The 72,089-nt window shown below is 37.1% G+C and overlaps 2 protein-coding genes across 14 annotated transcripts; both read left to right on the top strand.

Annotated features, from left to right (window-relative positions):
- Positions 1 to 5,675: 5,675 nt before the first annotated feature.
- LOC18435045 (ankyrin) lies at positions 5,676 to 14,734 on the top strand. 2 transcript variants are annotated; one of them, XM_006845102.4, is made up of 4 exons: positions 5,676 to 7,109; positions 10,174 to 10,449; positions 11,613 to 11,750; positions 12,943 to 14,734. In XM_006845102.4, exons 1-4 carry the CDS (start codon positions 6,780 to 6,782, stop codon positions 14,494 to 14,496), a joined length of 2,298 nt encoding a protein of 765 aa, XP_006845165.1. In that variant the 5' UTR covers positions 5,676 to 6,779; the 3' UTR covers positions 14,497 to 14,734. The 2 variants fall into 2 exon arrangements, with proteins under 2 accessions (XP_006845165.1, XP_020523456.1); XM_020667797.2 differs by lacking the exon at positions 5,676 to 7,109 and adding an exon at positions 9,733 to 10,044.
- A 5,575-nt stretch (positions 14,735 to 20,309) lies between these two features.
- On the top strand, positions 20,310 to 69,452 carry LOC18435042 (uncharacterized). 12 transcript variants are annotated; one of them, XM_088869893.1, is made up of 14 exons: positions 20,310 to 20,857; positions 23,692 to 23,803; positions 25,408 to 25,523; positions 28,427 to 28,543; positions 38,162 to 38,224; positions 39,501 to 39,612; positions 41,168 to 41,283; positions 48,727 to 48,843; positions 50,439 to 50,550; positions 53,938 to 54,053; positions 62,862 to 62,978; positions 65,312 to 65,423; positions 66,293 to 66,407; positions 68,914 to 69,452. In XM_088869893.1, exons 1-14 carry the CDS (start codon positions 20,742 to 20,744, stop codon positions 68,937 to 68,939), a joined length of 1,467 nt encoding a protein of 488 aa, XP_088726019.1. In that variant the 5' UTR covers positions 20,310 to 20,741; the 3' UTR covers positions 68,940 to 69,452. The 12 variants fall into 12 exon arrangements, with proteins under 12 accessions (XP_088726019.1, XP_088726021.1, XP_088726020.1 ...); XM_088869895.1 differs by lacking the exon at positions 28,427 to 28,543; XM_088869894.1 differs by lacking the exon at positions 38,162 to 38,224.
- The last annotated feature ends 2,637 nt before the right edge of the window (positions 69,453 to 72,089 follow it).

The following is a 72,089-nucleotide window of genomic DNA, read 5'->3' as shown; positions in this document are numbered from 1 at the left end:
GAAAATATTTTTTTTATATTTTTCGTTAGCGCGAGTCTAATAGGGGAATGGGCATCCAAAAATTGGTGTCAATGGTGTCAAAAAAGTTTACAGAACAAAAAATTAAAAATAAAATAGTGTAAAGACCTGACATTGTGATTGGGGCAATCTTAGCCCCCAAAATGGACGGTTGGATAAAGGGGAGGATAAAACTTCTATGCTGTAGGGGAAGCATAGAAAGCTTGCCCTTTATCAATTATAAGACATGGAAGTGGCGGCAAATCCACTGCTGAAGATCCTTAGCAACTTTTCCCAATTCAAAAAATAATCCGCTCCTCCTTCTCCGTGTTATATCTAGGGGTGGCTACGGGTCGGATACGTGGTAGGTCCGGCTAGACCTAGATTCATAACCAATTAGTATTCGGGTCCAGGTTTTGGATCCAGACTTGACCTATCATGTCCAACAGTTAGACCCATACCCATAACAATCAGGTCTCGGGTCTATCTTGTCAGGTCCCAGATCTGGTTAGGTCCATTGCAATTGTCACTATGAGCTTCTGTTTTTTTTTTTTGCTTTTTTTTACCATCATATACCTATATTATTGGCAACAAGGTCACAATCACATGCCATTAGATTTCAAGCCGTCAGATTTGTCGTTTAATAGCTAAAGATGACTACGAGTTTTTATTGTACATGATCCTTAAGACACCAAAACAAACAGGGCTTGAAGTATTTTATCTCCAATAGTTTACGGGTACGGGTCGGGTCCAACCAAACCCTAACCGAGACCCAAATAGTGTTTGGGTCTGAGTTTTGGACCTGGACCCAACCCGCCGGGTCCAAATATTGGACCCACACCCGGACCCATGTTGGGTGTACCTGACGGGTCCTGAATCGGGTCCGGGTCCATTGCCACCCCTAGTTATATCTCACTTCTTTGAATAACATCTGTATCCTTGCTGCCCAACAATAGAAAGGGTCACTGCTCCGTCGCATTTGAGTCAATATATGTGCTCTCCTTTTCTTTTATGTGTTTGCTCTTATATTCATGTGGCATTGCTCATAAGAGCTTGAGTTTTGGTGCCGCCCCTGTGGCATGCGGCTGTTGGGTGCTCGGCAGTCTAGCAACTACGGGGGCGCGAACGATGCTATGTCAATGACCATGTTACGGCGTCCCAGATTCCCTCTTCATTAGATGATGCTGGGGTCATGCTGCTGCGGTTACACAAACCCATAGCTTAATGTTTTGGATGTCTTTTTATTTGGGGAAAGGTTTATATACTTCCCCTACAACATAGAAGATCTATGCTTCCCCTACCATCCAACGGTCCATTTTTTATTGAGAGAGACGCTCACTGTTTAATCTTAGATCCAACGTCTTAAAATATTTTATTTTTAGTTTTTTATATAAATTTTATGAATATGAAATTTTGTACGTGCCATCTTCTCATTGGGGCGCACTTATTAAAAATATTAAAAATAATTTTTCGATAAAATATAATGATCAAAATACCCCTTGAAACTTTAAGGGGTATGTTGGTCATTTTATTTTATTGAAAATAATTTTTTTTTATATTTTTCGCTGGTGATATTTTAAGCGAGGTTTGGAAGTACAAAATTTGGTGTCAAAATAATTTATAGAAAAAAATTAAGAATAAAATAGTATAGAGATGTGACATTGTGATTGAGGCAATCTTAGCCCTCCATTCAAAATGGACGGTTAGATAAAGGAAAGTATATAAGTTTTATGTTATAGGGGAAGCATAGAAAGCTTGCCCTTTTCTTTGGATGTGGTTTGTAGATGGTGTCAGCCTTAAACAGTCCAAGTAAGTTGTACCTTAAATCTTGTTAAAAGCGGTTTCGGTGCTTAAAACCTCAAGGATGACCAAAAACTCTTTTTTCATCCATAAATGTAATGTTTTGAAAATGGTGTAGATTGAGCAGATCTATAAACATTTAGAAATTTTGAAAAATAGAAAGTGCCGATAATGTATTACAATATATATATTATTTTTACTACTTAGAGATCTTTTTTTTTTTTACATATCCATACATTTCAAGATCAAGATGATCAAATATAAGTCGAGATGATGAAGGTCTAGAGCTAAAAATTGGGATTCATAATAAGTACTGTTTGTCTGTATGATCTTTATTCCAACACTTTTTATAGTATGTGATCTTTATTCCAAGAATTTATATGGAGTTCTTCAATTTTTCTGGGTAAGGCTTCTCTTTTTGGTTTTGATGACCAATAATTCATCTATTGTTGTAGACATGTTTCTTTGTTTTCTTTTTCTTTTTCATTTTTTTCTTGCCATGTTAGTGGTGGGAATCATACCACGCATGCACATTCACTCTTTTGTCTTGTTGTCCCATTTTTCTCATCGCTTTTTTATTTCTAATTTCTAATTTTGTAATTAAACTTTAATATTTTTCTTTTTCTACTCGTCCTTTTTTGAATTTATTTATTTATATCTGTGAGAGATGATATAGACTATATATATATATATATATATATATATATATATATATATATATATATATATATATATATATATTAATAAATGAATTATTCACAAATAATGACTGCTGAAATGAAATTGCCAAAATTGGAATAATGCATATAGTCATATCATCAAGCATGGTGATTCTTCACCAAGTCTAATAAGGAAAGAGACAAATGAATGACCAATTTGATATGAAGATAAGTTTTAGGTTGTCATGCCCACGTTACACATCAACCATCAATTTTTTGATGGTCAGATCTAGATGTTCATGTACTTAAAATCCTTCTTTTTTTTCCTTCTAAAAGAATATCTAAAATTTAAAATCCTAAGATCCTCTAAAGTAGGTCATTTGCATGAGGCATTTGGTGTAAATTTGCCCTAGATCCTTATAGATAGGTGATTTACCAAGGGAGTAGATGTGGATCATAACATATAGGCTTTTGAATAATCACCATTGCGGTAAATAGCAATATATGTTCAAATCCCCTTAACTTGCACGAGTACATCTTGGATCATGATCCTGACTTTCTTGAAGGAAAAAGTTTATATGGAGCCGAGGCTCTGAACAGTCAAATTAGAGTCCACCTAAAAAATTTCACCGGAAGAGGTTGTTTTGATTCCCAGATATCCTCAAATTGATCATCTCGACATCAAGATGAATAGACATGAGAAATTTTTTTTTTTTCAAGGTTTGAAAATGGTAACTCTTATAACACATTTTTAGACCATCAATTTTCAAGAATTTTAAGTTTTCGTAGATCTGCTCGATTTAAACTATTTTTCAAGCTCTAAATTTTATAATTAGAGATAAAAATATATTTTAAGGCTATCACAAAGATTTCCGGTATTAAAACCACATTTCTTGATACTATTTGAAACTGCACTCTACTTTGATTGTTTAGAGCCTCGGCTCTATACAAACCGCACTCTTTCTTGAATGCACGGTAGTAATATACACATATTTCATATTTTTGTATTGTAAATTTTGTGCTCACGACTTCAAGTTGGGAGCAAAATTTGGGCTTGTTTGGATGGACACATTATTATGTATAATTCAATGAATAAATAAAAAATAATTTTGAGAAAAAAATTTATATGTTGTTTGTAGTATGTCCTTCATAAAGTTAATGAGATAAATGTATAATCAGTTTTTCATATAAGTTTATCTTTTGAACATTTATTTTTATTTTATTCAAAATAATCCGTGGAAAATCGCTCAACCAAAAACTAACTAAAATAATTGAAAATACCTTAAAACGATAAATAATTAAATAATAATATATAAAATATAAGATATGTACCAATAAGATAACAAAATATAACTACCCAAGATATATTATTCTCGGAAAAAATAGTCCACTCCTAGTAAAATTAATTGAGCATTCAATCACACCCTATAAGTAATTCATTAGAGGATACAATTTCTAGGAGGAAATATATTTCATTTGAACTACCTTATTTCTATACAAATACAATATTTTATTACATATAATGAAAATAATACATTTTCCTATGTTATGAATACTTTGTGCAAGAGCATCTCTTGTCCATCTCATCCTTTCTAAGTACAATTTCATTTATCAAAGCAAGCCCCAATCAAAATATCCAAAACAATGAAACTTTCCCATCGACTTCCTAAATCGATTCCATGAAACACAAGGAATGTTCCTAAGCTTTACATGTAAAACGTGCAATATGAGGGAAAAATAAATAAAAATAGGAAGCAATTTTGTGGGCCTACTCATCCCCGTCTCATCCAAAATAGAGTGGTGTGGCACGCTAATGGGATTCAAACCGCAACAAAAGTCAGTTGAGCTGCCACCCTCATTTTCCAACAATAGGTAGGGATTAGATGAAATTATTTTGGGCCATACCTTTGACCATGGGTGTTAGACCCTATTTGATAATTTTTTTTGTAGTTTCATCCGGAATATACGAGGGGCAAGCTTTTTATGCTTCCCTTACAACATCAAAATTATATGCTTCCCCTTATCCAACCGTCAATTCTGAGTGGAGGGCTAAGATTCTCCTAATAACAATGTCACGTGTCTACACTATTTTAGTTTTAATATTTATATATAAAATATTTTGATACCAAATTTTGGGCGTCCATTCCTCTATTAAACTCGCATTTGTAAAAAATATAAAATGAATATTTCTAATAAAATTAAATGATCAAAATACTCTTGAAAGATTCAAAGGTATTTTGGTCATTATATTTTAGTGGAAAATTATTTTTAATATTTTTAATATGTGTACCCCAATGAGAATATGGCACGTACTAAATTTCATATTCATACATTTTGTATTAAAATAATTAAAAATAAAATTCTCTAAGGCGTCGGATCTAGGATCAAATGGTGAGTGACTCACTTGACCGAAATTGGGATCTATATTAGAATCACTAAATGAGTATTTTCAAAAACCCAAAAATAGATTTTGAGTTTCTAAGCACTCGTATCACAACTAGCAATTTGAAAATCATAGTGTGCCTTTCTTCTTCTTCTTCCTCTTCTAGACTGAGCTTTTCCCAAGGAGGTGAATAGATATGCCCCTTGGGAGTACACAACTTTGGACAGTGATTTCATGCAACGATTATATAGTAATATAATACAACAATTTTCAAAAATCATGTTAGGGTGATTTGTTTGATCTAAAATTTAAAATATACACTCTTTTCATTTTAATACACAATCACAAAAAAAATAAAAAATGAAAACGCAACCTATAAAGTAGTTTTTTAACCCAATTAACATAGGCCGTCAATTTTGATAAGATGCTTAGATTTAAGCATTAGAAGGATTTTTTACTTTTCCAATTTTTTTAGAAGGCTTTATTATTATTAGATGAATACTGTTTAGAAGGCTTTATTATTATTGAGATGAAGAGAGTGTGAATGTAAAATTGAGTCATACAAATACTACAAATATGATTTTTTAGAAGTGTCGCTGCATTATACTATGATACAACCGTTTGTATTAAATCACTGTCCCACAACTTTTACAAATAATTTTCAAGAATAGAAAAAAAGAAAGCTTACTAGACCCATATATGTATTTTAGCAACATCCCTCATCTCCCAACCATCCAATGTGAGTAAATGGTTGGGATAGTTTTAGCTATAATGTTACGAATGAGCTATTGACCATTCGATCTAAGATATGATATCTAAGAGTATTTTAATTTTATTTTTTCTATAAATCATATAAATACGAAATTTGGTGCTTAATAGGGTGCACCAAAAAATATTTCCAAAAAATAAAATGAACAAAAAATTTGGAGGTATTTCGATATTTTATTTTACCAAAAATATTTTTTATATTTTTTGTTGGTTCGAACTTAAGATAGGATTGGACACGCAATTTGGTGTCAATATCATTTATAAAAAAATTAAAAATAAAACCATATTTAGACGAGATGGGAGATTCGAGATGTAGATAAAAATATGTTAGTGGGGATGGACAGCGAGCTTTCCTTTTATAAAACAGGGAGTCCCCGGACTACATAGTTTAGGAGAGCGAGCATGTGTTAAGGTGATCCTCAGGGACCACTGTAGTTGCGCCCTCGTAAACAGGGAAATCGAACGGCTGAAATGAAAAGCTAGAGTGCGGAGTCAAGTTTAGCTCGAGCCAAGCGTTTGAGGCCTGCGGCGCCTCCCTCGAGGAGAGAGACCAGAAACTGTCATTTTGCTTTGATGGGTTGGGTTTGGTTAAATATTTAACGCCGGTTAAAGTTAAACCCAAAACCCCTCCCATCATACTGCTATGCCTCCACTCTTTTCCTTAACCCTGGTTAAAGTTAAACCCCTCCCCTTCAATTGCTATAAATAAAGTAATAAATAATTTCCGGCTCTCACTCCGCTCGCTGCTGGAAGGGCGCTCAGACATTTCAAGTTTTCTCGCCATTGTTTCTTTCACCCCTCATTTTCAACGACGAGTTAGAGAGAGAGGAGAGAGAGAGAGGATTCAGAGTCCCCTATGAGTTCGCCCATGGAGGTTTAGAAGCTCGATGTTCAGTTGGAGAAGATTGTGCTGAGAGATAGAGAGAGACTCGGAGTCCCCTGCGGAAGAGAATAAGCCTAGAGAGAGAAAGACCTGGAGTTTCTGTTACAGAAGAAGAAGCCTGGGGAGTGAGGTCTTAGGGTTCATTTTTATCGAAGAAAAGCTCTGAAAGAGACCGATAACGAGTTTTGTAGGGAGAAGAAGCTCCGAGAAAGTGGACATGGCTGTGTAAACAACCCAGGAAAAAAATCATCTAGGCTGTGTAGAGAGAGAAAGTGAAAGGCGCGGGAAAATGCCGGTGGTTTTCCGGCACTCAGTGGGTGGAAGTTTCAAGGCTGTTAAGCAGGTGGTTCCCGTGGATTACGAGGCCGAGGTTTCTCAGAGACTCATCGATGCAGTTCACTCCGGCGATCTGAAATCGGCTCTGGAAATAATCGGCGATCCGTTCCTTGATGTGAACCACGTCGGAACCGTGTATTTGAAGAGCCGGAGAGCGGAGGTGGTTCAGGGCGAGGAAATCGCCGATGAGGTTAGGGCCGAGTTTGAGGAGTTCAAAACCGATGTTACCGCCCTTTTCCTCGCCTCTCATCGTGGAAACGTCGCTCTTGTTCGAAAGCTACTGGTCAGTCCCAAAAATCAAATTCCCCCCTCTCTCTCTCTCTCTCTCTCTCTCTCTCTCTCTTCTTTGACTGAAAAAGATAGCGCACTCTCTCTCTTCCTCTCTCTGTATTTCTCTCTCTTCCTTTACTTTTTTTTTTTTTTTGGTTTTTTATGTTTTCAGTTGAGGTCCACCTTCTCTAATGCCCTGCACTTTTCTGAAATGGCTCAAACTATGGCTTATTGCTTTCCCTAGTACGTTGCCGTTATTTAGTACATGAGGGAACAGGGATATACTGTGGGTTTTGCAGGTTTCAGATGGGCATAGTCCCTTCTTTCCAGAAAATCTTGTACCTTGATCTTATTTTCAGAGAGAGAGAGAGAGAGAGAGAGAGAGAGAGAGGGGTGTTTTGGGAGTTCAGAGGAAGTTGTGTCGTTACAGTTCACTGTACGAGTAGAGTACCTGAGGAGGAGGGCAGGGTTTTGAATTTTGACTCCTTTTCGCACCAGCATTCGGACCTGCAATTAACTTCATTTACTTTTTTCTTTTTTTCTCTTTCTTTTTCTTTTTATTCACATATCTCTCTATTTTTCGGTGTTTCGATTAGATATGAAAATATCTTTAGGCAATCTCCTAAATTGAATTGGGGCGTACATATTTTCATTTAATGGCAGACCCAAGTGGCAATTATAATGTAGTTGGGCAATGTCTACTGTTGTTATAATAATAATAATAATAATAATAATAATAATAATAATAATAATAATAATAATAATAATAATAATAATAATAATAATAATAATAATAATAATAATAATAATAATAATAATAATAATAATAATAATAATAATAATAATAGTATTATTATTATTATTATTATTATTATTAGATGCATATTTTGGTTTTGGAATTTCTTTTTCAAGTTCGTGCGTGATTGACACTCAAAAACATTTTGGATTTCCAAGTAAGGTCGTCCCAAATTTCGTAATTTGAAAATCATGGTTGGCCTTTTTCCGTCCTCTATTGGGAAGTGATGGCAATGGACTGTGAGGCCCGGCCCATCCTGGCCCTAAAAAAACTAGGGTCTGAAATATAGCCGCACCAGTGCCGGGCAGTCATAGGTGATGGTAGGGCAGGGCCGGCCAGGCAGCCAAGACACGGTCCAGCCCTTGTTTTCTTTTATTCTCTTCAATTTTAGTTGGTTTGGCCGGGCTTGGCTAGTGCCTTTTTGGCCTGGTGCGAGCCGGGCGTATGACAATTTGGACCAGGATAGCCTGGGTAGCCATCGCAGTGGCTATAGGCGGCGCCGTCCAATTTTTTGGGACAGGGAAGGATCAAAGACAGCCATGGCCTAGCATGAAAAAATATATGGAAACCGTCATATGGACCACGCATGGTCAGTTGCGGATCCGTTGAACAGGGCAAAAACACTATTCAAAATCGCCTTTTAACTTTTCCTTATTTTATTTGGCTGAAAACTGGTAAATGGCTGAATCTGATGGCTTGCGGTAAAATGAATATAGTCATTGGACCCTGCAAGTACTTTTCCCAAGGTATTTAATTTGTAACAATAACTTACAAAATATTTAAAGGGCAGTACTGGACTTTTGTGGAAAGCCAAGGGTCGCTTCTTATAAACAGCGGTTTTGATAGGACTATCCAACAAATAAGAACTCGTGGCCCGAATTTTTCAATAATTTAAACAAAATCCCAGACTTTCCTAGAATTCATAAATGTTTCGTTTCGGTGGATATTCGTTCGTTTTTTCAATGGATAGAGACACATGCTTTATTTTAATGTAGGGAGAGAAAGGTGGATCTTTCCTTCCCATTATTTTACTTGATAAAATCATTAACCTACACCGGTAGTGTATGGTTTATAATACTCATGTCCTCATCTTCCGTCTGTTTATTGAGGTGTATGGTAGTCTATCATCACATACGAAGTGGTTGGGATTCACAATGCACGACTGTTGTGTATGGTGTTATTTAGCCTAGGATACCATCATCTCGTGTGTTTGTCGGGACCGGTGCACTGCATGGCAATGAGATTCAAAGTCTGATACACACGATCCGATCCGCGTGTATATATAATTTCGAAAATACAGCTGTTTGTTTGTTTGTTGTACTCACCCTGTACGCTACAATTAATGTCGGCACAGGTAGTAATTGTGGTACGTGACCGTGTGTGTACATAACATTTTCTTATCTTTTTTCACTCTGTCATCAAGGAGGTTGCAGAAACTGGATGGTGGACCTTCATTAGTTTTCATTTACATCAGAGGTGACGTTTTGTACGGATCTTCCCTCACAATCGTGGAGAAAACATGGAATTTTTTTAACTTCTAATAATTTTGTAAACTTACCTTATACCACTCATGATTTTGGATATTAAACACTATTATCATCGTATCCGATCTTTATCCCAACTATTTGGAATTTGTTATATAAATTATATCCGGTTATTTGATACTATTAAAGGTCATGTAAGAAGGGTGAGTTAGTTCAAGTAGAAAGATTGAAAAAAAGGCTATGTAGACAGATTGGAAAGGACAGCGGGTACACCAAAAAGAATGTGGTAGGATTGGAAAAGGCAATGGGTACACCCAAGAATGTGGTTGGAAGTAGTCTGAAAAGATACAGAGACTTATGGCCTAATTGAGGGTATGGTCTTAAATAGAGTAGAATGACATATCAGAATTCATATAGTCGACTCCTGTTAATTGAAACAAAGCTATGATGATGATGATGACCCTCATTAAGATCACAGGTGGCACATTTGTGCATTGAAATTACAAATCTTAACATGAAACCTCTTTCCTTGCAAACTGTAAAGTCGATCTGGACATTACCTACATGGGCTATTTACAGTGGGGTACTTTTATGTGTTTGTGTTTGTTACTTTAGTGTTAGTTGTGTTTGCCTTGTATGACCCATCTTTCATGTAAAACTGCAGAGAGGTATGATGGCCCTTTTTTGTCCCAAAATTTGATATGATAAGCATTATTAGTGGCGAACTTTGTTGTGTTTGTGTTTGTTACTTACATGTATAATGATAAGTTTTTGTATGTGTAAATTGCAATGAGCAGAGTGTGGGGGCAGACGTGAATCAGAAGGTGTTTAGGGGGTTTGCGACGACGGCAGCAGTGAGAGAGGATAATGGGGAGATATTGGGGATGTTGTTGAAGGCAGGGGCTTCCCAGCCTGCCTGCGAGGAAGCACTGCTAGAGGCTAGCTGCCATGGGCAGGCAGACCTTGCCTACATGCTCATGGCCTCTGAATTGATCAGGCAAAATGTAGCCCTCCATGCTCTTGTAACCGCCAGTTCTAGAGGCTTCACTGGTGTTGTGGCCACTCTCATCAAGGTATAGTAGTGCTCTCTCTCTCTCTATATATATACATACACGTACACATACACATACACATGCCCACACACACACATATATATATATATATATGTGTGGGTGTGCATGTATATATGTATGTAGCTATCTACCTGTCCATTCATCTATATAACTATCTATCCATCAATCTATCTATTGAACATACATGCATATGAGGCAAAAAAACCGAAAAGAATGACCTCTTTTACTTCAATTATATTCAGATGTGTAATGCTAATTCCTGGAAGATCGTGGGGCATTCCAATGCTTGGGATTATTTGGGGGATCTCTATTTTATTTCTTAGGATATGGGAACATGGGACTACTGTGTGCATAAAGCACCGATGATCTCTTTGTGGCTTGTCTTCCTCTGATTTTAAGATGTAAAACAATCCACTCTGTGTTGCAAATCATTTCCTTGGTATGGCCAATTTTTGTCATTTTCCAAGGAAGATGTTACACAAGGCAAAGGTTGACGACATTAGTGCTGGCACACATTCATTGCTCTATTATTTGAAGTGATGCCACTAGAATGTGAGCCCATACTTTTACACAGCACTTTTTTCATTGCTCCTGGCAAATGACAAAAGTCATGTTCAGTATTGTAGCTAATCCCGATCTACTTTAGGCTAAATTTAGAGAATGTTGCTCTCTAGATGCGATATCCTTTCAGGTAAATATTGTTCATGCTTTCCCTCATTTCTAATGGATGTCCATTCCAAAATATCTGGACACGATGTGCAAGTATGAGACCCCCTTTCTAGGCAAAACTGTTCTCCAAGGAGCAAGTGGGACTTTCAAGGCCAACTTTAGACAAATTCAGAGTCAGGCCAGTCAACTATTCTGTCAAGTCTACTACCCTTTTTTGATGGGTGAATCCATTTGTTTTGCCTACATTGGCATTTCATAATTGTCCTTGGGCACCAGTAAATAAACGATAAAAAAGCATTTCCTTCAAAAAAAAAAAAAGAAGAGGAAAACAATAAAAAAGCAGAAAGAGAAGAGAAGAAAAGCATGTAATTATGTTTCTTTCATTTTTATGATGAGCTGCAAAAGTAACTGTAGAAAGTTTTCTAGGAGTTAGTTGGATGGGAAAGAGAAATGAATGTAAATAATGTTGAGGTTGGTGGGCATGTGTTTTGCAGTGTGGCGTTGATGCAGATGGGGTGGACCGGGTGCTCCTTCGTTCATTGAAGCCTCCACTCCACACAAATGTTGACTGCACTGCCCTCGTGGCTGCTGTTGTTGGTCGTCAAGCCACTGTTGTGCACCAGTTGCTCCAGGTACTTCACTCTTCTTTTCCTCGTGACTCCAATTCATTCCATCTTCTATTTATTTACCATGAAACTTTTGATCAATAACTGATTGTTGTAGCTTGTAATATGATAAAAAAATCTATTTGGATTCATTATTATACAATTTAAAAGAAGCATTAACTTTACTCTGGACTAGGGAAGTCAACTCTGGCCCTTTCATAAATTCACAGCAAAAACGCAGCATAACCTCTAATAGTGTCCGGGGACATTAAAATGCCTTCTGTACCAATTTACTGTTTCATAACATAGAATCTCCTGTGGTCCTGTACTCTTGTTTTTTATATCAATTGGATTGTCATAGTTGTTGGGTAGGTGAGGTATTCATGTAAGCCATTATTGTTTTTTCTGGGGATTTTTTTTTTCTTTTAGGAAGCTACTAGTAATTCCAAAAGGGCAACTAAGATACTAAATCAGTAAGTCACTCGTCTGACTGAAGTGGTTGTTTCACTGGCTGACAGCGACTTGTTTGCTGCTGCCTGTTTTATCCTTGCAATTGAACTGTATGGGCAAAAAACAAACTAGGAAATTGTGACCATACCCACCCACTTAGTTGAGCCAAAATTCTCACTTTTATATTTGTGTAGTACATTTAGTAATAGAAACTAATCCATGAACAAGCCATTCTTCTCATGAACTGGGCTGGTGTATGGAACTGACTTACTAGTCTTGCATATTTCTTTCACAGTTTGCATCCACAAACACGCGCGCACACACACACACAAGCATGATAAAGATTAATATATATTAGATTTATTATATTATGTTCAGTCATATGTATTCACCACATGAATGGCTGATTTTAACTTCCCCCAACTAATGAAAAGATCTTGGTGGACTTGCCACATGAAATTGAGTGCAATTTTGCAAAGAAATACCCAACTTGTTTTTGTTTCCTAGAAGTGACGGGGAACATGCTCAATATCATTTGATTGAATAGTTGCCTCGGCTCCTTGTTGTTTGAAGAAACCCTCCACCTGTGCTCAAGAAAGCATTGACGAAATCGAGCATCAGGAACAATTCACTTTAGCCACTCATTGTTGGCAAAATTGGCTTATATTGCATGTACCACACTGAACATTACGCTACATGCAGAATGGTATATTTTGTCATTTGCTTTTATTTTACTAATTTGATATCTCAATTGACAACTCTTTTATAGGCTGGTGTAAGAACTGACTGCGAGGTCAAACTTGGTGCTTGGTCATGGGATCCAGTTTCTGGTGAGGAGCTACGAGTTGGTGCTGGGTTAGCTGAAGCTTATGGCATAACATGGTGTGCAGTCGAGTACTACGAGTGCTCCGGAGCCATCCTCCGTGCCCTCCTCCACCATCACCACCCCATAGATACTCCACACCAAGGCCGCACCCTCATCTTCCACTCCATCCTTTGCAACAATCCTCGTGCCCTCAACATTTTACTAGATGCTGGTTCAAACCCTGAATTCACTGTGAGGACGAAGCGTGGGCTTAAGTTTCGGCCCATCCACTTGGCTGCTAGGCTTGGCTCCCACACCACCCTGCAACAGTTGGTGTTGAGGCAATGTGACCTTAATTCACGCACTGAGTCAGGGGAGACAGCGCTCATGCTGTGCGTGAAGGGGAGGCACGAGGAATGCTTTCTCGTGGTGACAGATGTGGGGGCTGACTTTGGACTTGTTAATTATAAGGGGCAGAGTGCATTCTCGATTGCTGAATCGAATGGTTGGTGCCCTGACTTTGAGCGGGTCATCCTCAATGCCATCCGATTAGGGAAGAAGATCCATTCAAGTGATCATACTGTGTTCTCCCCTCTCTTGTTCGTGGCAAGGTCGGGTGACAGTGTGGCCATGCGAAGGCTTCTTGAGAAAGAGTCCGGCATGAGCCTAAATGAGCAGGACCAAGATGGCAACACTCCTGTCATGGCAGCTGTTTCCCTGGGCTTCATTGACATGTTTCGAGTACTTGTATTTGCAGGTGCCGATGTCAGGCTCCCTAACAAAAAGGGGGAGACAGTGTTTACTTTGTCGGAGTCATTTGAGAAGCGTGACGAGTTTGAGCAAGTGATGCTCGAGTTTGCATTGGAAAGGGGGGATCGAAGTGTTGGATTTTGTGCGCTCCATTGTGCTGCTCGTCGAGGTGACCTCCGTGCTGTGCAGCTGCTGGCAGGCATGGGTTGTGGGGTCGACACAGAGGATGAGGATGGGTACACTCCCCTCATGCTCGCTGCCAAGGGTGGACATGCTCATGTTTGTCGGTTCTTGATTGGACATGGAGCCAATGTCGAGTCAGAGAACTGGAGGGGTGAGACTCCTTTAACTTTGGCTCAAAAAAGCGGGGTCTCTGAGGCCGAGAGTGTTGTGTTGGATGAGTTAGCGAGGAGATTCGTGGTGGGGGGAGGCAGGGTGGGGAAGCACACGAGGGAGGGGAAGGGGCGGGTCCATGGAAAGGTCTTGTGCATGGTCGTGTATGGAGGGCGGAGCGTGGTGAGTTGGGGGACGTCGGGGAGGAGGAATGTGGTGTGCAAAGAGGCAAGGGTGGGGGCAAGCGCTGTTTTTCGGAAGAATCGGATGAGGAAGGGGAAGGGGGATGCCAATGCAGCAGGTTTGTTTAGGGTGGTGACAACGAAGGGAAGGGAGGTGCATTTTGTGGCTCAAGATGGGTGGAGCGCAGAGCTATGGGTGCGTGGGATCAACCTCCTTACCACTGAGGCCACGAGTTTTGTGTCACTGGCTTGAAAGTGTGACAGAAGAGGTTCTGTCCGCAAATGTTTGTGTCCCCATGTACATAGCATAGAAAGAGCGTGTTTTGTACTTCATCTCGAAGTCAAATCTTTTTTTCCAGTAAATTTTTGTATTTTTTCAATTTTATTTTTTACTTTTGTAGTTTGCATATAAGTTAAGTGTGGAAGAGACGATCACCATTCGAACATGGTGTTTTGTTGTTAACAAGTGGTAGGAATCCTGCCTTGATCTATAGCGTTTCCTAAACAGGGGAACTGAAATAAGGAAAAAGTTTATATAAGGATGCAACCTTATAATGTAGAACTATAGAACTATGGATGCACCTCAAGAATCCATCGGAAAAGGTAGTTTTAATGTTGACAAATCCGTTTTAGATTCGAAAGATGGACTTGAACCATTGCAGCAGTAGTTATATGAGATTCTATCTCTAAAGTTTAAAGATAATGTAGCACTACTTTAAAGCTTTTTGGGATACTGCCATTTGATTAACCAAGATACCTTGCTATATTACGGCAGCCTACCGGTATTTTTTTTGGGATTGTATACAATGAGATCATTATTTTTTTTATAAGTCGCAATTACTCATAGTTATTAGATGTCAAATTGGATGGTTTGGGTTTAGAAATTTGGACAAATTTTTTTAACTTCAAGTCTAGTAAATGACGCATTCACAACCACTCGATCGGAAATCCAAATAGCAAAAATAATTGACCTTGTGTTAAAAAGTAAATGGTCTCTTCGTATATATATATTTATCTTTTTTTTCTTCTTTTTATTTCAACAAATTTTAACCGCTCAACTTTTTTTTAGCAAACCTGCATTACACCACTGTTTGTTGTCGCTGCGACTTTCACCTATTGGCTCCCACTTTTTCTCAATGCCTTTGCCCGATTGAGCACAAACTTTTGCCGGACAAGAAGCCATCGGATCCTTCTTACCCAAAACATATATAGGCCCAACTCTCACTCATCAAACACTCCCTTATGTACCTCATTTCATTTACGGGGATATGAGCACATATTCAAACAATAAGAGCGGCAATTCAACTCCATTAAATTATCTACAACCGACTTGCATCGGATTACGACCCAGCTTTTTTTGTTTTGTTTTTTGTTTTAATGCCTACTTAAAATTCTGCATTAATATGAATGCTGAGTATACTAGTAAAAATATCAGTAGCAAAGTACGAATTCAAAACTTACTCCATTTAAAAACTTACTCTCTATGGAGATGGTTCTAGTTGATCCCCAAGAGAGGGCATCGAGGGTTTCATATTTATCTGGATTTGATACAGTGAGCTCCGAGATCGACCGGAGGTTAGACACTTATGGTCATATTTGAGCACGCTACTGAACCTCAAAAGTTGACCTCATGATGCATGTTAAACCCTAAAAAGACTTCTATATTAATTCCCAGGCTTTGGGCCTTAAGGTTGATCAAATATTTTTGGGCTTCCGTGCTTAACTCTTTTAGACAAGCTTTGATCTTTGAGCAATTAGTGTTTTAAGTTCATTTGGATTTTTTGATCCGAAACACACCCAAACAAGGACCTTTTTGCTTCAATTATTGGACGTAGGCGCACTAGATGCTCTCGCTATCTTCAATGAATTTAGCACCCACTACTTGGAATATCCAAGATGCAATTCGGTTATGGGAGAATACCTTAGGATACGACTGAGCATAGTGAAGAACTGTGTAGGTCGGATAGCTTCAATCTGCTCCAAGTTTTAAAAGAATCTGTAATTGAAATATCAAGTTGTAAAGAAATCTCAGATAGAAATAGTGGAAGTTCATAGGTTGCAGTTAAGTGACGGTAGTAGAAAAACAAGAGACAAGGAACCTGGAAAATGAAGTTCAAACTATTATGCATAGAAAAATTGGATAGATGCGGTAGATTTCTCTTAGTTGTTTAAATAGTGGGTTACAAATGGCCATTAGGATCGATTTAGAGTGGCTACTAATGTGGATTAAAGCAAAATCAATTCAAGATATCTCTTTTTATTTTATTTGAAAATATTATCAAACACTTATGCATATAATCTAATGCCATAAGAACCATAAGCATATATTTATGACTAAGAATTCATCAAATCAAATTCCCAAACTGTTATCTATTTTATGTTTTATCCTAGTTAATGTGCGTTTGGAGTTGAATCCGGCAAATTACTAGGCTATATAGTAAGCCAAAGAGGCATTGAGGCGGACCCGTCCAAAATACAAGCCATCACAGAAATTCCCTCTCCCCGGACCATCAGAGAAATTTGTGGGCTTCAAGGCCGCATACAAGCCATTAAGGCGTTTTATCTCACAGCTGGCAGATAAATGCACACCCTTCAATAGGCTCCTTAAGAAAGATACCCATTCATATGAGATAATGAATGGCAAGAGGCGTTCGACCAAATCAAGGAGTACCTAACCAAACCTCCCATCCTTGGTCATCCTAATTCAGACAAACCTTTGTTCCTATACATATATGTGAAAGACAAGACCATGGGGGCAATGTTAGGACGATACGATGAGCATGAAAAAGAACAAATCATGTACTACATTAGCAAAACTATGGTCAACTATGAGAAGAGATACATGGATGTGGATAAGCATTGCCTAACGCTTGTGAGGGCTATGCAAAAATTAGGATACTATATCTCATACAGTCAAAGCTCATTTAAAAAATAGACCCAATCAAGTACTTATTGGAGAGACCAGTCCTTAACGAACATTTAGCAAAGTAGAGAATGCTATTGAGTGAGTTCAAGATCGAATATGTCACTAAAAAATCAGTCAAAGGACAAGCCATTGCTGACCACTTAACTGACACGCACTACCAGATAACAATCCCATTAACATGGATCTCCCTGATGATGACCTCTTTACAATTGAGGACTCAACTTGGGAGTTATACTTTGATGGTACAAAGAACGAATACGTGTCAGGTGTAGGGGTTATACTATGCTTACCTGAAAAGATTTTAATGCCAACAACCATCAGACAAAATTTCCCATGTACCAATAACATTGCTGAATACGAACCTTGATAGCCAGACTTGAGAATGCCATGGAACTAAAGATCCAGCAAATAAGAGTCATTGGTGACTCCTTGCTCGTCATAAACCAAGTTCAAGGGATTTGCAAGGCCAAAGAAGAAAAATTAAAACCCTATCAAGAAAATGTGGAAAAGATGATAAAATATTTTAAGCAGATCACCTTCCACCATGTAACTAGGAAAAACAATCAGTTTGTCGACACCCTTGCAACCCTTGCTTCAATGGTTGACATTCCTTTAGAAGTCACCACGCTGCCATTTTACATTAGGCATAAGCATGACCCTTCCCCACCAAGGATTGAAAAATAAATAGAGCAATAAAATGGGAACGATGAGGAAGTGTCTTTCATGGCCTCAGATGCACTAGTCAAAGCGAAACCATGGTTCCACGATGTGCTGTCCCTATTGAAAGATGAGTCATACCCCGACAGAGTCACCAAAAAGGATAAGAAAGTCATTCGAAGGTTTTTTATGGGTTTCTTAGTAAGAGATGATCTTCTGTTGAAGAAATCCTTTGATGGCATCATCTTGTGGTGCCTCGATTAGTTAGAAATCAACTAGGTATTAACAAAATTACACAATGAAGGAAGTCACTCCGGGGTAGTTGCCTTAGCTTAGAAAATCAGATGCCTAGGCTATTATTGGACCACCATGGCCGAAGAATATTGGAAATTCGTTAAGAGGTGTCCCAAGTGTCAGCTCTATGGAGACCTCATTCACGCACTGTTTGTACCACTTAACTCAACATCGCCCGTATGGTCCTTTGCCATGTGAGGTCGTGATATTATCAGAATAATTTCATCAAAAGCCTCGAATGGCCACCGTTACATACTAACGGCTACAAAATACTTCACAAAATGGGTAGAGGCCGCATCATTTGTCAAAATTGAAGGGCAACATGTTGCCCGTTTCATAAAGAACAACATTGCATTCAAATTTGGTGTTCTTGAATCAATCATTACCGACAATTACCGAATCCTGGGTCTCCCCATAACCCAAGACGTGTGCCACCCGATCATCTAGATCCAGAGGGCGAGATCGAGGAACCTAATCAGCTTGGTGACTCCATTGGGGACTTACTACCCCTTAGTTGAATCATACTTGTTTGGCTAAGTTTCTCCTTTTATTTTCTATATCTGCACATCACTTATGGCTGTTGGGTTCTGTAACCCATTCATTCGGATTGAGGATTTTCTCATCCCCGCATTCGCGAGTGTCCCCAGGGAACAAGTTCCTTAACTTTGTTCCCAACCCTTCTTTTGAGCAAAGACCCTGGGTCTAGCTCCCTGGTCTTAACCTGGATTGGCGTGGGGAGGGACCTAAAAATCCCTAAGTCCCCAAATTCCTGTACCACAACGAATCTCTATCCCTAGAGGCTCAACATACAGAGGCGGAGACCCTGCGGCCTCCACCTCTCACACACACCACAAGACTCGTGGGTCACCCACTCGAGTCACACCTCAAGGCAACCCTTATGCTACCTCGAGTCAGCATCCAGGATCAAACCTCTCAAGGCCAGGTCCGACGCACGCTGTTCACATGCATCTTATTGCTCGGGGCAATGCCGTCATTGCGCCAACTTGAGTACATAGGAGACGACCTCCTCGTCCTCTTACTTAGCACACACAAGCGCACCATGTAAGGGGCAGGCCTCCACCTGATCTCTTATAGACACTCGCTCCTCCTAAGGCCAGACCACTTGCTTGAGCCCAGGCTGACCCCCAGGTCTCCCGTGATCTTTCTTCGAGGGGCGTACATGCGTCGCCATTTCAGATAGCCCCTCGCCCTTGACTCAGGCGTCCTCATGAGTCAACCATGCCTTTGCCTGCTCTTTCTTCTTCGAGCAAGCACCTTCAGCCTTGGTACTTGAAGACCTTCCCCAAGAGTATCATCCTGAACCAGCCTCCTCATTTTTGTCATGTCTCTGGAGCCTGCAAGAAAGCTCAGGGCAAAGACCTGATAAAAGATTGAGTCCTTCATCCTTCTCGGCCCAAGATGACCTCAGTCCCTGGCCCTCATCCTTTGCCGCATCTGATGGAGATAGCTCTCTCTTGTGCAAGACCAGCCACAATCCCGATCACAGTTTGGCTCGAGGTTCATCAAAGCCTCAAAGCTAAGCTGATAGAGGTTTGTGAATTCTGACCAAGGAAGTGACCAAGGCGGTCGGGGCAACCAGCTCTAATGGCCCTCTTCACCTAAATCCTTCTACCCTCTTCGGATGACGAAGTCTCAAGGAGAAGGCCATGAGCCCCGCACTGTAGTAAATGTTTATTTAATAATATTTATATGGTATATTATTAATAATATCTATAAATAAATAAATATTTCATTTATTCAATAAGATAATGCTAATGATAATAATGGTGGTGATGGTGATTCATATCGACAATTATTTTTTAAATAAATTATACCACATCCAACGCATGTGCATAACACTAGTATTTTCTAATGTGCACCCATAAGGACACATTGTATATTTGGTCCATCAAGAAAACAATCTACCAATAGTATTTCATGTAAATATGGGGATCTATTTTTAGAAAGTGTATTTAAAAAAAATAAAAATAAATTTTGAGTTCTTAGTAAAAGTTTGTCTGAGCGTTCATACACCCTTGGGCACATAAATCAACTTTTATATTATTTTGTTGGCATTAGTTCGACCTATCCGATACTTCTTTCTTACTGTTCTTTTACATTCACGTGAGTCAACCACCCATCTCTCTTTTTTTTGAAACTATAACGATTTTATTCCAATCTTAACATTCACTTCTCAGTTCTCAATTATTGAACTCTCTCTCTCTCTCTCTCTCTCTCTCTCTTAATCTTCTAAACCCCTTCTAAACCCCGTCTGATTGCAAACTTAGTGTTTTTGTTTTGGGGCCATTGAGGAGAAAGGATCATGAGCTGTTGAATTTTGTAGTTTTGAGATTTTTTGGATTTGAAATTGGGGTTTTTATGGAATAGAGAAGACAACGTTTGCAGGTTGTTAAGGCCTTCCAGTATTTAGAGCCCTTGGGTTCAGGAATTGGGTTTTCCTTTTTGGGGAAGAAAACATTATTGGCTTCTTGAAATTTTCGAGTTATGAGAGTTGACTAGAATACCGTTGATCCTTCTCTTGTTTGGGTCATAGGGGAATAAAAGATTAGTTCTTGAGATTTTATACAATATTTTTGTTTATTTTTGAGTTTTTGAATAGCATGGATAACGGTGGTTGGATACCTGCTCAAGGCGAGGGTGGTCTAGTTCTAACAGATGCTAACGATTGGAGGACAGAGCTTTCAACTGATTCTAGGCAGAGGATTGTGAATAAGATGTGAGCTCTCTCTCTCTCTCTCTCTCTCTATATATATATATATATATATATATATATATATATATATATATATATATATATATATATATATATATATATATATATATATATGGAAAACGTTCCTGGACGCCCATGTGCGTACTGCTAAAGTAAAAGTCCAACGGCCCAGATTGAATCAAAATAAAAAAAAAAATTCCCAAAAAAATTGATCAATATACTCTTGAAACTTTTCAAGGCTATTTTGGTCAATTTATTTCATGTAAAATAGTTTTTTTGATATTTTTTGTAGATTCACCTATTTTTGAAGAACACGGATAAAATTTCAAGTGATTTGGATTTGTAGAAAAAAATTGAAATTCAAACACTACCAGACATCCAAGGTCGTTAGATCGACCTAGATTCAATCTGGGCCGTTCAACGTTTACTGTAGGTACGTGAATCGACGTATCGCAGCATTTTCCATAGATATATATATATATATATATATATATATATATATATATATATATATATATATATATATATATATATATATATAGAGTAATGACACTATGAGAGCTTCTCACAGTCATATGTGTAGGACCCCAAAGGATCACCATTAAATTTTGACATAGATCTCTGAAAAAGTTATGACATGGGTGTGGGACTTAGGTGAATGAGTTTATTGATAACTTTTATAGAGATCCGTGTCAAAATTTAATGGTAATCCGTTAAGTTCCTACTAACATGGTTTTGGGAGGGTCTCATAGTATCATTACTGATATATATATATATATATATATAGGGTTTATCTAGAAATAACAACCCCACAAATACAGAGGCTAATGTTAGAAGGGGTTGTGATGGGTGTAATTATCAAAAAGATGATTACTTTTTGTTTAAAAATTTATTTTAATAGGTAATTTAATCATTAAGCAAGGGAAAATTTGAATTTTTTACAAAAGTACAATGGCATTTTAGAAGTTCTAGAATTTTATTTGTAGAGTGCCCTTGTCTTTTATTAAAAATTTCAACTTTACCTTTTATAAAGATGACAAAAGTACCATGTCTTATAGTAATATTTACAAAATTGCCCTTACTTAATGATGAAGACATGGCAAAAATAATTTTTTTTAAAAAATAGACTATAAAATTAGTAAATCTATCCTTCACAACTCTCTTTATCTTTAACCTTTGTAATTTGAGGGGTTATGAAGTTTAGATTATCCCAAATATATATATATATATATATATATATATATATATATATATATATATATATATATATATATATATATATATATATATATATATATATATATATATATTGGTCGGTATATTTCTTGTTTTCATTGTTTATTTTAGTAGTCTTCTGCATTCTCAATTTGATATTGCTTGTGTTTGTGTGCTGTTTTTTATTGAAATATATTTCTTACTTTGGTATGGGTTCAGTAAAACTGGGAATTTTTAGAATTCCAAGGATATTAGAGAAACAAAAGGATAATACAACTTACCCTTGTTGAGATGGACTTAACGAAAATTGTTTTATTCGGGCTGAACTGCATTTCTACATATGCGGTCCAAAAAGTGTAAAGCATCCATTTTAGAGATGGATGCAAGTACGTGTTCCATCTAAAAACAGTGGTAACTAATGGTCCAAATGTTTTCTTACTAGAATTATTATTTTTAATTTTTGAAATTTATTTATTTATTCATATTCATGATCTCCATGTTAGAGATTACATGTTCTTAAAAATTAAGTTTCAAAATCCATCTCAAAAATAGATTTATTAAGAGCCCCGCATTTCTATGTATGAGGGCTTGGTCGCATATAAACCGGGTCCTTATCTTAATCATTTGGGAATATAGAGTATTTATAAATGATCGTGAACATCTCTTTATTGTTATGCTTTCCCCCAAAAGTTTGAACATTGGATCTTTGTAATGGCTATTTGCCTATATGTTGATTGGCTATATTCAATTATTTACATTTGAAATTTCTTTTTGCGTTGGTGACATACACTTGGCCTAGGAATTGAGAGTAGGATTGAGCAATACCAGAGGCAATACTACAACATTAATATTGGTTTTGGCCGCTACTATCGGCCAGTGCAACATTGTTCCATATGCAATGGTGGAACTGTTCTTAGAACGACAATCAAGAGCTTGGATCAAGCCTCGACTGGAGAATAAACTTGTCTATTCATTGTATGAGAAAGGCTACTACCGGCGCGTGCAGTCCATATTCATCTCGATATGCAGCAATAGAAGGATCTTGAATTGGCTGTACCCCCACCTTCAAGTGGGTAGTGCCATTTCGACTGGGTCTTGATATGCGTATGAATCTTCGATCGAACAAATGGATGCCGGTGGGGAGCGTAGCTAGGAGGGTTCCATCTCCCTTAGGAACTGTGGTAATGGGGGTCATTCCTGTATTAGCTCCCTTGTTTACAAGACCGCCCTAGAAGACGATATAGTTAAGAGTATATATTCCTTAGCTTAGAAAGGTACCCCGTTTAGTCCCGTTCTCCTACTTGTGAGGAACTTTGGTGGTGGCTCTGAGCCTGCCGCAAGCCAAGGAAGGGCATTCAAAAGACCCTGGGTTAGGTTTGGTTGTTATCAGTAGGTATTGTTTTGGCCTTGGATCAGCAGGTGTTGTTTTGATCGGTTAATGATAGTGTAACGTATAAACGTTTCTTTTAGGGAGTGAGTCTTCGGGATTGATGGCTAATTAGTATTAATCTCAGGTCTTCATCGGATATTGGAGGATTTTCCTTAAATATTAAATGGCTTGATCCATAAAACCACAAGCTCTACTGCTCTAGTTGATGGCCTTTACTGTTTTTCATTTGCAGAATGGAAACTCTTAAGAGACACTTGCCAGCAGGTGACCCTGATGGACTGTCTGTACTCACGAAAATTGCTGCAAGATTTGAAGAGAAGATCTTTACTAATGCTGAGAACCAGGTTCTCCTTTCTCTCCTTGTCAATCTGTAATTTATATTTTTAGTTGTGGATACCTAGTGATTGTTTTCTTGGTTTCCCTTCCTTTTCTTCATCTTTTTCACTTCGTATCGAGAAATTTCATCTCATTCTACAGTTTTATATCCCTATTAAATTTGCCAACTTGGAAGTCTTATTTGGAATGAAATATGAGAATATGGCAATGTGAATCTAGAATTGGGTTCACACTGAATTGTATCATTCAATTGGGTATGTAAGATAGAAGTGTATATGTCAGTATCGTGTGAGACAAACACTACTTATTTGCTCTGGTTAGCAGATAATCATTGAAGCCCTACAAAATTTTAGTGGGTAAATCCCTGCAAATGACATTGTGTCTTGAAGGTTTTTAAATTTGGCTTCTAAACTGCGTCATACATAATGTTTTTGATAATTATTTTGTATATTTAGATATTTCTATTACAAATAACATCCTTTTATTTGAGTATTGTGCATATGGACAGGCATGCATCAATAATCATGCACGTATACCTACGTATTTACATGTGCATGCTACATGCATCCTGGGTATTTGTCATGTGTACACATAATGCCACACAGATAGATGGTTCTGTTGCCATTCTTTTTTGGTTCCATTCATTTTCTTTATTTTTCCTTTCTCAGTTGTTCAACTTCGGGATGATATTTTTTTTAATGTTTTTTAATGTATGGGTTTAATGTTAGAGCTGTTTCAGTGTGTTGATGTTTTGCAGTTCAAATAAAGACTAGTTTTTGTTCATTTGGTAGTTTAGGAAACTGGAATGGCTTTTTGTGGTTCCTCTTGATTTTGCAAGTTGTTAACTGGGGAGAAATTCTATACGTCATATACTTGCTAGCCTTAAAACCTCTCCCCACCAACCCTTGACATGGCAAACTGTGTAAATAAGCAAAGAAAAGAAAATCTACCCTTGTGTAGGTTTGGGATGGCATATGCTGGGAGTGAATCAAAGAATTAGTGACCAGCTTTGTGAACAGGTTGAGAAAAGAAATATCACTGAATAAAATAATTTAACTGAACTGCTTGTGAACTTTGACAGGCCCGACATTTTCTTTTTATATGATTGATATCCGATTTTATTGTTTGCATGAACTAATGTATAATATTACTAACCGACCCAACCTTTTTAGTGGAATCCGGCTTAGTTGTTTTGGAAGAATCCGGCTTACACGCTTAGAGCTTAACTATTGAGTGGGCTCAATACGCTTCCCATCCATATAAACTTTTAGCACTTATTAAGGAGAATTAGTTAGACTGAATGATTATTGGAACAATTGATTATCTTAATAAGCAGGCCGTGGAAATTAAAAGAGTAGAGAGAGAGTAGAAGGTATCATGGTTATTGGTTGTTAAGTTGATGGTTTGTCGAGACTTGAGTGTTAATTTTGAAACAAGAAATTTGTGTGTTTTGGTATAGTTATTCGTGAGTAACTTATTAAATATTTATGCTTATGATTCTATACCTAATCCTGTATATCGTGATTAGTTGGATGCTTTATACTCATAAATGTTAGTCCCTTATGAGAATTTCAATATTCACATTTCTCATCTCTAAATTATTGATTTCCAGGCAGATTATTTGGGGAAAATATCTCTAAAGATGCTCACTTTGGAGACAGAATCTTCCATGGGGAATTCTACGGCATCAAACCCTACTGGAGAAAAACCAACATATGCAAGATTAAGGTGAACATTTGTCAAGTACAGAAATTTTTTTACTTATGTGCAAGAAATACTGTTCTTATATATATATATATATATATATAGGATGATGCTACCCTTAGACCAAGGGCTAACAGGAAGATATGAGCCCAAAGGCCCAGATTGAATCTGTGCCGATCTGACGATCACAAATACTCGATAGTGTTTAAATTTTCATTTTTTTCTCTACAAATTCAAATCAATTGAAATTTTTGGTGTGTGTTCATCAAAAATAGGTGTATCTTCAAAAAAATTTTTACTTGAAAAAATTGACCAAAATACCCCTGTAAAGTTTCAGGGGTATTTTGGTCAATTTATTTTTTGAGGATTATTTTTTTATATTTTTATTAAGTGCTGCCTGCTGAGAAGAACACACGCCTAAAATTTCAAGTGATTTGGATTTATAAAAAAAACATTAAAATTCAAACACGAAATGAGGTCATGACCAACAGATCGGCCCAGATTTATTCTGAGCCGTTGAGCTCATATCTTCCTGTTAGCCCTTAGGCTAGCAAGAAGATTTTCCATATATATATATATATATATATATATATGTATATGTATATATGTGTATGTATTTATATATGTTTATATATATGTATATATGTGTATGTATTTATATATGTTTATATGTATATATGTCTATGTATTTATATATGTTTATATATATATATATATGTACGTATGTTTGTATATATGTATGTATGTATGTATATATATGGGTAGTGATTTCAAGCGACAGTTGTATAGTAATATAATGCAACAATCTTCAAAAACTATGATAGGGGCATTTGTTTGATCATAATTTTAAAAGATACTTTGTTTTCATTCTAATGAATAATCACAATAAAGAAAAAATTGAAAACACAATCTAGAAAGTATTTTTTTAACCCTTTTAACATAGGTCGTGCATTATGATAAGATGCTTAGATATAGGCCATAAAAGGATTTTTTCGTTTCCAATTTTTTTTGGTGGCTTTATAATAATAAATTTTTAAATCAGTACTATTTTCAATCCTTAGAAATTTGTGTCTTTTTTTAAAATTTTTATTCAATGATTTATATCTTATTGAGACTTATATATACTAGTTTTAAATCATTTATAATTAAAATTATAAATATTTAAAAGTAAGTAAAGAAAGAAAGCTTGATTAATTATAAATGATTTAAAAATAAATAAAGAAAGAAAGCTTTCTTTCTAGTATTTTATCTTTCGGTTGAATCTATTATTGTGGTGTCGGTGTTATTTCATTATACATGATTATTTTATATATTTAATAATAACTATAAATAAAATAAATATATCATATTATATATTATTAAATAATATCTATAAATAAAATAAATATTTTATTTATTCAATAAGATAATGCTAATGATAATAATGGTGGTGATGGTGATTAATATTAACAATTATATTTTAATTAAATTATACCACGTCCAACGCTTGTGCATAACACTAGTATTTTTTAAAGTGCACCCATAAGGACACATTGTAGATTTGTTCCATCAAGAGAACTATCTACCAATAGTATTTCATGTAAATATGGGGATCTATTTCTAGATGTGTATTTAAAGAAAATAAATAAATTTTGAGTTCTTAATAAAAGTTTGTTGTGAGAGATCATAAAATCAACTTCTATATTATTTTGTTGGTATTATAGTTCCATTGGACCTATCTAATTAACCTATATTGTATGCTATTGATAGATGGACAGGTGGGCACACTTCGCTTTCTCATGCTAATTCTTCCCATGGGAACTTGAGTTACTAATCTTTATTCTCCATCCTTACCAAACTCCAAATCTAAGATGAATTTTTTGATGGACTTCTAGTCACTTGCTCATGTTTTATATATAGAAAATATATTGATTACATTTAAAATTTTTTTAAAAAAAGAGTGACATACTAACCAAAAAATTTTAGGTAAAATACAAAAAGCTCCAAAAATTACAAAGAAGATCGTCAACCCACTTTTTTTATATTTTTCCAAAATTGCCCACGATCAACTTGGATTTTGATTTTTCGTTTGTAGGACAGTGCCCCAAGCTTTATGGCACTGCCCTACTGACGGAAAGCAAAAATATATAAAAAAAAATCAAAATTCAAGTTGATTGAGGGGCAGTTTTGAAAGAAAAAAGAGCGTTGACGTGAGCATTTGTATTTTATCTGAAACTTTAGTGTCTCCAATGAATCACTCAGAAAAGAATTCTTGAATGGCTACCATGCAACGTCTCATGGCTACCAACAATGATGACCTCTTTGTAACAACAATAATGATCTCATAGCAATGGCAATTCATCCTCGAGTGGATTCTAAGGGAATAAGTATACAATATGCTTCTGTGAGAGCATTTATACTGATACTTCTTCTTACTGTTCTTTTATATGCGCCCGAGTCATCCACCCATCTCTCTTTTTTTTTGTAACAGTAACAACTTTATTCCAATCTTAACAGTCACTTCTTAATTCTCACAATTACAATTGTTACGGTGGCTCAATTATTCAAAATCTCTCTCTCTCTCTCTCTCTCTTAACACTCTGATTGCAAACTTAGGGTTTTCGTTTTTGGGCCATCGAGGAGAAAGGATCATGAGCGGTTGAATTTTGTAGTTTTGAGAGTCTTTGGATTTGAAATTCGGTTTTTTTAGGCAATAGAGAAGACAACGTTTGTAGGTTGTTAAGGTTTTCCAGTATTTAGAGCCCTTGGGATCAGGAATTGGTTTTCCTTTTTGGGGAAGAAAACATTATTGGCTTCTTGAAATTTTCGAGCTCTGAGAGTTGGCTGGAATAGTGATAGTCTTTCTCTTGTTTGGGTGACAGGGTTATAAAAGTTTAGTTCTCCAGATTTTATACAATATTTTTGTTTATTTTTGGGTTTTTGAGTAGGATGGATAAAGGTGGTTGGATGCCCCCTCAAGGCGAGGGTGATGTCGTTCTAAGGGATGCTAACGATTGGAGGACGGAGCTTTCAGCTGATCTTAGGCAGAGGATTGTGAATAAGATGTGAGCCCTCTCTCTCTCTCTTTATATATATATAGATATATATATTAGTAGGTGAATTTCTTGTTTTCATTGTTTATTTTTGTAGTCTTATGCATTCCCAATTTGATATTGCCTGGGGACAAATACCTAGGTGGATCGCACGTTCTGCTAGCCCAAGAGATAACATTTTTGGAGTCGCCTTCCACTATCAGAGTTAAACCCCAGGATGGGTTGAATTTTTTCAAAGCTAGAAGGACGGCTAGTGCTTTAGCATGGATAGAAAGTCCTTAAAGCCCAGGAATTGAGAGATAGAGAGGAGTATATTGCCCTCATGATCTCGATAAACGCCTCCTGCCCCTGCTGGACCAGGGTTCCCCAAGGAGCAACCATCAAAGTTTAGCTTGATGGTTCCTTGAGAAAGTGGAAGTTAGAAGCTTGACCTACTAACCCTTTGTGGTTGATGATAAAGGATATCACCCCAATGAGTGAAGAAGAAGGTCTGAGGAATTCCTCTCAAGAATTTATGATTTGAAGCCCAGAACGTAACCAGGGTGGTTACCTTGGACAAGAGAGCCTAAGTTTGAAGTTTGGAGCCACAGAAAATTCTGGAATTTCTTTCCAGCCACAACCCATATTGTAGCCATAACAGTCGCCTTCCACAGGATACGACCTGCCTTAGGCCAACAAGAATCAAAATTGCAGGTAAGGAGGGCTTTAATTGAGGGGGGGGTAACCCCACGTATCCCAAAAAGTTGCAGTACCCTTCCCCATAGGTCATAAGAGAAATCACAAAGAAGGAAAAGGTGATGGTTGCTTTCCTCCTCACATTCACACAGGGCACATCTATTCAGGATAGGGATCCTTCTTTTCTGTAGATTATCCACTGTAAGGACCCTATGTGAGAAAGCTAGCCACTGGAAGGTCTGCACTTTTGGTGGAGCAATCGAAGACCAAATTTTAGAGAAGGGCACAAGGGTGGAAGGAGAGAGTGTGAGGCTTTTATAGAAAGAGGCAACTGAGAACTTACCCAAGGGGTTCAGAGTCCAGACAAGTTCATCTCTTCCATGGGAGGGGAGAAAGAGAGAGTGGAGGGTCTGCGAGAGGCGCTGAAAATCAAATGTTTCCGATTCAGTTAGATTCTTTCTAAAAGTGGGATTCCAGACTCTATGTCCTCCCACGCTACAAAGCTCCTGGGCTATAGAAGAGTCCTGGTCATGCGCAAGAGAGTAAAGGGACGGGAAGACGACACAAATCGGGGAAGGGCCTAACTAAAGGTCCTGCCAGAATTTAACCTTGGAGCCTTCTCTCAGAAGGAACCTAGTGTGGCTCTTGAAAGTGGCTAGCACTGTTAAAAGAGACTTCTAGATACCTAACCCATTATGCCTTTTTCAGTGATCCTGGTAGCCAAGATTGTATAGGGATATTGTACTTATGCATAACCACCTAGGCCCACAGTGCAATTTTCCCAGAAGGGCGGCGTGTTTGCGAATGACCTTAATCCCCAAGCCACCCTTGTCTTTAGGTTGGCAGAACTTATCCCAGGCTACAAGATGAAACTTCTTATCTTCCTGGCCAAAGGAAGTTTCTCATGAGTTGGTTGAGTCGATGGGCCACCTGCGCCGGCATATGGAAAAGCGTCATTAAGTAAATCGGGGAGTTAGCTAAGGTAGCTTTGATCAAGTTGTTTCTTCCCGACAACAACAGGAATCTTCCTTTCCGTCTTGCCAAGCGGTGATCAACCTTGTTAAGAACTGGGGACCAATGCTGCTTTTTAGGCTTACCAACCCCCAGTGGGAGCCAGAGGTAAGTGGTAGGGAGGACCTAGACTTTACATTCCCAAGCTGGAATGAGAGATCGATTTTCTTCAGCAGACAAGGCGACCCCCAACATACTGGATTCATTCATGTTTATCTTAAACTCAGTCGCTGTTTGGAAGCAACGGAGGAACCTTTTGAGGGTGTTAACTTCCTTTCGAGTGGCATCTAGGAATATGAGGGTATCGTCTGCGTACTAAAGGTGGGAAACTGTGGGCCCGTTCCTGCTGGTTTTAAAGCCTGAAAGGAGGCCAGCTTGGTAGAGCCGAGAGATGGATCGACTGAAGACTTCTGCTGCAATAACAAAAAGAAAGGGCGAGATGGGGTCTCCTTGTCTTAACCCCCCTCAAAGAGGGAAAAAAGCCAACTGGGGTTCCATTGATGAAGATAAAGAAATAGGGGATATAGAAGCAACCACTCATCCACTTTCTCCATCTCTCTCCGAAACCCATCCTAGTCATGGACTCATTCAGGTCTGACCAGTCAACATGGCCATAAGCCTTTTCCTAGTCAATTTTGAAGATGAGTCTTGGTCTCTTGGAAAGGTGTCTCGAGTGGACACACTCATGGGCCACTAAGGCCCCATCTAAGACTTGTCTGCCTTTGATGAAGGAACATTGAGAAAGAGAAACGATGGAAGGCAAGACATTTTTCAGCCTGGAAGCAAGGACTTTAGCCAGGATCTTATAAGAAGAATTGAGAAGGCTGATAGGCTTGAAATCTTTAATTTCCTCTGCTCCTTCTTTCTTAGGGACAAGGGCAAGGAGTAGCATTCATGGCTTTGTTTAGGATACCCCTTTCAAAGAATTCATCAAAGAACTTTACAAAGTCAAGACGAAGCGTATCCCATAACTCCTTAAAGGGGGCAACCGGAAAGCCATCTGGCCCCGGGGCCTTGTCACTCCCTAACTCAGTGATAGCTTTACAGATCTCCTGTTCTGAGAAGGGCCGCTCTAACCAGGCAACTTGGATTACATTGAGAGTCAGGAAGTCAAGGGTCGAGAATCTAGGTCTAGGTTCAGGGGGAGTAGAGTACAAATTCTTGAAGAAATCGAGGATGGCTCGTTGAATTTCACAAGGCCGAGTCAAATAGGAATTGTTGACTTTCAGTATCGAGATGGCATTGTCTCTACAACGACAATTTGCAATTCGATGGAAAAAGCCAATGTTATTGTCCCTAGCTTTCAACCAGACCTTGGATCTCTGTAGATTTCTTCTTTTTTAACAATAGCGAGATACTCCAACTTGGACTTGGACTTAAGCACCTGTCCAGAGTTATTTAAAGATCTCGATTCTTCAATAGAGTCTAGATTCTTAATGGTTTCCAAAAGGGAAGCCTTCAAGTGCGAAAAATTAACAGGAAGCTTAGAGCTCCAAGCTTTGAGAGCAAATTTAAGAAGCTGAATTTTCTTTTGGAGGATGAAGCCCGCTCTCCCCGAGACTTGAGAATTAAAGGAGTTCCACCAGGTTCGTATAAGGGCAGGTAGATCCTTTTCTTGAAGCCATTGCATTTCAAATTTGAAAGGACGGGGACCCTTGATAATATCATTTGTGTCCAATAGTATAGGGGAATGGTCGGAGGTGGGCTTGGGAAGGGCCAAAGACGACGAAGTTGGGAATTATTCCTCCCAATTGACCGAAACGAGAAATCTATCAAGTTTTGAGAGGGTGGGATTGATGCTTTGGTTGGACCAAGTAAATTGGCATCCTTTGTGGGGGATGTAAATTAGCTCGTTCCGGCTAATGAAATCTGAGAAGTCCCTCATTTCCGGGGAGATGGTGGAAGAGGAATTCCTCTCGTGAGACCAACGAACCACATTGAAGTCTCCCCCCACACGCCAAACTTGGTGAGGAAGGGAAGCAATATGGTCTAATTCTTGCCAGAGTCTTTGTCTGATGGTATTGGAGTTAGGACCATAAAGAGCAGAAAACTTCCACTAGACACCATCAGAGATGTTGGATAGAAGAAGGGTGACAGAGAATTCCTCCAAGAAGTGGGAGGTGAGTGAGAGATCATAAGGGTCCCAGACCACGCAGATCCCTCCTGAAGCCCGTTCGCCAGTAATGAGACTCACTGGCAGGGTCTCCTACCCCAATCTTACGGATAAGCTGGAGGTCAGGTTCAAGAAGTTTGGTTTCAATTAGTGCTAAGATAGTAGGGGAATGTTTGAGGGAGAGGGCTTTGGCCGCATCTTTCTTTGAGGACCCCTCTGATGTTCCAAATTAGAATCTTCATTTATAGGGGATGAGAGCAAGGGAGGAGACCAATTTGGGAGACCTCCTCGGGCAGCCTGGGGTGGAGTTGAAGGGGGAGAGTTCAATAGCTTTTCCTGGAAAAGGGAGAGAAGAGAAGAGGTTGCAAAGCTCTCTTTGCCCTCTTATTCTCACCTGCATCCTGCTCTGTGCATCTGTCGAAAGGAATTTGTGAACAGAGCCTTCAGGACCCTTGTATTCAAAACCCATAATCCTGTACATGGTTCTCATCCTGTCTTCCTCTGAGGTACTCCTGTCTTCAACATCATCATCTGCCACTGAGTGTGCCTGCTGATCCAAGGAGGCGGGCGATTGCGAAACATGAACACCTGGAGAGAGGGAAGGGGGGTCGATCGAAGGGTAGAGATCAAAAGGAAGGGGCGAGGAGGGAGGAAGATTCAGGCCAGTATTGACAGATATCAGAGGGGAAAACTGTGAGTTCCTTGAGGACCCCTCAGGAGGGAGAGAACGGCTAGGGGGGGAAACAGAGAGGGGTGGCTGAGGAGGGACAAAGATTGGAGTGGCCTCCTGAACAAGAGCACCAGGGGACAGAGGGTAAAGAGAGGGAGAGGGGGGTAACACGTTGGGAAGGAGGGAGAAGTTAGGGACTAAGGTAAGAAACTGGTGAGTCTGGACGGTGGTGAAGGAGGAAAGTAGAAGGGGTAGTTAGGGGGCCAAACAACGTGAATCGTGTGGGCCCTATGAATATGGACAAGATGAGGGGTAAAAGAGAGATGCGGGGCTAGGAAGTTAGCAATAGAGGACAGGTCAGGAGGAGATGGGTCCAGTGACTGGGCTGGGGCGATGCCCACTAGGAGAAAGTCTCGATTCATCTTAATAAGGTTAGAAGGTTCAAGGCCAAAGGGAAAGGGGTGATCGAGGTTAAAAGCGTAGAAAGAGAGAGAGAGAGAGAGAACAGGGGGAGTGTAGAGAGCCAGCACATAAGGAGGTTGACAGGTTCAGAGAAGAGCTCGAGTCACTGCAGGGCACCTGAGGGGAGGGGGAAGGGGAGGGGGGGCTGGAGGGGGAAACAAGAGTAGGCTCTAGGATCAGAGGAGGAGGGGAGGGGGAAGGGGAGGGGGGGCTGGAGGGGGAAACAAGCGTAGGCTCAAGGATCAGAGGAGGAGGGGAGGGGGATGTGGGTTACTGACCCAAAAGGAGAGTTAAGGGCTCAAGAGGGAGAGAATGAGTACCCGGCTGACACACAAACGAAGAGGCTGGGGAGAGAGGAGAGGAGAACCCAGGTGATAAAGTAGGTGTGGCCGACTGGCACACTAACCCAGGGGAGACAGTCTTTGGGGAAGGGAGGCAAGGGGACAAAGGTGGCGAAGGAACCCTCTCGAAGGAAGTCCAGACGGGAGCCAGCTGACAATGATAAGACGGCTCAAGGAGAATGGAGTCACAGGGCCCAGGGGGATCGGGAGCATGGGCCGGGTCAGACAACGCTAGCAGGAAGAAAGGGAACCACAAGAACACAGGGGGTTGATAGGGGGGAGGAAACTCCCACGGGAGCCATCTGGAGGGGAGACAAGGGGGGTCCGGCTGGGACAGGGACAGCTATGCAGCACTCAAGTGCTCCTCCCAAAGTGGCCGATCTGAGTGCGATAAATGGGGGAGAGAAGGCGGCTGAGACAGACGTGTGGAAGTCGAGGCAGCCGATGGGAGCACAAGGGTAGGTGAAAAGGAGGGACACGTGGCCTCCAGCTGAGAGGGGAGAGGGGCGGTTGAAAGGGGAAGGACTGAGACGGCAGAGGGAAGTGGGTCTGGTAAAGAGGAGGGCCCGAGAACTAGTGGAGGACAGGAGGTAGATGGACTAACTTCTCGGGTCGGGGCCAAAGGACGATGAAAGTTAACAAGGACCTCTTTACCAGGTCGGCGAGCAAACTCGCACTCGCCACATTGAACCGAAACACAACTCGGCAAAGCAGGGGACGAGTAAATGGCAAGACTCGTTTGGAGAGGCGAGTCTCCCTTGTTTTCCTCTTCCGCTGGGGTACCAACCTGGATCGAGAAGGCGCAACCCCCCTTGTCTAGTAACGCGGTGGACGGGCGGGGACGCCAAAACTTCTTCTGCTGAAGCTCAGGGGGACGACGTCTAGGTCGCAATCTCTTGTCGTTCTTCCTAGTCACCACCTCCCATCGCTGGGGCGATAAAGCCATGCAAGGAGCCGATGGCGTATTATGGAAGAAGTGGGGGGGAGGGTGGCGAAGCCGAAGCCCAAGAGAGAGTAACAAGGTAGAATAGACCATTGATATCAAGCCACACAAACTGCGGGATCAAAGAGGTGTCCAAGACTTCAATCAGCAAAATGAATAGAACCCAATGGAAGAGTCTATTAGGAGACCAACATCGTAGAGGGCAAGAGGCTCCCCTGAATGATCATACAAAGAGCGGAAGTTAACAATTGGGACACGATTAGGAGACCAACACCGCAGAGAGCAGGAGGCTCCCCTGAATGAAGGATTAGGACACTTGCGGAGGGCGGAGTTGGCTTCCTCCAGAGAAGGGAAGGAGAAAAGGAAGTCACCATTGGACAGACGTCTACAGACGAAATCAGACCCCTGCCAAAGACTTCTAGCCCACCGCTCAATGCCGCTACTATCATCTCTCTTCGGGTGAAAGATACCTACTAGGGAAGCCGAGAACTTTTTGGAGAGGCTATCAGACTCCTCCGAGGGGATGGTGATACAAAATGGAAAGAAAGGGGAGACAGTAGGGGGAACATGAGAGCCAAAAGAGGGAGAAGAGACCTTAGCTGGAGGGGCAGGAGGGGAGGAAGAAAGGACCTGGGCAAAGGAAGCTCTGGATGGGGGAGGAGGAGGCGGAGGAATCACCGAGGGACGACGATGAGGGAGGGTTCTGGGGTAAACAGCGTAGATATCACTCCAAGAGGAAAGGGAACAGCAGTAGGGACGACCCATCCACCGGGGACTCGTGGTGTACGTTGTGGTGTTTCTTTCTAATGAACAATAACAAAGAAGAAAAAAAGAAAAAAAGAAAAATACTTTTCATTCTAATGAACAATAACAAAAAAGAAAAAATCGAAAACGCAACTTCGAAAGTATATTTTAAACCCCAATTAACATAGACCATCCATTTTGATAAGATGCTTAGATCTAGGCCTTAGGAGGATTTTTTCATGTCCAAGTTTTTTAGATGACTTCATTATCATTAGATGAACAATATTAACAAAGAAAAAAATGATTTTGAGTTTGTAAAGAATAAGATCATGAAATTCACAAAATGAATGGTCTAAATTCGTTGTTGGAGGGGCCTCATTTTGACCATATCTAGGATTCAAATTGAACTTTTTTTTTTGGACTGATTATTGAGATGAAAAGAGTGTGTGTGCAAAATTTTGAGTCATACAAATGCCACAAACATGGTTTTCTAGAAGTGTGGTTGTATTACAATGAGATGCAATCATTGCATTAGATCACTACGCTATATATATGGGGGAATGATTTCTTGCAACGGTCGTATAGTAATATAATGCAACAATCTTCAAAAACTATGTTAGGGCCATTTGTATGATCATAATTTTAAAATATACTCTCTTTTCATATTAAAAACATTCACAAAAAAGAAAAATTTGAAAACACAATCCAGAAAGTATTTTTTAACCCATTTAACATAGGCCATCCATTTTGATAAGATGCTTAGATCTAGGCCTTAGAAGGATTTTTTCGTTTCTGTTTTTTTATGGCTTTATTAAATAAATTTGTAAATCAGTACTGTTTTCAATCCATAGAAATTCATCGCTTTTTTTTTTTATTCTTATTCAATAATTTACATCTAGATGAAACTTAACTATATACTAATTTTAAATCATTTATAATTAAAATTATAAATATTTAAAAATAAATAAAGAAAGAAAGCTAGCTTTCTACTATTTTATGAATTGTTTGAATCTATTATTGTGGCATCCGTGTTATTTCATTAGACATGATTATTTTATATTATTTAATAACATCTATAAATAAAACAAATATATTATATTGTATATTATTAAATAATATCCATAAATAAAATAAATATTTTATTTATTCAATAAGGTAATGTTAATGATAATAATGGTGGTGATAGTGATTCATATTAACAATTATTTTTTAAGTAAATTATGCCACGTCCGACGCATGCGCATAACACTAGTATTTTCTAGAGTGCACCCATAAGGACACATTGTATATTTGGTCCATCAAGAAAACTATCTACCAATAGTATTTCATGCAAAAATGGGGATCTATTTTTAGAAGTGTATTTAAAAATAAATAAATAAATTTTGAGTTCTTAATAAAAGTTTGTTGTGAGAGATCATAAAATCAACTGTTATATTATTTTGTTGGCATTAGTTCCATAGGACCTATCTAATTAACCTATATTGTATGCTATTGATAGATGGACACGTGGGCACACTTCCCTTTCTCATGCTAATTCTTCCCATGGGAACTTAAGTTACTTATCTTTATTCTCCATCCTTACCAAACTCCAAATCTAAGATGAATTTCTTGATGGATATCTAGTCACTTGCTCATGTTTTATATGTAGAAAATATATTGATTACATTTAAAATTCAAAAAATAGAAGAGTGACGTAGTGACCTTACAAGTTTAGGCAAAATCCGAAATGCTCCGAAAATTACAAAGAAGGTCGTCAACCCACTTTTTTATATTTTTCCAAATTTCTCTCGATCAACTCGGATTTTGATTTTTCGTTTATAGGACAGTGCCCTAAGCTGTATGGCATTGCCCTACTAACAAATAGCAAAAATATAAAAAAAAAAATCAAAATTCAAGTTGACTGAGGGGCAGTTTTGAAAATAAAAAAAAGGGTTGACGCGGAGCATTTTGTATTTTATCTAAAACTTTAGAGTCTCTACCAAATCACTCAGAAAAGAAATTCTCGAATGGCTACCATTCAACGTCTGATGGCTTCCAGCAATGATGACAACTTTGTAACAACAATAATGATCTCATAGCAATCTCAATTCGTTCACGAGTGGATCTTGAGGGAATAATTATACAATATGCTCCCGTGAGAGCATTTATACTAATACTGCTTTCATATTGTTCTTTTACATTCACCCGAGTCAACCACCCGTCTCTCTTTTTTTTGAAACAGTAACAACTTTATTCCAATCTTAACAGTCACTTCTCAGTTGACACAATTACAATTGCCACAGTGGCTCAATTATTCAACTCTCTCTCTCTCTCCTAACCCTTTGATTGCAAACTTAGGGTTTTCGTTTTTGGGCCATTGAGGAGAAAGGATCACGATCGCAAAGAATTTTGTAGTTTTGAGATTCCTTGGATTTGAAATTGGGGTTTTTTAGGCATTAGAGAAGACAACGTTTGTAAGTTGTTAAGGCTTTCCAGTATTTAGTGCCCTTGGGTTCAGGAATTGGGTTTTCCTTTTTGGCGAAGAAAACAGTATTGGCTTCTTGAAAATTTCGAACATTGAGATTTGGCTGGAATACTAATAGTCTTTCTCTTGTTTGGGTCATAGGCTTATAAAAGTTTAGTTCTTGAGAGTTTATACAATAATTTTGTTTATTTTTGGGTTTTTGAATAGCACGGATAACGACTGGAGGACAAAGCTTTCAGCTGATTCTAGGCAGAGGATTGTGAATAAGATGTGAGCTCTCTCTCTTTCTCTCTCTCTCTCTCTCTCTCTATATATATATATATATATATATATATTGGTGGGTATATTTCTTGTTTTCATAGTTTATTTTTGTAGTCTTCTGCATTCCCAATTTGATATTGCCTGTGTTTGTGTGCTGTTTTTTATTGAAATATATTTCTTACTTTGTTATAGCTTTAGTAAACAGGGAATTTTTAGAATTCCAAGGATATTAGAGAAACAAAAAGATAATACAACTTACCCTTGTTGAGATGGCCTTAAGGAAAATTGTTTCATGCGGGCTGAACTGCATTTCTACATATGCGGTCTAGAAAGTGTAAAGCATCCATCTTAAAGATGGATACAAGTAGGTGTTCCATCTTAAAACAATGGTAATTAACGGTCCAAATGTGTTTTTACTAGAATTATTATTTTTAATTTTTGAAATTTATTTATTTATTCATATTCATGATCTCATGTTAGAGATTACATGTCCTTAAATATTGAGAGTAGGATTGAGCAATACCAGAGGCAATACCGAAACATTAATATTGGTTTCGGCCACTATTATCAGCCAGCGCAACATTGTTCCATATGCAATGGCGGAATCGTTCTCAGAACGACAATCAAGAGGTTGGATCAAGCCTTGACCGGAGAATAAGCTTCGTCTATTCGTTGTATGAGAAAGGCTACTACCGGCGCGTGCAGTCCATATTCATCTCGATCTGCAACTATAGAAGGATCTTGAATTGGCTGTAGCCCTACCTTCAAGTGAGTAGTGCCTTTCCCCCTAGGTCAAAGGGATGCCGGTGGGTAGCGTAGCTAGGAGGGTTCCATCTCCCTTAGGAGCTGTGGTAATGGGGATCATTCTTGTATTAGCTCCCTGGTTTCCAAGGCCACCCTAGAATACGATTTAGTTAATAGTATAAATTCCTTAGCTTAGAAAGGTACCCCGTTCAGTCCCGTTCTCCGGCTTGTGAGGAACTTTGGTGGTGGCTCTGAGCCTGCTGCAAGGCAAGGCAGGGCATTCAAAAGGCCCTGGGTCACGTCTGGTTGTTATCAGCAGGTGTTGTTTTAGGCCTTTGATTAGTCGCTGTTGTTTTGATCAGTTTATCATGGTGTAATGTGTACACTTTTTTTTTCGGGAGTGAGTCTTCGGGATTGATGGCTAATGAGTATTAATGTCAGGTCTTCATTGGATATTGGAGGATTTTCCTTAAATATTAAATGGCTTGATCCATAAACCACACTGCTCTAGTTGATTGCCTTTACTGTTTTAAATTTGCAGATTGGAAACTCTTAAGAGGCACTTTCCAGCAGGTGATCCCATTGGACTGTCCGTACTCACGACAATTGCTGCAATTTTCGAAGAGAAGATCTTTACTAATGCTGAGAACCAGGTTCTCCTTTCTCTCCTTGTCAATCTATAATTTATATTTTCAGTTGTGGCTACCTAGTGATTGTTTTTTTGGTTTCCCTTCCTTTTCTTCTTCGTTTTCATTTCGTCTTGAGAAATTTCATCTCATTCTACAGTTTCATGTCCCTATTAAATTTGCCAACTTGGAAGTCTTATTTGGAATGATAATATGACAATTTGAATCTAGAAATGGGTTCACACTGAATCGTATCATACAATCAGGTATGTAAGATAGAAGTGTATATGTCAGCATTGTGGGAGACAGGCACTACTTATTTGCTCTGGTTAGCAGATAATCGTTGAAGCCCTACATAATTTTAGTGGGTAAATCCCTTCAAATAACATGGTCTTGAAAGTTTTTAATTTGGCTTCTAAATCGTGTCATACATAATGTTTTTGATAAATATTTCTTTTACAAATAACTTCCTTTTATTTGAGTCTTGTGCGTATGGACATGCATGCATCAATAATCATGCACGTATACCTACGTATTTACATGTGCATGCTACATGCATCCTAGGTATTTGTCATGTGTACACATAATGCCACATAGATGGTTCTGTTGCCATTCTTGTTTGGTTCCATTCATTTTCTTTATTTTTCCTTTCTCAGTTGTTCAACTTCGGGATGATATTTTTTTAATGTTTTTTAATGTATGGGGGTTTAATGTTAGAGCTGTTTCAGTGTGTTGATGTTTTGCATTTCAAATAAAGACTAGTTTTTATTCATTTGGTCGTGCAGAAAACTGGAATGGATTTCTGTGGTTCCTCCTGATTTTACAAGTTGTTAACTGGGGAGAAATTCTATATGTCACAGACTTGCCTGCCATAAAACCTCTCTCCACCAACCCTTGACATGGCAAACTGTGTAAATAAGCAAAGAAAAGAAAATCTACTCTTGTGTAGGTTTGGGATGGCATATGCTGGGAGTGAATCAAAGAATTGGAGATCAGCTTAGTGAACCAGTTGAGAAAACAAATATCTCTGAATAAAATAAGTTAACTGAACTGCTTGTAAACTTTGACAGGCCCAACATTTTCTTTTTATATGATTGATATCCGACTTTATTGTTTGCATGAACTAATGAATAATTTTACTAACCCACCCAACCTCTTTAATTGTTTTGGAAGAATCCGGCTTGCACGCTCTGAGCTTAACTATTGAGTGGGCTCAGTACGCATCCCATCCATATAAACTTATTGCACTTATTAAAGAGATTTAGTTTGGCTGAATGATCATTTGAACAATTGATTATCTTAAGCAGGCCATGGAAATAGATATAATAGAGATGGAGTAGAAGGTATTATGGTTATCGGTTGTTAAGTTGATGGTTTGTCGAGACTTAAGTGTTAATTTTTAAACAAGAAATTTGTGTATTTTGGTATAGTTATTTGTGAGTAACTAATTAAATATTTATGCTTATGATTCTATACCTAATCCTGTATATCGTGATTAGTTGGATGCTTTATACTCATTAATGTTAGTCCTTATGAGAATCTCAATATTCACATTTCTCATCTCTGAATTATTTATTTCCAGGCAGATTATTTGGGGAAAATATCTCTAAAGATGCTCACTTTGGAGACAGAATCTGCCATGGGGAATTCTACGTCATCAAACCCTACTGGAGAAAAACCAAAATATACAAGATCAAGGTGAACATTTGTCAAGTATATAAAATTTTTTACTTATGTTTAAGAAATACTGTTGGTATATATATATATATATATATATATATATATATATATATATATATATATATCTAGAGCGATAATTTCATGCAACCGTTGTATAGTAATATGATGTAACAACCTTAAAAAACCATCTTATGGCCATTTGTTTGATTCAAATTTTGAAATATACACTCTTTTCATTCTAATGACAATCACAAAAAAAGAAAAAATTGAAAACACAACCTAAAAAGTATTTTTTTAGCCCAATTAACGTAGGCCGTTCATTTTGGTGAGATGCTTAAATCTAGGCTTTAGAAGGATTCTTTCATTTCCAATTTTTTTGGATTGTTTGATTATCATTAAATGAACAATGTTAGAAAAGAAAAGAAAAAAATGAATATGTGTTTATAAAGGCTAAGATCTTGAAATTCACAAAATAAATGATCTAGATTCGCTTTTGGAGGGGGACTCATTTTCACCATATCTAGGGTTTAAATTGAATTTTTGTTTTTTTTTGGAGATTGATTATTGAGATGAAGAGAGTGTGTGAGCAAAATTTGAGGTCATACAAATACCACAAATATGGTTTTCTAGAAGTGTCGTTGCATTATACTATGATACAACCGTTGCATTGGATCATTGCTCATATATATATATATATATATAATTTGGATCTTCTTGAAGAACTTGTAGTTCACCGACTGTTATTTTTCCCTTATCATCAATATTCAATTTTGCAAGCCTTTTGATTAGGGCATCTACCAATTCTTTAGTATCTTCTTTCTTCTTGATCCCTTGCAGGCTAAATTTTCCTGTTTCTATACCTGGTTGTGGCTTGAATAAAACTGCTTCCTTATCCTTTTCTTCCTTTTTCTCTAGTCGTGGAGGTTTCAAGTTATTTAACACATTTTCAATTCTAGTGGTTTGTTTTCCTATTGTTTGTGGGAAGAGATTTGTGTAATTATTTTGTTCTATAATGTGTGGTATTCCATCAAGTTTGGCCATTTGGTTATCTGACTCTTTAGGCCCCAACTTAATATATATATATATATATATCTTTGAAAAAGTCTTCCCAACGCTTATAGGCGAAAATGAACAGTAATTTCGCCTACCCGCATCACCGTCCAAAGTTCATCGCACGGTCACGATTGTCCAGTAGTGATTCATTTTTCTTTTTTTTTTTTTATAAATTGGAATGATCTGAAATTTGGAGCATGTGTACATCTTAGTGAGGCGCATCTAATAAAAATTTTAAAAAAAAATAATTTGTAAAAAATAAATTGATCAAAATACCCCCAAAACGTTTTGGGGGTATTTTGGTCAATTTTTTTCAAGTAAAATATTTTTTTTAGATTCATCTATTTTTGATGAACAGACACTCCAAATTTTAGGTCATTCCGATTAGTAGAAAAAAAAATGAAAAATAAAACATTATCGGACAATCGTGATCGTGCGATGAACTTTGAACAGTGATGAGGGTAGACGAAATCACTGTTCATTTTCGCCCGTAGGTGTTTTTTAGTATCTTTCATATATATATATGGGCCGTGATTTCATGCGACAGATGTATAGTAATATATTGCAACATTCTTTAAAAACTATGATAGGGCCATTTGTTTGATCATAATTTTAAAATATACTCTCTTTTCATTCTAATGAACAATCACAAAAAAGAAAAATTTGAAAACACAATCTAGAAAGTATTTTTTTAACCCATTTAACATAGGCTGTCCATTTTAATAAGATATTTAGATCTAGGTCACAGAAGGATTTTTTCGTTTCCGATTTTTTTTTATGGCTTTATAATAATAAATTTGTAAATCAGTACTATTTTCAATCCATAGAAATTCGTATGTTTTTTTTTAATTCTTATTTATTAATTTACATCTTATTTTTTTTTATAAGTGTTAACTGTTAAGTACATTTCCCATGGGACTAGGGCTAACATATGTCAACTCAGGGCGAAGGGAAGCAGGGACAGGCAAGGATGCAGGAATAGATGGTTGTGAATAAACCAGTGCTTTGGTCGGGTCAACTTCACTCGGTCCTTCTTACTCCGCCTTACAACACTGAGAACAATGAACAGACCTGTATATTATTGAAGTAAGATTACAAGAGAGATAAAAAGACGAGAGGACCCTGAGAATGGGTCTCTCTGTGTGAGACTACAAAACAGGCTTATGAAAATGCCCCTTATATGTACCCCTTAAATGGGAAGCGTACCACAAAGGTAGAAAAAACAAGATCACAATGTGTTGTTGGATCTAAGGTTCTATAAGGAAGTTGGAGTTGAGGTTCAAAAACGTGATGGTGAGGTAGTTGCAGGGCGTGCTGAGGTGTCTTCCTAGCTCCATCTTTTGCTAACAGGTCTGCGAACTCGTTTGATGTCCTCTAAGTATGTCTCCATAAGATGTTCATACCCCTGCATACATGCGCAATTTCAAGAAATATAGATGTCAGGTACCAAGGTGGTGTCGCAGATCCATCAGCCCATGCTATAACATTTTTTTGAGTCTCCTTCAACTAGTAGTTGTGAGCTCCAGTCTCTATTAAATGATTTCAGACCAAGGAGCAGGGCTGCACCTTCAGCATATCGTGAGTCATGGTGGCCTAGGTGTTCTGAGTAAGTAAGGAGAATCTGGCTATTATGATCTCTAAATACCCCTCCTGCCCCTGCATGACCAGGATTCCTTATGGAGCAGCCGTCAAAATTGAGCTTGATGGTACCTTCGGGTGGTGGTTGCCAGTTGTTAGCTCTTGTTGGTTTTCGGGGCCTATGTTTGAGTATGCAATGCAAGTGTGTATGGAAGGAGTTGGCTGAGATACCCGAAAAGCCTTTGTGATTGGAGGCCCAAAATATTACCTGGGAAGTAACCTTATGGAAGAGTTCCTGAGTATGGTTAAAATGGCTTTGAAAGATCCTGGAGTTTCTCTCCTTCCAAATGATCCAAATGGTTGCAGCTACTGTTGCCCCCCATAGGATCTTACCTGCCTTCGGCTAGAATGCCGCTATGTTCATCATCTGAAGGCCTTGTAAGGAGGGCAGAGTTACCCAATGAAACAGCTGAAGGACTTGAGTCCACAGTTCATGGGTAGTGCTGCAATGTAAGAAGAGATGTGAATTGGTTTCTTCCTCTCTCTGACACATTACGCATCTACTCAGCATTTGGTGACCCCTTTTTTTCAATTGGTCGACTGTAAATGCCCTTTGAGCAAGAGCAATCCAGTTAAACATTTTAACGCTGGGAGGGGCTATAGTGGACCAAGCTTTCGCGAGCACTGAGTTGGGATTGATAGGGAAGGTTGGTGGATATGTGAGCATCCTATAAAAAAAGTTTCCTATCGGATCTGGGGTCCAGATCATTGCATTTTTCACATGGGTGGGGGTAAAATAGGAGTCGAGAAAGGCCGTAAGTGTAGAGAGAGAGCTTATTTCCTCATCAGTGAGATTTCTACTGAATATTGGGTTCCAAGTCCTTCTACCTCCTTGGGGCACCATTTCCTCTGCCACTGTTGCCTCCTTGTTAGTGGTAAGGGAGAATAGAGAGGGGTAGTTGTCCTTGAGTGGTGAATGTCCTACCCAGAGGTCGTACCAGAATTTAATTCTAGTTCCTTCCTTGGTTTGGAATCTGATGTGCTTTTTAAAAGATGGCAGAACAGCGGAGAGAGACTTCCATACTCCCGAGGCGTTGGGGGTCTGTTGGGTTGTTGGAAACCAAGCATTTTGGGATGCGGTATTTTGATCGCAATATCTGTGCCCACAAGGAATCTGGTTGGGTTGCGAAACGCCACCACCACTTCCCTAATAAGGCCAAATTATGTTGTCTTAGACTGCAGATCCCCAATCCCCCTTGTGATTTGGGCATGCAAATCTTGTGCCAAGGAATGAGGTGTATTTTGTTTTATCTGGTTGGCTAGACCAGAGAAAGTTCCTCATGAGTTGTTCTAGACGGCAGGATACTAAGCTGGGAATTTGGAAGAGCGACATAAGATAGACACTTGTATTTGCTAGAGTGGCTTTGATGAGGGTTGATCGACCTGCCATTGAGAGATATCTCCCTTTCCATCCAGCTAGTCGCTTGTCCACCTTGTCTATGATGGGTGCCCATTGTCTCTTCTTAGGTTTACCCAACCCACGAAGGAGTCCTAGGTAGGAAGTGGGTAGATCTGCCACCGTGCATCCCCAGTTTGGGATAAGGGCTTTTACTTCCTCCGAGGAGAGTGTTATTCCCACCATTTTTTATTTTTCCATGTTAACTTTGAATCATGTTGTCTGATGGAAACATTTGAGAAATAGCCTGAGATTATGTGATTCTTCTAGCGTAGCATCAAGGAAGACCAACATATCATCTGCATAATGTAGGTAAGATACAGTTGGCCCCTGGTGGCTACTATTGAATCAAGATAAGAGACCTGCCTGGTACATTCTTGAAAGCGAACGACTGAAAACCTTAGCCGAGATGGTGAACAGGAATGGGGAGAGAGGATCCCCCTGTCTTAGACCCCTAGACGAGGGAAAAAAACCTTTAGGCGTCCCATTTATTAGGATGGAAAAATGAGGATGGGAGTAGCAGCCTCTCATCCACTTTCTCCATGTATCCTAGAAGCCCATTCTCTTCATTGTTTCTTCTAAGATTGACCAGTCAACTTGGTCATAAGCTTTTCCCAATCTATTTTGAAAATCAGACCTGATTTTTTGGATCTGTGCCTTGAGTGAATACATTTGTGAGCCACGAGCGGTCCATCTAGAATTTGTCTACCTTTGATGAACGCTCCCTGAGATTGTGAAATGACCAACGGCAAGACCTATTGTAATCTAGTGGCCAACACTTTGGCTAGAATCTTGTAAGAGAAGTTTAGGAGACTGATAGGTCGAAAGTCTCTTAGTTCCTCTTTCCCTTCTTTCTTAGGCACCAGAGCTATAAAAGTAGCATTAAGGGCTTTGTGAAGGATACCCCTGTAGAAGAATTCCTCAAAGAAACTGAGGAAATCTGGGCAGAAAGTTTCCCAATATCTTTGGAAAGGTGCTATCAAGAAACCATCTGGACCAGGTGCTTTGTCTTTGGCTAGGTCCTTGACAGCTCTGTGAATTTCTACCTTAGTGAAAGGCCTCTCAAGCGAAGCCACCTTGTCTGCCAGAAGAGATAAGAAATCTAGGTCAGACCTACGGGGTCTACGGGCCTGTGGAGCTGAGTATAGAGACTGAAAAAAGTCTGGTATGGCCTTTTTTATTCCAGCTGGGTCCGTGAGATGATTCTCTCCTACTTTCAGAATCGAGATGGTATTATCCCTCCTGCGACAGTTTGATATCCGATGGAAGAAGCCTGTATTTAGGTCTCCTGTTTTAAGCCAAATGATTTTGGATCTCTGGTACCAGTAGACTTCCTCGTTTTTAGAACTGAGAGGTATTCTAGTTTGGAGGAGGATTTGAGTGACAGTTCAGTTTCTGAGAGAGGTCTAGTTTCTTCAAGAAGATCTAACTCCTTGATGATGTTGAGGAGGGAGCTTTAAGTTTGTGGGAAATTACAGCGGACAGTCTTGCTCCAGACTTTAAGGGAAGCCTTTAGGAGTTGGAGCGTAGATTGTAACCTGTACCCCGCTCTTCATGAGGTAAGGTGGGAGAAGGAGTTCCACCAGATAGGAAGTAGAGTGGATAGGGATTCCACTTGAAGCCAAGTCAGTTCGAATCTAAAAGGTAAATATACTAATTTTAAATCATTTATAATTAAAATTGTAAATATTTAAAAATAAATAAAGAAAGAAAGCTTGCTTCTACTATTTATGAATTGTTTAAATCTATTATTGTGGCATCGATGTTATTTCATTATACATGATTATTTTATATTATTTAATAATATCTATAAATATAAATATATTATATTGCATATTATTAAATAATATCTATAAATAAAATAAATATTTTCTTTATCCAATAAGATAATGCTAATGATAATAATGGTGGTGATGGTGATTCATATTAACAATTATTTTTAAAATAAATTATACCACGTCCAACGCATGTGCATAACACTAGTATTTTATAAAGTGGACCCATAAGGACACATTGCAGATTTGGTCCATCGAGAAAACTATCTACCATTAGTATTTCATGTAAATATGGGGATCTATTTTAGAAGTGTATTTAAAAAAAAAAAAATTTGAGTTTTTAGTAAATGTTTGTTGTGAGAGATCATAAAATCTACTTTTATATTATTTTGTTGGCATTAGTTCCATTGGACCTATCTAATTAACCTATATTGTATGCTATTGATAGATGGACAAGTGGGCACACTTCCCTTTCTCATGCTAATTCTTCCCATGGGAACTTAAGTTACTTATCTTTATTCTCCATCCTTACCAAACTCCAAATCTAAGATGAATTTTTTGATGGACATCTAGTCACTTGCTCATGTTTTATATATAGAAAATATATTGATTACATTTAAAATTCAAAAAAAAAAAAAAGAGTGACGTACTAACCCTAAAATTTTAGGTAAAATATGAAATGCTTCGAAAATTACAAAGACGGTCGTCAACCCACTTTTTTTATATTTTTCAAGAATTGCCCTCGATCAAAAATTGCCCCATGCTTTATGGCACTGCCTTACTCACAGAAAGCTAAATATATAAAAAAAATCAAAATTCAAGTTGACTGAGAGGTAGTTTTGAAAAAACAAAAAGAGTTGACGTGAAGCATTTTGTATTTTATCTGAAACTTTAGAGTCTCCAACAAATCAATTTGAAAAGAAATTCTCGAATGGCTACCAGTCAACGTCTCATGGCTACCAGCAATGATGACCTCTTTGTAACAACAATAATGATCTTATAGCAATGGCAATTCATTCGTGAGCGGATCCTGAGGGAATAATTATACAATATGCTCCCGTGAGAGCATTTATACTGATACTTCTTCTTACTATTCTTTTTCATTCGCTCGAGTCAACCACCCATCTCTCCTTTTTTTGAAATAGGAAAAACTTTATTCCAATCTTAACAGTCACTTCTCAGTTCTCAAAATTACAATTGCCATAGTGGTTCAATTATACAAACTCTCTCTCTCTCTCTCTCTCTCTTAACCCTCTGATTGCAAACTTAGGGTTTTCGTTTTTGAGCCATTGAGGAGAAAGGATCATGAGTTGTTGAATTTTGTAGTATTGAGATTCCTTGGATTTGAAATTGGGGTTTTTTACGCAATAGAGAAGAGAACGTTTGTAGGTTAAGGCTTTCTAGTATTTAGAGCCCTTGGGCTCAAGAATTGGATTTTCGTTTTTGTGGAAGAAATAGTATTGGCTTCTTGAAATTTTCGAGCTCTGAGAGTTGGCTGGAATACTGATAGTCTTTCTCTTATTTGGGTCATAGGGTTATAAAAGTTTAGTTCTTGAGAATATATACAATATTTTTGTTTATTTTTGGGTTTTTGAATAGGATGGATAGCAGTGGTTGGATGCCTGCTCAAGGCGAGAGTGATGTAGTTCTAACGGATGCTAACGATTGGAGGACAGAGCTTTCAGCTGATTCTAGGAAGAGGATTGTGAATAAGATGTGAGCTCTCTCTCTCTCTCTCTCTCTTTCTATATATATATATATATATATATATATATATATATATATATATATATTAGTAGGTAAATTTCTTGTTTTCATTGTTTATTTCTGTAGTCTTCTGCATTCCCAATTTGATATTGCATGTGTTTGTGTGCTGTTTTTTATTGAAATATATTTCTTACTTTGGTAAGGGTTCAGTAAAACTAGGAATTTTTAGAATTCCAAGGATATTAGAGAAACAGAAGGATAATACAATTTACCCTTGTTCAGATGGACTTAGGGAAAATTGTTTCATGCATGCTGAACTGCATTTCTACATATGCGGTCCAGAAAATGTAAAGCATCCATCTTAAAGATGGATGCAAGTAGTTGTTCCATCTAAAAACAATGGTAACTAACGGTCCAAATGTTTTCTTACTAGAATTATTATTTTTAATTTTTGAAATTTATTTATTTGTTCATATTCATGATCTCCATGTTAGAGTTACATGTCAATAAAAATTAAGTCTTAAAATCCATCTCAAAAATAGATTTATTGAGAGGCCCGCATTTCTATTAATGTGGGCTTGGCCGCATAGAAACCGGGTCCTTATCTTAATCATTTGGGAATAAAAAGTGTTTTTAAATGATCGTGAACATCACTTTATTTTAATGTTTTCCCCCAGAAGTTTGAACATTGGATCTTTGTAATGACTATTTGCCTATATGTTGATTGGCTATATTCAATTATGTGCATTTGAAATTTCTTTTTGCGTTGGTGACATACACTTGGCCTTGGAATTGAGAGTAGGATTGAGCAATACCAAAGGCTATACCGAAATATTAATATTGGTTTCGGCAGCTATATCGGCCAGCGCAACATTGTTCCATATTCAACGACGAAACCGTTCTCAGAACGGGAACCAAGAGGTTGGATCAAGCCCAGACCGAGAATAAGCTTGTCTATTTGTTGTATGAGAAAGGCTATTACCGGCGCGCACAGTCCATATTCATCTCGATCTGCAACTATAGGAGGATCTTGAATTGGTTGTACCCCCACCTTCAAGTGGGTAGTGCCTTTCCCAATGGGTCTTGATATGCGTATGAATCTTCAATCGAATAAAGGGAGGATAGCCTAGCTAGGAGGCTTCCATCTCCCTTAGGAACTGTGGTAATGGGGGTCATTCCTGTATTAGCTCGCCTATTTGCAAGGCCGCCCTAGAAGACGATATAGTTAATAGTATATATTCCTTAACTTAAAAAGGTACCCCGTTCAGTCCCATTCTCCGGCTTGTGAGGAACTTTGGTGGTGCCTCTGAGCCTGGCACAAGGCAAGGAAGGGCATTCAAAAGACCCTGGGTCAGGTCTGATTGTTATCAGTAGGTGTTGTTTTAGGCCTTTGATCAGCAGGTGTTGTTTCGATCGGTCAATCATGGAATAACGTATGAACGTTTTTTTTCGGGAGAGAGTCTTCGGGTGTGTTGGATAATTAGTATTGATGTCAGGTCTTCATCAGATATTGGAGGATTTTCCTTAAATATTAAATGGCTTGATCCATAAAACCACAAGCTCTACTGCTCTAGTTGATGGCCTTTACTGTTTTAAATTTGCAGATTGGATACTCTTAAGAGGCACTTTCCAGCAGGTGATCCCGTTGGAATCTCCGTACTCACGACAGTTGCTGAAATTTTCGAAGAGAAGATCTTTACAAGTGCTGAGAACCAGGTTCTCCTTTCTCTCCTTGTCAATCTGTAATTTATATTTTCAGTTGTGGCTACCTAGTGATTGTTTTCTTGGTTTTCCTTCCTTTTCTTCTTCGTTTTCATTTCGTCTTGAGAAATTTCATCTCATTCTACAGTTTCATGTCCCTATTAAATTTGCCAACTTGGAAGTCTTGTTTGGAATGAAAATATGATTATATGACCATGTGAATCTAGAATTGGGTTCACACTGAATTGTATCATACAATAAGGTATGTAAGATAGAAGTGTATATGTCAGTATCGTGGGAGACAAACACTACTTATTTGCTTTGGTTAGCTGATAATCATTGAAGCCCTACAAAATTTTAGTGGGTAAATCACTTCAAATAACATTGTCTTGAAAGTTTTTAAATTTGGCTTCTAAACTGTCATACATAATGTTTTTGATAAATATTTCATATATTTAGATATTTCTATTACAAATAACATCCTTTTGTTTGAGTATTGTGCATATGGACATGCATGCATCAATAATCATGCACGTATTCCTACGTATTTACATGTGCATTCTACATGCATCCTGGTATTTGTCATGTGTACACATAATGCCACATAGATAGTTCTGTTACCATTCTTATTTGGTTCCATTCATTTTCTTTATGTTTCCTTTCTCAGTTGTTCAATTTCGGGATGATATTTTTTTTTAATGTTTTTTAATGTATGGGGTTTAATGCTAGAGCTGTTTTAGTGTGTTGATATTTTGCAGTTCAAATAAAGGCTAGTTTTTGTTCATTTGGTAGTTCACAAAACTGGAATAGCTTTCTGTGGTTCCTGTTGATTTTGCAAGTTGTTAACTGGGGAGAAATTCTATACGTCTGTAACAATCCTAAAATTTCAAAAAAAAAAAAAAAAAAAAAAAGAAGAAAAGATACTTTTAAATAGGTGATGGTCTGTTTGAGTATGATGGTCCTTGGGGACCATCACTATTTTCAAAAGTTTTTACTTGGTTTAAACTTTTGCTTGCTGCATGCCGCGTCCTTTAGTGGACGTGGTTTTCATATGTTAAAAACATACTCTTAACGCGATACCTCAGGTATGAGGTAGAGCCTAATAAAATAATATAATAATACGTTATAAGAATTTAAATAGGGGAGGTGAGCACTCCCACCCTAGAAAATTTTGAGATCTCTCTCTCTCTCTGGTCGAAACACAGTGAACTCCTCTCTCGAATCGAATTTTTTATCGGAAGCTCCCTCTCAAATATTTGTGTGTAAGTGATATCGTCTTCCTGAAAAATAGTCTATTTTTAATAAATAGTGATATTTTCGTCTAGGATCTTTATTTTATCAGTTTTGTGTGTAAGTGACCTCATTGTCTGGAAAAATAATCCATTCTTTTTGAAAATAAAATGAAATAATTATTTCTGCTTATTATCATGAATTTTAGGTGCGATAAATTTTATGCGCACACGACCTCATTATCTTGAAAAATAATCTTTTTAATAAAAATTGTGATATTTTATCTATGTTAGAAATTTTAAATGCTGTAAATTCTTAGAAAAATAAATTTATTTATTTTTCTTGTCTATTGTTAGAAAATTTTAGATACTATCAAATTATTAGAAATAAATGTGATATTTCTGCTTTTAGTAAAATTGTGAGATTTCTTTCTACTGTTTTAAATATTTAGACATTGTAAAAATTCATGTGCAAATGACTGCCTTATTATTTAAAAATTGACATTTTGCAATTGATTATAGTATTGTTGTGAAATGTTTATTTGTGGATTGATATCCCATAAATTGTGATAATTCCGTATTCTTGAATTTCTATAAGAGTTTTTCTATACATATTAAATTGGCAATTATGCTAGAATGCCTTTACAAACTGCTACCTTTCTAAATTTGAGCCCAAAATATTTGATTGGTTATTTTTGAAATGTTATAGAGAGTGACTGTTATTAATGGTTTAAGTGAAATTCATATTAGTGATTTCAGTGATATGTTGAGTAAATGATATTGCTGCTTTCGAATGTTTAAAGAGATTTAGAAATAATTTAAGTATGCAAGTGGACTCATCCGGTTCGCCGGTGAGGTATAAGTGGACCTATCTGGGACGCCGGTAGGGATTAAGTGGACTCATCCGATACGCCGGTGAGGTATAAGTGGACCTGCAGGGATTAAGTGGACCTATCTGGGACGCCGATAGGGATTAAGTGGACCCATCAAGACGCTGATGGGGTATATAGGTGACCTACTTGGGACGCTAGTAGGGTATTTTGTGAAATCCTTTGAATTATGCACTGCTGTTAAAAGTGTTATAAGCATTTCAATTATTCGGATTATACTTAATTATGCATTTATTGAAAGTGAAACTGTTGATGCATTTCTGTTGATAGATGTCATTTTGGAAAATATTGATATCTTTCAATCATGATTATTTTTAGGATTATGATGATCACTTACTGAGTAGCCAAACTCATCAAACTATGGTAAACATTTTTTCAGGATAACTGCGGATTCATTTTGAGTGCTAGTCAAGATCAACCTTGGAAGATATTGTTGTTGTGCTAGCTTTCTTTTGTTACTTTATAAGACCTCGCCACTGTAAATTTGTCCTATCAATAGATGTATATATGTTTTGTCTGTCACATCTCAGGAATAACAGTATTGTAAATTCTTGGGGTGTGACAACGTCATAGACTTGCCAGCCTTAAAACCTCTCTCCACCAACCCTTGACATGGCAAACTGTGTAAATAAGCAAAGAAAAGAAAATCTACTCTTGTGTAGGTTTGGGATGGCATATGCTGGGAGTGAATCAAAGAATTGGAGATCAGCTTAGTGAACAGGTTGAGAAACCAAACATCACTGAATAAAATAAGTTAACTGAACTTCTTGTGAACTTTGACCGGCCCAACATTTTCTTTTTATATGATTGATATCCGACTTTATTGTTTGCATGAACTAATGAATAATTTTACTAACCCACCCAACCTTTTTAATTTTGGAAGACTCCGGCTTACACGCTCAGAGCTTAACTATGGAGTTGGCTCAATACCCTTCCCATCCTTATAAACTTTTAGCACTTAATTAAGGAGAATTAGTTAGACTGAATGATCATTGGAACAATTGATTAACTTAAGCAGGCCATGGAAATAGATAGAGTAGAAGGCATTATGGTTATTGGTTGTTAAGTTGCTGGTTTGTCGAGACTTGAGTGTTAATTTTGAAACAAGAAATTTGTGTATTTTGGTATAGTTATTCGTGAGAAAATAATTAAATAATTATGCTTGTGGTTCTATTCCTAATCCTGTATATCGTGATTAGTTGGATGCTTTATACTCATAAATGTTGGTCCCTCATGAGAATCTCAATATTCACATTTCTCACCTCTGAATTATTGATTTCCAGGCAGATTATTTGAGGAAAATATCTCTAAAGATGCTCACTATGGAGACAAAATCTGCCATGGGGAATTCAACGGCATCAAACCCTACTCGAGAAAAACGAAAATATGCAAGATCAAGGTGCACATTTGTCAAGTATAGGAAATTGTTGACTTATGTGCAAGAAATACTGTTGGTATATATATATATATATATATATATATATATATATATATATATATATATATATATAGATAGATAGATATATATATATATATAGGAAGAGACTACAAAATGCCTATGATCGACAATGAACAATATTTTCGCCCATAGGCTCGGCGCCGTCCCAAAAAACCAATTATTTCGGACGGCGTGGATTAAAGACCATCACGGGCTTAGCATGTCCTTGGCAGGATTTTTTGTTCCCTCAAATTTGAAGCAAAAAATATGGGGGGACCGGTACGGCTCCTATTAGTCCGTGGGCAGCTATAATAGGATAAAGCTAACAATAGTTGGGCAATTATAATGAATAGTAAGATAGAAGGAATTCCAGCTGGCAGATCTTCATCATGTGCTCAGAATGCATATCACTATATGAATTTTAATATTTTTTTTAGAAATCGGATGATAGTGAAATTTTAAACGAGTGTACTTCAAAATACGACGCACAATTAAATTTTTTTTCCCAAAGTATAAAATGACCAAAATACCTTTGAAAAATGACTGTGGTAATTCTGCCAGTTTAAATTATTGAAAATAAATTTTTTTTTTTTTTATATTGTGTGCAATAGTATTAGGTATATACACCCAAAATATCATCTTAATCAGATTATAGAAAAAAATTAAAATTAAAATAGTGATATGCATTATAAACTGTAGCTGTAGAGGTAAGGTGCGCCTTCAAATTTTATCATGGTATATAATTTTGTTGTAAAATGTTCTTAGGATTATTTCAAAATATATTTTTATACCTAATTATAAAATTTTAAATTTTAAAAATGGTTAAAATCAAGTAGATCTATAAACATATGAAAGTCTTGAAAATGGACAGTGTGGATAATATATTGTAAGATGCACTATTTTTGAGACATGAAATCTTTTTATTTTTCACGATCATACATCTCAATGTCAAGATGATCAATCAAAGGGATTTTCAACATTAAAACTACCTTTTTCGATGGATTTTTTAGGTGCATCTGTAGCTCTACATTATAAGGTTGCAACCTTATATAAACGTTTCCTATATATATATATAGGAAAAGAACATAAAATTTAGAGCCTAATAAGGAAGTAATTGGGGCTGAACCCCAAACATCACTGTGAATTAAGTCAAGAGGAGCATTAGACTTTCTACTAGAAGAGTCAATTGTAGACTCAGAATGTTTTCCTAACTGACAAGAAGAACACAGTGAACCAGCCGAGAAATCATCAACAAAATTTGGTAGAGCTAACTCTCTTCCAAGACGACGGACAGCAGTGAAACTAAGATGACCTAGACGCTCATGCCACAGAGTAGCTCCTCTTCTAGCTTTGGAGATAATCGTAGCAAGACCGTAGAGTTGATCATTTTGAAGCACAAACAAACCTTCTCTCAGCACCCCCTCAGCAATCACCTTCGCACTTTGTAGATCCTTCACAACACAACCATGAGGGGTAAACTCAAAGCAACACTGAAAATCTTTAGCAAATTGAGATACAGATATGAGTTGTTTCTTTAGTTTGGGAACAAGTAAAACATTAGGAATATTTAAGGAACCAAAGGTAGTGGAAATATTCATAGTTCCAATATGGCTTATAGGTAAGGCAGTACCATCTCCAGTGAATACCATACAAGAACCATGGTAAGGAATCATACCTCTAAGTTGAGAGTTGTCGTCCGTCATATGAGCAGTTGCACCGGAATCCATAACCCAGGAACGATCAGTTGGGTAGTGGTTGATAGATTGCTGAAATCATGTACTAGCGCATCATGGGACGATGAAGCATTTTTGATGTCCCAGCAGTTTTTAGCAATATGTCCATGTCGCCCACAATACTGGCAAGTTACGCGAGGTATCATGCCCATTCTTGATTGAGGAGGTTGATGGAAAGGTGGGTTGGCTCCAAGAATGCCTTACTGATTTGGGTTGCGACCTCTACCTCCTCTAACTCCTTGACTTCCATAACGGCCACGTCCTCGAACAAATCCACCTCTTTGCCCTGATGATGTGTTCACTAAGGGTTGAGGATTACTTTCAATAACCGATGAAGATACAAACCGAATTTCAAATGTGAGAAGAGAGGATCGAAGCTCCGAGAAAGACGGAAATGGTGGTTTGGTCATCAAGGAGGTCTCAAAAGACTAAAACTCTGGATCAAAACTTTTGAGGGTATAGAGGACCATATCTTGATCACTTACTAGACTACCAATTACTGCAAGGTGGTCACATATAGTTTTGAACTTGTTCAGGTATTCAGTCACTGAGTGAGAGCCCTTTTGTAAATTGATCAACTTTGTTTTAAGTTGGAGAACATTGGCAAATGTTTCCCTTTGATATGTGTTGTAAAGCGTCTCCCACACTTCTTGAGCGGTTTTCAGGTGCATCACTTCTGTGAGTAAGTCATCGGAGATAGTAGAAAGTAACCAACTCAATAGTGTTTTATCCTTCATTCGCCATTCCATAAATTTGGGGTCCTTTGACGGTTCAGGCTGGGTACCTTGATTTTCTTTTGGTGCCTCAGAAATAGGGTCATTTTGTGGCCGACTGGATCCATCAAGATGACTTTCAAGATTCAGGCCTTCAATACAATTGAAAACTTGGGCCTTCCATTTGAGATAGTTGTCTCTACTGAGTTTAATAGATAGAAATGATGGGAAGCTTAAGGAGGCCATAGTTAAAAGGAAGAAAAACACAAACCACAAAAAGCATAGAGAGAAAAGAAAGATTCCTCTCCAAACCCTAAATTAGTAGAGCAAAACAGCTCCACAAACCATAAAAACACCCCAAAATCCACACCAAGAAGCTATTCACCAAATAAAAAATTGAATTGAAACCCTCCTAAGAAACACGAGCCAACCTTAAACTGAGATTCTAAGAAGATCATGCAGTAGAGAGGGAAAGAATGAAAAGATAAGAGAGAGAAAAGAATTAAAGAGAGGAAGAGAGATGGGAGAGGAGAGATCCAGAGAGGGATAAAACCCTCAAATGCTTCAAATCACTACTACAACAGTGAATCAAGAGATAGAAAGAGGGAATCCCAGTTAGAGAGAAATGAGTCTAACGAGTCAAGTCACTACAACAACAGATCGAGGGTTGCGCAGAAGATGCGAGAACCTCGAAACCAATGCGAAATCCAGAAGGAGAGAGAAGACCCGACCGGGAGAAATGCAGAGGAAAGAGCCGCAGTGGCAACCATGATGGAACTTGAGTTCTAATCAATTAGTGCATCAGAATCTCAATCTCCTAGTTAGCTGTTCAGGTAAACCCTCAGTTTGCTGAATAGTGATCACCCAATGGCAGTTGATGGGTGTGAGATTTGCAAAGCCACGAAGCCTCAAGACTTGACAAGAATCCAATACCTTATTTGCATTTAGCACAGGAAAGACGAAGTTGCAGAGGCCACAACTCTCCTCTTTTCCACTATTTTTCCTATTTTAGGCCCCCCTTTTTCCCCTCAAAGTCCAAAATGGAATAGTATAGGATGCCTTAAAAAGACAATACAGGGAAAAAGGGAACGCTAGGGAAAAAGGAAATGCTAGAAAAAGGGAACGTTGGAGAGAGAGGAAATGGGTTTGTAGAGAGAGAACGCTAAATGGAAAGGGGTTTGTAGAGAGAGAGAACGCTAAATGGAAAGGGGTTTGTAGAGAGAGAGGAAGCACTTACAAATTCAATCTATGTTTAGAGGCCATGTAAAATTATCAAAACCCTAGAGAGAGAAAGAGAACCCTCCTTGATCCCCACGAACTACACTTAACACATTTTGAGGGTAAAGAAGAAAAGAAATACCCTATACAATGTTATGAAAAAATACCCTATACAATGCTATGAAAGACTCTTCCTTAACACTAAGCGCTATTTGAATTCACTTACAGCTCTATAAGGTAGCGCTAGCTTGTTTTCGAGCGCAGTAGCAGGTAAGAGGGATTGAGCTCGTAGATCTGTTTTACTTGCTTAGCTCATTCTATGCCCTGCTTTAGTCTGAAGCCAGCAAGCTGCCTTACTCGTTTCCCTTGCTCGCATGGTCCTTCCTACTATAGCTAATTGCCCATTGGGGAAGCTTAGCGCTAAATTAGAATGGCTTAACTGTTCTTATGCCTACTCGAATAGGAAAGCTTAACGAGAAAATAGCGTATCCTCCTGAACCTGGGTATAACTTTCACCTATCGTTGCATTAAACCTACTTCTTCTGGCTGTCTCACTTGCCGATAATCGTAACTCGCCAACAACGGTTTCCTTTATAAAGCATATTGCATGCCCGAGACAATCTCTATTTATCTGTGTGCAAAACCCGTATTTACGCTAGTTAATAGACTAGGGACAAACTCCTTCTATAGGCGACACAACAACTTATATAAGATACCACATTTACCAAAAACAACTTAGCATGTTACTTCGGGTGAACTCACCATCTTCCCTGATTAGTCCCATAAATGAAGTGCGGGATACGCGCACATCTCTACTCTACTAAAGTCTGGTTTGCTGCTCTTCAAGTTAGAGAAGGACTTAAACCATCCGGGGACCGGCTTCGCGAGACCATATCGGTCCACACAGGAGAACTCGTCTCTCGGGCTAGGCTCTATGTTTGTGTGTGTGTTTGCATAGTTTTATAAAGCGGACTGCCCAACGCCTAGGCGGTCCAGAAGGTTTGGGCGCATCGCCCAGACCTAGGCGGCCAAACTAGACGGATATACCTGGACGCCTGCCTTAGCGCCCCACCTAGGAGCCCGCCTGAACCCTCCTAGATGGCCGCCTAGGGCCTGCGCCCCGCCTAGGGGCAAAAATGCAGCTCCTTGAGGGTATTTTTGGGTTATTTTTTTATATTTTTATATCGTGTGTAATAGTATTAGGTATATACACCCAAATTTTCATCTTAATCAGATTTATAGAAAAAAATTAAAATTAAAATAGTGATATGCATTATGAGTCACATAATGAAGATCTGACAGCTGGGATTCCTCCTATATTACTATTCATTACAGCTGCCCAACTATTGGAAGGTTTACTCATATATATATATATATATATATATATATATATGGAAAAAGATAAGCTTAGCCCAGTAGATCATATGAATATATGAACCCAACGGCCCAGATTGAATCTGGGCCGATCTGACGATCACGGATGTCCGACAGTGCTTGAATTTTGTTTTTTTTTTCTATAGATCCAAATCACTTGAAATTTTAGGTGTGTATTCTTCTCATCAAGGAGCACCTAATAAAAATATAAAAAAAATTATTTGCGAAAACAAAATAACCAAAATACTCGCCGAAATTTTTCAGGGGTATTTTGATCATTTTATTTCGTGTAAAATATTTTTTTGATATTTTTCGAAGATTCACTTATTTTTTATGAACACATGCCTAAAATTTCAAGTGATTATATATATATATATATATATATATATATATATATATATATATATATATATATATATATTGCGGACCACCCAGCGCCTAGGTGGTTCAGAAGGTTTGGGCGCATCGCCCAGGTCTATGCGGCCAAACTAGACAGATATCCATGGGCGCCGGCCTAGGCGCTCAGGAACCCGCTTGAACCCTCCTAGGTTGCCGCCCAAGGCTTGCGCCCCGCCCAAGGGCGAAAATGCGGCTCCTTGATAATACTTTTGGGTCATTTTTTTTAATACTAATGGGGTAAAATTGTGGATTTTAAGTTCATTTGAAACCTAAAGCCCATCAGAGTCTATTTTAGACAAAGAAAACCCAAAAAAAAAAAAAAAAAGAAATCTATTAGGCCTCCCAGGTTCTGGGTGCCCGCCTAGTCGTTGAGCGACCTCGACCCCCCCGACCGCTTAGATGTTGCCTAGGGTTGTGTGTGTGTGTGTATATATATATACATATATATGGGCAATGATTTCATGCAACAATAGTATTGTAATATAATATAACAATCTTCAAAATCCATGTTAGGGTCATTTGTTTGATCCAAATTTTAGAATATATATTCTTTTCATTCTAATGAACAATAACAAAAAAATAAAAAATTGAAAAGGCAACCTCGAAAGTATTTTTTAAGCCCAATTAACATAGACCGTCCATTTTGATAAGAAGCTTAGATCTAGGCCTTAGGAGGATTTTTTCATGTCCAATTTTTTAGATTACTTTATTAACATTAGATGAACAATATTAACAAAGAAAAAAATGATTTTGAGTTTGTAAAGACTAAGATCATGAAATTCACAAAATGAATTGTCTAGATTTTGTTGAAGGGGCCTCATTTTGACCATATCTAGGATTCAAATCGAACTTTTTTTTTTTGGGACTGATTATTGAGATGAAGAGAGTGTGTGTGTAAAATTTTGGATCATACAAATACCACAAACATGGTTTTCTAGAAGTGTGCTTGCATTATACTATGATACAATCATTGGATTAGATCACTACCCTATATATATGGGGGAATGATTTCATACAACGGTTGTATAGTAGTATAATAGAAAAAGACATATATATATATATATATATATATATATATATATATATATATATATATATATGGGTAGTGATTTCATGCGACGATTGTATAATAATATAATGCAACAATCTTCAAAAACTATGTTAGGGCCATTTGTTTGATCATAATTTTAAAATATACTCTCTTTTCATTCTAATGAACAATCACAAAAAAGAAAATTTTGAAAACACAATCTAGAAAGTATTTTTTTAACGCAATTAACGTAGGCCGTCCATTGTTTTTTCGTTTCAGTTTTTTTAGATGGCTTTATTATAATAAATTTGTAAATCAGTACTATTTTCAATCCATAGAAATTCATCTCTTTTTTTTAAATTCTTATTCAATAATTTACATCTTATTGAAACTTAAATATATTAATTTTAAATCATTTATAATTAAAATTATGAATATTAAAAAATAAATAAAGAAAGAAAGCTAGCTTTCTGCTATTTTATCAATTGTTTGAATCTATAATTGTGGCATCGGTGTTATTTCATTATACCTGATTACTTTATATTATTTAATAATATCTATAAATAAGATAAATATATTATTAAATAATACCTATAAATAAAATAAATATTTTATTTATTCAATAAGATAATGCTAATTATAATAATGGTGGTGATGGTGATTCATAATAACAATTATTTTTAAATAAAGTATACCACATCCACCGCATGTGCATAACACTATTATTTTCTAAAGTGCACCCATAAAGACACATTGTATATTTGGACCATCAAGAAAACTATCTCTACTAATAGTACTTCATGTAAATATGGGGATCTATTTTTAGAAGTGTATTTTAAAAAAAAAAAATTAAATTTTGAGTTCTTAGTTAAAGTTTGTTGTGAGAGATCATACACCCTTTGGTGCATAAAATCAACTTTTATATTATTTTGTTGGCATTAGTTCTATTGGACCTATCTAATTAATCTATATTGTATGTTATTGATAGATGGACGCGTGGGCACACCTACCAAACTCCCAATCTAAGATGAACTTCTTGATGGACATCTAGTCACTTCCTTGTGTTTGATATATAGAAAATATGTTGATTACATTTAAAATTTAAAAACAAAGAGGAGTGACGTTCTGACCCTAAAATTTTAAGTAAAATACAAATGCTCCGAAAATTACAAAGAGGGTCGTCAACCCACTTTTTTTATATTTTTCCGAAATTGCCCGCGATCAACTCGGATTTTGATTTTTCGTTTGTGGGACAGTTCCCCAAGCTTTATGGCACTGTCCTACTTACAGAAAGCAAAAATAAAAATTCAAAATTCAAAAAAAAAAAGAAGAGTTACGTACTTACCCTAAAATTTTAGGTAAAATCCAAAATGCTCCGAAAATTACAAAGAGGGTCGTCAACCCACTTTTTTTATATTTTTCCAAAATCAACTCGGATTTTGATTTTTCGTTTGTAAGACAGTCCCCCAAGCTTTATGGCACTGCCCTACTTACAGAAAGCAAAAATATTAAAAAAAAAAATCAAAATTCAAATTAAGTGAGGGGCAATTTTGAAAAAAAAAGTGGTTGACGTAGAGCATTTCGTATTTTATCTAAAACTTTAGAGTCTCTACCGAATCACTCAGAAAAGAAATTCTCGAATGGCTACCATTCAACGTCTCATGGCTATCAACAATGATGACCCCTTTGTAACAACAATAAGGATCTTATAACAATGGCAATTCATTCGCGATTGGATCCTGAGGGAATAAGTATACAATATGCTCCTGCGAGCGCATTTATCCTGATACTTCTTTCTTACTGTTCTTTTACATTCGCCCGAGTCAACCACCCATCTCTCTTTTTTTTGAAACAGTAACAACTTTATTCCAATCTTAACAATCACTTCTCAGTTCTCAATTACTCAACTCTCTCTCTCTCTCTCTCTCTCTCTCTTAATCTTCTAAACACCCTCTAATTGCAAACTTAGTGTTTTCGTTTTTGGGTCATTGAGGAGAAAGGATCTTGAGCTGTTGAATTTTGTAGTTTTGAGATTCTTTGGATTTGAAATTGGGGTTTTTTAGGGAATAGAGAAGACAACGTTTGTAGGTTGTTAAGGCTTTTCAATATTTAGAGCCCTTGGGTTCAGAAATTGGGTTTTCCTTTATGGGGAAGTGAACATTATTGGCTTCTTGAAATTTTCAAGCCCTGAGAGTTGGCTGGAATACTGATAATCTTTCTCTTGTTTAGGTCACAGGGGAATAAAAGATTAGTTCTTGAGATTTTATATAATATTTATGTTTATTTTTGGGTTTTTGAAAAGCATGGATAACGGTGGTTGGATGCCTGCTCAAGACGAGCGTAATCTAGTTCTATCAGATGCTAACGATTGGAGGATAGAGCTGTCAGCTGATTCTAGGCAGAGGATTGTGAATAAGATGTGAGCTCTCTCTCTCTCTCTCTCTCTCTCTCTCTCTATATATATATATATATATATATATCGGTATATTTCTTGTTTTCATTGTTTATTTCTAGAGTCTTTTGCATTCCCAATTTGATTTTGCCCATCTTTGTGTGTTGTTTCTTATTGAAATATATTTCTTCCTTTGGTATGGGTTCAGTAAAACTAGAAATTTTTAGAATTCCAATGATATTAGAGAAAAAGAAGGATAATACAACTTATCCTTGTTGTGATGGACTAAGGGAAAATTGTTTCATGCGGACTGAACTGCATTTCTACATATGCGGTCCAGAAAGTGTATAGCATCCATCTTAAAGATGGATGCAAGTAGATGTTCCATCTAAAAACAATGGTAACTAACAGTCCAAATGTTTTTTTACTAGAATTATTATTTTTAATTTTTTGAAATTTATTTATTTAATCATATTCATGATCTCCATGTTAGAAATTACATGTCCTTAAAAATTAAGTCTTAAAAATCCATCTCTAACATAGATATATTAAGAGGCTCGCATATCTATATATGCCGGCTTGGCCGCATAGAAACCGGGTCCTTGTCTTAATCGTTTGGGAATAAAGAGTATTTATAAATGATCATGAACATCTCTTTTTTTTTATGTTTTCCCCCAAAAATTTGAACATTGGATCTTTGTAATGACTATTTACCTATATGTTGATTGGCTATATTCAATTATATACATTTCAAATTTCTTTTTGCGTTGGTGAAATACACTTGGCTTTGCAATTGAGAGAAGGATTGAGCAATACCAGAGGCAATACCGAAACATTAATATTGGTTTCGGCTGCTACTATCGACCGGCGCAACATTGTTCCATATTCAATAGTAGAACCGTTCTCAGAACGGCAATCAAGAGGTTGGAACAAGCCCAGGCCGGAGAATAAGCTTGTCTATTCATTGTATAAGAAAGGCTATTACCCGCACGCACAGTCCATATTCATCTCGATCTGCAACTATAGAAGGATCTTGAATTGGCTGTCCCTCCACCTTCAATTGGGTAGTGCCTTTCCCACTGGGTCTTGATATACATATGAATCTTCAATCGAACAAAGGGATGCCGGTGGCAGTGTCTTAAAATGCGGGATGCGGCCAAAAGCGGTGGAGGGGCCAATGCGACTCGATGCGGCCTGGATGCGGATGCATCGCGACGATGCGGTCAATAAATGTAAAAAAAAATAAAAAAATCTAAAAAAGTAGGTTAATGCATAGAAAAAATGTGGAGGTGATATATGTAATAGTAGGTATTTTAGTTTAATGATTAACTTCAAAATTATTAGCTGTCGGAGATTCTGTATCCAGTTATCCACTATCCCCTGATAGAAACTAGAAACTTAAAACTAGCTTCATAAAACATCTAACAATCAACAACCAAAAGCACAAATTTACATCATAAGCACAAAAGCACAACCATCAACAACCATAAGCACAACCATAAACAACCATAAGCACAAAATAGTGATATAACCAAAAGTCAAGCTCAAGAAGAGTTAATAGTTAGTAACTTAATACAATCATCCATTTTGAGAGTCAAATTTGAAATTTGAAGTCAATTTTTTCAACAAATCCACAAAAGTGGCTGGAAATCCTCGTTTACGGGGTTTAATACCCCCCAAACAGTTTCCCCCATTTTTAGATGGTCAAAAAGACGATTTTGCCCCTCCCTGAGGGGCAAAATCGAAAAAAAAATTGGCGAAAGGGGATGTGGTGTGATGCGGGATGCGGCTACGATGCGGTACATATGCGGTCAGTTCTGATGCAGAGCCCACCGCATGCCGCACGATGCGGCTGCATTTTAAAACCATGGCCGGTGGGTAGCGAAGCTAAGACGGTTCCATCTCCCTTAGGAACTGTAGTAAGGGGGGTCATTCCCGTATTAGCTCGCCTGTTTACAAGGCTGCCCTAGAAGACGATATAGTTAATAGCATATATTCCTTAGCTTAGTAAGGTACCCCTTTCAGTCTGGTTCTCCGGCTTGAGAGGAACTTTGGTGGTGCCTCTGAGCCTGCCGCAAGCCAAGGAAGGGCATTCAAAAGTCCCTGGGTCAGGTCTAGTTGTTATCAGTAGGTGTTGTTTTAGGCCTTTGATCAGCGGGTGTTGTTTTGATCGGTTAATCATGGAATAAGGTACAAACTTTTTTTTTTGGGAGTGAGTCTTCGGGAGTGTTGCTAATTAGTACTAATGTCAGGTCTTCATCAGATATTGGAGGATTTTCCTTAAATATTAAATAGCTTGATCCATAAAACCACAAGCTCTACTGCTCTAGTTGATGGCCTTTACTGTTTTTCATTTGCAGAATGGAAACTCTTAAGAGGCACTTGCCAGCAGGTGGCCCCGATGGACTGTCTGAACTCAGGAAAATTGCTGCAAGATTTGAAGAGAAGATCTTTACTAGTGCTGAGAACCAGGTTCTCCTTTCTCTCCTTGTCAATCTGTAATTTATATTTTCAGTTGTGGATACCTAGTGATTGTTTTCTTGGTTTCCCTTCTTTTTCTTTTTCTTTTTGACTTCGTCTCAAGAAATTTCGTCTCATTTTAAAGTTTCATGTTCCTATTAAATTTGCCATCTTGGAAGTCTATTTGGAATGAAATACGATAATATGACAATGTGAATCTAGAATTGGGTTCACACTGAATTGTATCATACAATCGGGTATGTAAGAAGTGTATATGTCAGTATTGTGGGAGGCAAAGACTACTTATTTGCTCTGGTTAGCAGATAACCATTGAAGTCCTACAAAGTTTTAGTGGGTAAATCACTTTAAATTACATTGTGTGTTGAAGGTTTTTAAATTTGGCTTCTAAACTGTCTTCATATTTTTTTTGATAAATATTTTGTATATTTAGATATTTCTATTACAAATAACATCCTTTTATTTGAGTATTGTGCATACGAACATGCATGCACCAATAATCATGCATGTATACCAACGTATGTACATGTGCTTGCTACATGCATCCTGTATTTGTCATGTGTACACATAATGCCACATAGAAGGTTTTGTTGCCATTCTTGGTTGGTTCCATTCATTTTGTTTATTTTTCCTTTCTCAGTTGTTCAACTTCGGCATGATATTTCTTGAGTGTTAATTTTTAAACAAGAAATTTGTGTATTATGCTGTAGTTATTCATGATAAACTAATTAGATATTTTTGCTTATGATTCTATACTTAATCCTGTATATCGTGATTAGTTAGACGCTTTATACTCATACATGTTGGTCCCTTATGTGAATCTCAATATTCACATTTCTCACCTCTGAATTATTGATTTCCAGGCAGATTATTTGAGGAAAATATCTCTAAAGATGCTCACTATGGAGACAAAATCTGCCTTAGAGAATTCTACGGCATCAAACCCTACTGGAGGAAACCAAAATATGCAAGATCAAGGTGAACATTTGTGAAGTATAGGAAATTGTTTGCTTATATGCAAGAATAGTGTTGTTATATATATATATATATATATATATATATATAGGAAAATGCTAAGATTAGCCTAGTAGCTCATATGAACATATGTGTTCATATGAGCCCAACGGCCTAGATTGAATCTGGACCGATCTAACGATCACGATCTGATTTCGTATTTGAATTTTATTTTTTTTCTACGAATCCAAGTAATTTGAAATTTTAGCTATTGATTCTTCAAAAATAGGAAAATCTAATAAAAATATCAAAAAAGTACTTTGCACAAAATAAATTGACCAAAATACCCCAGAAACGTTTTGAGGGTATTTGGTCAAATTAATTTTTGCAAATTATGTTCAGAATATTTTTATTAGGTGCGCCTTGATGAGAAGAATACACGCCTTAATTTTCATGTTATTTGGATTTTTAGAAAAAAAATTAAAATTAAAATACGAAATGAGGTTGTAACCGTCAGATCCGCCTAGATTCAATTTGGGCCGTTGGGCTCATATGTTCATATGAGCTAGTGGGCTAATCTCATAATTTTTCATATATATATATATATATATATATATATATATATATATATGGGCAGAAATGAACGGTATTTTGGTCCATAGACGGCATGGATTAAAAACTGTCACGGACTTAGCATGTCTGTAGTGGGATTTTTTCACGTAAATTTGAAGCAAAAAATATGGAGGGGAATGCCATAGCTCTCGTAGGTCCGTGGCGGTTTTTAAGCAAAACTGTCACGGACATGTATGTCCGTCACGGAGGCGAAACACTATATATATATATATATATATATATATATATATATATATTATATGTATAGATACCTATATATATACATATATATATATATATATATATATATTATATGTATAGATACCTATATATATACATATATATATATATGTGTGTGTGTGTGTGTGTGTATGTGTGTATATATATGGGGTGCAGTTGGCATACGGACGCCTCTGTAGGTGTAAAGGTAAGGTGCCCTTCAAATTTGATCATGGTATATATTTTTGATGTAAAATGTACTTAGGGTTATCTCAAAATCTATTTTTATATCTAATTATAAAATTTTAAATTTAAAAAATAGTTAAAATCATGTAGATCTATAAACATATGAAAGTCTTGAAAATGGACGGTGTAGATAATATGTTGTAAAATGCACTTTCTTAGACTTAAAATCTTTTTATTTTTCATGGTCATACATCTCGATATCGAGATGATCAATCAAAGGGTTTTTCAACATTAAAACTACTTTTTCCGATGGAATTTTGAGGGAAGTGTGTATTTTAAATTTTAGATGAAACAAATTGCTCTAACATGGTTTTTGAAGATCGTTGCATTATATTACTATACAATCGTTGCATGAAATCACTACCCATTGTAAAATCCAATATGTGACATCATATCCAATTTATGATGATGTCATCTGAGCAATTTGACTGCTAGCTTCTGATTTTGTGACATCCAATTTATGATGATGTCATCTGAGCAATTCGACTGCTAGCTTCTGATTTTGTGACATCCAATTTATGATGATGTCATTCTAGCGATTCTACTACTAGCTCCTAGCTATTGTAAAATCTGATTTGTGATGTTAGATCCAATTTATGATGATGTCATCATAGCAATTCGACTAGTAGCTCCCAACAATTAAATCTTGATCGCGTGTTCAAAATTTATATCACTATTATAATTTTAATCTTTTCTCTATAAAGCAGATTAATATGAACTTTTGGGTGTATATACCTAGTGCTATTTTGCACTATATAAAAATATAAAACAATTACTTTCAATAATTTAAAATGACCAAATTACCCCATCATTTTTTTAGGGTATTTCGGTCATTTTATATTTAAGAAATATTTTTTATATATATTTTTATTGTGCTCCCTATTTTTTAGTGCACATGTCTAAATTTTCGTTACTATTTGATTTCTAGAAAAAAGATTAAAATTTGATATAAATTTTAAACCACCCAATGAAGATCTGACGGCTAAGAGCTAATAGTTTATACTATTCATTATAGCTAGTAGTTTACTATTCTTTTTTGGAAGTTTTGCTATTTTTGAAAGTTCGTGTTTAGTTTACAGGTTTTAAATGTTGCTCACTACATCTCAATATCATTTGATGTTTGTCTGAGGTTTATTGTAGAAGTGATATTTTAGATGGTACTGATCTGTAGGGAAATTTTCAATTTGGACATCATTTCATGATGTATTTAATTGCGCAGCAGTTGAGGGACCTTTATGTTTGTTGTTCTGATTTTAGAACAGTGTTTGAAAACTTGAATTCAGTGGAAGATTTGGGCACTACTGAAGGCTTGGATTCAGTGGGGGACCTTTACTGTTTTTGAAAACTTGAATTCAGTGGGCATCTCTCTCTCTCTCTCTCTCTCTCTCTCTCTCTCTCTCTTACTCACACACACAAATTGCCTTCTTTTTGTGGGTTTTATCTGCTTTTACAGATTGTGGTGGTCTTGGACAAGACTGAGAAGTTCAACGAAGTGCTTGCTCTGCTTCCCCAGAGTCAGTTGTGGCTTATGAAAATGAATGAATTGGATGCTGATGGATGGGTTTCATTATTGGTGTTGTGAGCACATATGGATTCAGTGCTTTCGACGATCAGAGTTGGAGAGGGAGCAGTCTTTTGTTGAGAATTCTAGTCACTCTAATTTGGGGGCTTTCTTTTTCTTACATTTGTCTTCTTTTCAGTAATACTGACTGAAGTCGGAGATCCGAGCCTCGGCTTTTCATTGAGTTGAGGATTTTACTAAATACCTTTCGCTTTTACAGTTGGGAAATGCAATTGTAGAAATTGGTCTGGATCTCTCTCTCTTTCTGAGAGTGTAAAAAATTTTGTGAGATTCTCTCTCTCTCTCAGTTTAAAAATTGTAAACAAAATTTGGACATTGATCCTTGCTCATCTCCTTGAGTCGAATAATTCATTGTGTTGAGATCCTTGTTAGATGGGTCACTCTCCATTAGTTGAGCATTCTTGTAAAAATTGTTGAGTCTCTCTCTCTCTCTACTCTTCTCCAAACTTTGCATCGCACAAACAGCAGCGCAATAAACAGGCCCTTAAAAGTCAAGGAGCCAAGTCCAATATAAACAGGCACGATGGTATATGATTTTCAATTTTCAAGCTTGGCCTTTTTGGAGACTCGGAGAGCTTGTATCTAATGCTGGCAAATCAATCTATTACTGAGCTATTATTTTTGGCTGGCTTAGAATTCAGAAAAAAGGAAGACGGAAAGGGGGCTGTTGGCATATTGACGCCTCCGTACGTGTAGAGGTAAGGTGCCCTTCAAATTTTATCATGGTATATGGCTTCGATGTAAAATGTTCGTAAGATTATTTCAAAATCTATTTTTATATCTAATTATAAAAGTTTAAATTTCAAAAATAGTTAAAATCAAGTAGATCTATGAACATATGAAAATCTTGAAAATGGATGGTGTAGAAAAATGTACTATTTTTTAGATTTAAAATCTTTGTATTTTTCGATGTCGAGATGATCAATCAAAGGGTTTTTCAACATTAAAAAACTACTTTTTCCGATGGATTTTTTAGGAGCATCCGTAGTTCTACAAGGTAGCATCTTTATATAAACTTTCTCCTTTATTTAAGCAAAAGCAAAATAAATATTGATTTTCCTTCCATCTCATTCTCTTACGTACTATCTCTCTCTCCTTAAAACATAAGCAAGAGCAAACTAAATATTGATTTTCTTTTTATGTCATTCTCTCCTTAAACTATGAAAACCTATTTTTTCCCCTTGATTTTCTCTTCATCTTTCTCTCACAATTTTCTCTACATGTTCTCTCTCTCACGTATCTCTCTTCCCCTCTCCCTCTCTCCCTTAAAAGATAGGGATTAAAGATAAGATAGGCACCCTAAGTTTTTTTATGGCAAAGGTTTCTATGCTTCCCATACAGTATAGAAGTTTTATTCTCTTTTTATCATCCAGCCGTCCAATTTTGATTAAGAGAGCCTCTCACCGTATGATCTTATATCCGACGTCTCAAAGTATTTTATTTTTTGTTTTTTTTATACAAATTGTATGAATATGAAATTTGGTAGGTGTCACCTTCTCATTGGGATGCACCTACAAAAACTATTAAAAATAATTTTTCGATAAAATATAATGATCAAAATACCCTTTGAATCTTTCAAGGGTATTTTGGTTATTTTATTTTATTGAAAATATTTTTTTATATTTTTCGCTAGTGTGAGCTTAATAGAGGAATGGATGTCCAAAATTTGGTGTGAAAATAATTTGTCAAAAAAAAAATTTAAAATAAAATAGTATAGAGACGTGACATTGTGATTGCGACAATTTTAGCCCTCCATTCAGAATGGACGGTTGGATAAGGGGAAGGATAGAACTTCTATGCTATAGGGGAAGCGTTGAAAGCTTGCCTTTTTATTATCATTTAGAAGTTTTAGAGATACGGTTTTATTTTATTTTTGTGACATGTAGTCATCCCTTAATTTGGGCTTAATATATAATGGATATCTTGTATACCGAGAATAATAGATAATAGGTATCTTGCATACCGAGAAAATTAATGCAGGTAAATATGTGCAAAATAGAAAAAGTAAAGGTCGGCCTTCTATATTCATTTGGTGGTTGTTTTAGAGAGAGAAAAACAATGTTTTAAGGGTTGTGAAGAGTGGTAAACTCGACTCCTCGTGCTTGCACATTTTTCTCGTTAGTAGAAAACAAGTTTGATGTTTCGTTAACCTAAGCAATTGTCGAACTTAATATTCATTTTTCCACTTTTTTAATTTAATTTTGTACACAAATTCTCTTCCTTTTTATTTTTAGAAAATGTATACAATGATACCGTTTATTTTTTAAACAAAGAAGTCACAATCATCAGTGACCATTAAATTTAAAATCAGGGAGGTTCAGGATGTATCATTGTTTAGGCATAAGTCCAAACTAAAAATTTTTGAATGTTGCGGCACACTTTCATCTATTGGATTTTACATCCAATGGCTAAAAATGCTTGACACTACCTTGTATCAAAAATAAAAAGTCTCATAGTATATAATACTTTATTTTGACTCTAAACTTATTTTTTTCCTCGGGAGAAGTGTGTCGTCCTTCCATTCAAGCTTATTGAACAACGAGACCATGTCCATCCTCAAGAACTTGGAGACATGAGTTTTCACAAACTTGCCAAGCTTTTTTTCATCATCTTTGAATCTTTTGAGACCTTTCATCTATTGGATTTCACATCCACTTTCATCTATAGGATTTCACATCCAATGGCCAAAAATGCTTAACACTGCCTTGTATCAAAAATAAAAAGTCTCATAGTATATAATACTTTATTTTGACTCTAAACTTATTTTTATCCTCGGGAAAAATGTATCGTCCTTCCATTCAAGCTTATGGAGCAATGAGACCATGTCCATCCTCAAGAACTTGGAGACATGAGTTTTAACAAACTTGCCGAGCTTTTTTTCATCATCTTTGAATCTTTTGAGATCTTTCATTTATTGAATTTCACATCCACTTTCATCTATTGGATTTCACATCCAATGGCTAAAAATGCTTGACACTACCTTGTATCAAAAATAAAAATTCTCAGAGTATATAATACTTTATTTTAACTCTAAACTTATTTTTATC

The sequence above is a fragment of the Amborella trichopoda genome, chromosome 6 (genome assembly GCF_054954075.1).
Source record: "Amborella trichopoda isolate Santa Cruz 75 chromosome 6, AtrichopodaSantaCruz75HAP2 v2.0, whole genome shotgun sequence".
NCBI lineage: Eukaryota > Viridiplantae > Streptophyta > Magnoliopsida > Amborellales > Amborellaceae > Amborella > Amborella trichopoda.
Note: the sequence above shows the minus strand (reverse complement) of the source record. Positions and strands in the feature narration are given on the sequence as shown.

Excerpts from the sequence above, each read along its gene's own strand:
- LOC18435045 (XM_006845102.4), top strand. The coding sequence starts at position 6,780 with ATGCCGGTGGTTTTCCGGCACTCAGTGGGTGGAAGTTTCAAGGCTGTT. Across the intron at positions 7,110-10,173 it reads CTCTTGTTCGAAAGCTACTG|AGTGTGGGGGCAGACGTGAA; the intron begins GTCAGTCCCAAA and ends TGCAATGAGCAG. Across the intron at positions 10,450-11,612 it reads TTGTGGCCACTCTCATCAAG|TGTGGCGTTGATGCAGATGG; the intron begins GTATAGTAGTGC and ends TGTGTTTTGCAG.
- LOC18435042 (XM_088869893.1), top strand. The coding sequence starts at position 20,742 with ATGGATAACGGTGGTTGGATACCTGCTCAAGGCGAGGGTGGTCTAGTT. Across the intron at positions 20,858-23,691 it reads CAGAGGATTGTGAATAAGAT|AATGGAAACTCTTAAGAGAC; the intron begins GTGAGCTCTCTC and ends TTTCATTTGCAG. Across the intron at positions 39,613-41,167 it reads TTACTAATGCTGAGAACCAG|GCAGATTATTTGGGGAAAAT; the intron begins GTTCTCCTTTCT and ends ATTTATTTCCAG.